Source organism: Euprymna scolopes, chromosome 16, assembly GCF_053919585.1.
Source record: "Euprymna scolopes isolate OS-2025 chromosome 16, ASM5391958v1, whole genome shotgun sequence".
Taxonomy (NCBI): domain Eukaryota; kingdom Metazoa; phylum Mollusca; class Cephalopoda; order Sepiida; family Sepiolidae; genus Euprymna; species Euprymna scolopes.
Genome location: NC_136497.1, coordinates 115152819 through 115224907, shown reverse-complemented (window position 1 = coordinate 115224907; position 72089 = coordinate 115152819). Strand labels below are relative to the sequence as shown.

Sequence of the window (72089 nt, the reverse complement as noted above, 5' to 3'; positions counted from 1 at the left end):
GTATTTCGCTAACATATTTGAGTACTTAGTTAAACAAGCCCTAGCCAGCTGCTAAACTCTTAACTGACAAACAATACAGATTTAGGCAAGCCCGTTCAACAGTAGATATCATAGCTGTAATCTCTGAACGTATATACCGTTCACTGGACAAAGCAGAGGAGGGTAGAGTGATAGCCCTCGATATATCTAAGGCTTTTGACAAGGTATGGCACGATGGTCTTCTAAGGAAAATTAGATCATGTGGGATCACTGGAAGAATACATAATGTAATTAAATCCTTCTTAAGTAAGAGAAAAATCCAAGTTGTTCTCGACGGTCATACATCTAAACAATATGATATAAATGCGGGAGTACGTCAGGGGTCTATCCTTGGACCTTTATTATTCCTGGTATTCATAAATGACCTCCCTGATAAAATTGTTTCGGAGATTGGTATATCTGCTGATGATATCACTCTCTATTACAGGCACGAGAGGAAAACAAATGAACGCATATCTAAGGATATGGCAGAAACATTAGAAGCTGACTTTCAATCTGTAGTGGAATGGGGACAAAATAAAGGGTCACATTCAATGCTGCCAAGACTAAGGCTGTTTCCTTCAATAACTACAAGAAACCTTCTCTACCACCAGAAGCAATAGCCAAGAACACATTACCTGAAAGTAGTTCCTTCAAACTCCTCAGCCCAGCGTTTACAGGGAACATGAACTGGAATAGATACATTGAGACATTGCCAAGGCTGCTTCAAAGAAACTGTGCTCTCTCTACCGTGCTAGAAAATTACTTACGCCTGAAAGTATCCTGTACCTATATATGGCCACCATGTATGGAGTACTGTTGTCACATCTGGGCTTGTGCATCTGCTGCTTGTTTCTCACTCCTGGACAAGGTTCAAAAGAGAGTCGCCAACCTGATAGATCCTGAACTGTCATCTAGGCTTCAGCCTCTGTCCCATCGACGAAATGTTGCATCCCTCTGCATGTTCTACAACTACTTTAATGGTGAATACTCTGACGAACAAGCACTTGTATCTCCTCGACGTGACTACCTCCCGACAAACCCGACAAGCAACTAAGTCCCACTTATTTACAGTAGAAATCCCTAGGTGTAAGAAAGCATTTTACTCCAATAGTTTCTTTCCCAGAACTGCAAGACTTTGGAACTCCCTTCCGGGATTCTACTTTCCTAACTGTACTGATATGCAGAAGTTCAAGTGTAATGTAAACAAACATCTTGCTACTGATTTCCCTTCATAATGCTCCTGAAACTTATGTCCCCGACAGCAGCCCCCTACTTCAAAGTGGCACTGTGCTTGTTTGGGGTGAAAATTGATTATAAAAAAAATAAGATTGTACATGAGATGCTAATTTTCTAAAGTCATTTCTGTGATTTGTTTTTTCGGTGTATTTTTAAAGCAACTTATCACGCTACACATTTCTATTCACTATTTACTGATATTGCCGATAAGAAAATCTTCATTTCAATATTGCTAAAATGACGTTTGTAAAATGCTTCAGATAACTACAGCATTATATACTATGTGTGTGCATCGGGTCCGAGACGCATTGTTTCTGAGTTTCTCGCCACATAAATAAATGCTGATGAACATTTTTTATAGCAAACATCTCTCACGTAGAATGTTTGTGTTTGTGCAGTGTTAATTCTACATATGATATATATATATATATATATATATGTATATATATATATATATATAATTATTTTTTTACTATAATAATTATTAAATACCTACAGACACTAGTGTTTCATCCTTTCGGGAATCTTCAGTGCAGATTATATATATATATATATATATATATATATATATATATATGTATATATATATATGTGTATATATATATATGTATATATATATATATATATATATATATATATATATATATATATACATAAAATACGTATGTGCTTCGTTTTGCTACATATACCAAGATAATCGTGAACATTACACCAAAGCGCTGAAGCTCGTATGAAAGATCTAAGTGGTATCATCGGCAAATACTGACCTTTATATTATCAGATAACAGAATGCAGGTAAATAAATGTGTTTAACGCAAAAAGAAAACAACCCAGAGGAGAATATGGCCCATAATCACCGCACAAAGAGGCTATCATAAATATTTAAAATAAAATTTCGAATTTATTACGTTAATCTTCTAAACACACTGTAAAATATTGTAAAGTTCTATTTTTGATATTTCCACCAATATTTATTTGATAATTCAAATTTCAAGAGAAATATTTGGTGCATAAGCAATACAAAAGATCAGAGGGGTGGTGAGGGTGCGAGTCTTCTGTTCCAACACGAGTTAGAGAAATTGGCGTCACATGATGAGATAGGGCGAACAGCGACTACTCTTTCTTAGAAGCTTGAAGCAATGAGACCTGCTAAGAAATAACTTAAGAATCGATTATAAATAAAGAAATCGGCCCCAGAAATTTGTAGCCTAATATGTCCCCTAACAACCACTATCAAATAAAAGGGTAATGTCAACAGCCTCATAAAATGGCCATTTTTCAAATTCGAGAGGAATTAGTTTCTTTGTGTTTATGTGACAACTTTGAACCGAGACTTAGGATGCACTTCCCCTAATGGAAAACACTATGCGACGATAAGAGTAAATAGAAGATGGAGTGTCCTCAGTTTCGGAGGAGTGCTTGATTGAGCGTTGAAAACATGAGATATGATTTCATTGTGTTGTTCATGACTGATTATTTTGCATTCGATAGCCATCATATATTTAATTTATTCATAACATGCAAAAATGTCTAATATATACATAGCATACAAAATATTAGACCCATTTCTTAAAGGAGAGTTAATGCAACATTATGTAAATCTAATATACTTCTGTCCTGTGATTCTATTCCTGTTTTATATTGGATATAAAATTGTGTGTATTTATAAAATGTGTGGTGAATATCAATCAGCAGTTTTAGAACTCTTTTGATGATTAAGCACTTTTTATCAAATAAAAATGCTTATCGAATCTCTCTTCCACCTCTCCAAATACGACTATTTTCTTTTGTTTAATTCATATCAAATAAAATTATCAATTATCAGTAATTATTTGATGGAACCAGTTTAAACAAATTCAGACTACATTTCTACTCTTCTTTCTTTTTTTTCACAACGTTTCGGAGTTTTCAAGTGCAGTTTTTAGACTTTGGAATCATAATATAAAACTTTAGAACTTATACGGAATTTCAAAGTGAACACTTTAATCCACAGGAATAAATTATTCTGGTCTCATTAACCATGATCTGATAGGTGTCTTAATAATTTATATATATATATATATATATATATATATATATATATATATATATATATATATATATAAATAGATGTCTTAATAATATATATATATAAATAGATGTCTTAATAATATATATAGATAAGCGATAAAAAAGAATAATATATAACTATATATATATATAACTACTTCATTTACTCACAAATTTAATATACGAAAGTATAGATTTATTCGTAAACTTTAAGTATTTACTTCAAAAGTGCTCAATACGTAGGTAGAGCTAGTTAGTAATTTATAAATATATATATGGCGATTAAGCTACACTGAATATTCTGCGTTTCATCCACTATAGGATTCGTCAGGCTTATGCGCGAATTTTGTGGTTGCTTCTTGTTTTTATACATATTGAGGATTTCTAGTTAGCCAATCATCTTTCTAGTATCCACCGCGCACATAGGTATATTTATATATATATATATATTAAAAAAGGGAAGGAAAAGATCTACCTTAAACCACTAACCTAGTTCTAAAACAGATCCTTTGTTCGATAAAATGCATGCCCATTGGCTGATAGGAGGGGGCGCGGTGGATACTAGAAAGCTGATTGGCTTACTAGAAATTCTCAATATATATAAAAACAAGAAGCAACCACAAAATTCGCGCATAAGCCTGACGAATCCTATAGTGGATGAAACGCAGAATATTCAGTGTAGCTTAATATATATATATATATATATATATATATTATAAATTACTATATATATATATATATATATATATATATATATATATATAGTTATGTTTATGCTATTCTTTGCTGTCTCCAATAGTAATAGAGTAAAACTTCAACCTCCAGAAAATTACAACTTAGAACGAATTGTTACTTAATGTCATTAGACGTTGCGTCACTGATGCACAACGAAGGTTGTTTTGAAAGCAAACATATAGTAGTAAATCCAATATATACCAATCGATTAAACGGATGAATTCTTGTATCCTTTATAAAGCCACTCAAGAAGGCTGTAAAATAACGATGACCATTCCAGCCACAATTATTCGGTGAATACATCTCGCTTAAATGAGTAGAAGCTGACGGTAACAACATCGATGCAGAAAGTAAGGGTAACATTGGTGTCTTCTTGAAGTGCAACATGCAATTGAAATCCTTATCATAAGCAGCATAGGACAGGTTGCTGTTAACTGCATACTCCTTCCTATTAACGCGCTTACTTAGAGCGGAAAGTGGAAACACAACCACCCAAAAGGGACAATTTAATAGGATATATAATAAACGAGAACGGATCCGTCGGCATTTAATATGGGAGCCTCTCTTTCTAAAGAAGCGAGTAATGCTTGGGAGGATGGTCTCATGAAACTGAACAGGCAATGGTCACTCTCATCTCAGCCGTAAGGACAATACAGGGTCAAATAAGATTTCATGTAGACGTCTAGTCGAAGAATATCACTTATTTATGCATTTCACATAGCAGCAAAATATGTTAGAAACCCGAAAAGTGAAGCACTCTGGTCGGGTAAAAACAAGATAACAGGTTTGACTTAAGCGATAAAAAAGCTACAAAACAAAGACAAATTATATAGCAAAGGACAGATGGTTACACTCGTTGGTAAACAACAGGTTCCTACAAGTGTCACAATATATGACTAATGTTTCAATTAGCACGACCAGGTTGTCGTCAATTATGTGATTCTGTCAACTTCTGTAGATTTTCTCCCTAAATTAAAACATTAGTTATTCGATTGTAGAAGTCTATTGTTTACTGTGTAATCATCTATTTCATGCGACAGAATTTTTCTTCTTGGAAGGTTTATTCTCGCTTAGATCGAATCGTTTTTAGGAATGAGTTTACTTAACATACGCGATAATTCTCGATTCCTAAAATTACTTTTTATCTCATTCCTTAATAACAGAAAAACTAATCTCAGTACAGTTCGACAACATTGAGAGAACCTTTGTGTTATTTAATAAGTGTTACATGATGAGAGCCGTCTTTAAATAGAAAAGTTTGAATTATGGTTTTAAGGTTACAGGGTGACTTCTAGACGGAAGCCACGAAACCAAGTGAATTATGTGACGGAGATATTCGATCTCTGGAGAGACTTCAAGCAGGGAAACCTTGTCCTGGAGACCGTCTCGAATGGAAGTATCGGGGCGGCGATATGCAACGTAACTAAGTGTATCGGAAAAAACTAAAAATCTATCCATTTGTCTGTGTCTGTGTTTCTCTCTCTCTCTCTCTCTCTCTCTCTCTCTCTCTCTCGTAAACTTACGAAAGCTTACTGCCTCTCTTTATCTCTCTCTCTCTCTCTCTGCTGTTTGCTGTTCTTCTGTTACTAATAAACGCGTTTGTCTTTATTAACAGTAGCGCCCTAGTTTATTATCAATAGATAATCAAAAACTTATTTCCCCAACAACGATAAACGGTTGCATAAAGTAAAAGTGTAGCATAAGTACTGGCGCGTCGGACCGGAAAATATTTGAATGCAATCAAATACAACAATGCTATGGGGAAGACTTCAAGAGTTTAATTATAAGCAAGTACGTTTTAATCGTCTACATTTAATCTGAAGGGCGTAAATTAAATTTGTTCAACTGTATCATTACTAGTTTGAATATTCTTTTCAAACATGCCTTGGCTCGATTTATATGTGCAAGAAATTAAACTGGTGAACACTTCACATTCAAGGTGTGTGGATAAAAATAATAAGAACTTGAAATCAAATTATTCAAACTTTTCTACGTCCATAACTGAAGTCGTTTAAGTTATATTTTAACATAATTCTAACTCCAATATGTTGAGTGTTGCTCCCGTCATTAACTGCTTATAATGTATAACTTCAATAATATTCAAACACGATATATATATATATATATATATATATATATATATATATATATATATATATATATATATATATATATATATATATATATATATATATATGAAATTGTAATTAGAATTCAAGATGACCGCCAGTATTCGGTACTCACTTCTCAAGTCGGATGAGAACTCAATAATAAACTGATTTCATAGTTTTTACTAAACAGTCACAACAGATTTAGACAGAAAATTACTCCAGGGTAAGTGTGACAGAGATGGATAGATTTGGATGTGAAAACACTTTTTCAAAACATATTTATGAATTGTGCGAACGTATTATTTTGAGAGCCAGCTGCTTTTTGTAGTGGAGGATATGTTCGGATTTTGATTTCACCTCATAGTGTCTATTAAATTGTAGATAGTAAAAAAAAAGTCATCAGTTGATACAGACAAGCTGCTCGCAAATGCCTACGCTAGCAATGCAATCTAAATTAAAACTCATGCAGTATATATTCATTTGAAACCGATGCTATATTCTTTCTTTTGTAAAATTTATATTTTAATTGTAAAGTACGAGCATCCATCATAAGTTACTTCTATAATATATGCTCCGACGAACTTGCCTCGACGTAAATGCCCCTACCAATGTTGCCGTTCCATTGTAAAGGCCTTTAGATGCCAGAAGGCTTTCTATATAATTGCTTTTTTTTTCTTTGAACTGCTCGTTTGGAAATTCTCTCTCTGTTCACTAAATCCTAGAACACTCATAAATTGAAATTTAATGTAATAATCTTTCTCGCTGCTCAACTCTCCATTTCGTATGCCCCTAGATGTATGACCCGTATATCACATTAGCCTAAAATGTCTCAATTTTAATGTGCATAGTTTGGTGTAAATTGAAGTTTTAAAAAATGCGGTAACACTTACAAATTTTATCGACAGTTTAATTTAAACCTACAAATGTTATCGACAGTTTAATTTAAACCTACAAATGTTATCGACAGTTTAATTTAAACCTACAAATGTTATCGACAGTTTAATTTAAATCCCTGAATCCTCTTGTATTTAACAGAGTGCATTATCCATTCTGATACGCATTTTCTATCCGACAGTGGTATTGCTGCTGTCGAGCTGTCATAAGATACGATTCTATCAGCTTCCCTCTCCAAGACTTTACTTTCTCTCTGAAAAGGAGTTGTTTTTTTTTGCTAACCGCATGAGATGCCCCTACATAGGCAAAATGTACTTCATGTGGTGAGCTAGCTTTCTGAAATCCCACCTGATCTTGTGCCTAATTTTCTGCACATAAAGTCAATAAAATACTCTTATGTATTATTATACGTGTTCCTATATATGAGACAGGTGTGTTTCTGTTCTATTTACACGTATTTTTACATATTTTATATACGCTTAGCACGTGACAGATATTCTAAATTGCTAATAAATCATACGGACCGTGAGAGTGACTAATCAAGAGAAAGATTATGAAAACCGGGGATGTCGCGATCTGAAAATGAGGCTGTGAGAACATAACTGCAGATCGTGTATTGAAGTCATGTATAGCTCTTCATGTGCGAAAGGTGAGCGGTGCTCGCTTTGCCATGTATATTAGAACACAGATTAAATCATAACACGTGCGAACGAGTCCGCCCATTTTTTTTTAAATAAAATAATTAGAAGAAATACTTTCTGAAACCTCCACACCATCTCCTCTCAGGTCTGGCAATCTGAAACAAAATCTATAGCAATCAATGGAAGCAAATCCGATTGTTTTCGAACCCGGCCATTTAAACTCGATAGTAATCGAATTGTAAGATTATTTATATAATGTTGAAACATTGAATTATTATTTTTGGACTCTGTCTTCCCGTATATAAAGTTATATATATATATATAGTATAAATGTGTGTGTACGTGTGTGTGCGTTGTATGTATATATATACACACACGCACATATATTTATATACACACCTATGTACATACATTCACAATTTTCGTTTATATGTACAGTGTATCACAAAAGTGAGTACACACCTCATATGTCTGTAGTCATTTAAGTATATTGCTTCATGGGACAACACTGACAAAATGACAGTTTGGCACAATAAAATGTAGTTTGTATGCAGCTTATATAAACAGGGTTAATTTATTTTCCCCTTGAAATGATCCAAACTATAATCGTTAAAAGATAAACACCTGCCAACAAAAGTGAATACATAAGAAACTACATCTATAAATGTCCAAATTAAGAACTACTTGGCATTTTCCCTCCAAAATATCATGTGATTCATTAGTGTTAATATGCCCATGTGTGCATAGGGAGCAGGTATGTTCAAATTTTTAATGCAGCTCTCTCACACATTCTCATAGTGGTCACTGAAAGTTCCAACATGGCACCAAATGACAACATCTCTCTGGGATCTTTAAAAACGTGTTGTTGTGCTACATGGAGAAGCAAGGCTGCATAAACGTTGCCAACATCCTGGAACGGAGCAGCAGCACAGTGGCTAAAATCATCCAGCATTTTAAAAGAGCGGGTAAGTCGTCCGAATAAGCTGAGTGCATGTTCTGAGCGTCACATCCAAATACTTTTTTGTAAGATTAGCGAAGGACTGCTTTCAGCATAGCTGCAGAGATTGAAGCGGTGGGGTATCAAACTGTTAGTGCTCAGAGGATAAGCCTACATCAAATAGGTGTGCATGACTCTCACCCTGGGAGGAAGCATCTTCTGAAAACGATGCACATCAAAGCCCGCAAACAGTTTGCTGACGACATGTCAACAAAGCACATGGATTACATGAACCATGTTCTGTGGTGTGATGAGATGAAAATTAATTTGTTTAGTGCCGATGGCTTCAAGCATGTGTGGCAGAGACAACTTGAGCAGTACAAAAATAAGTGTGTCATGCCTACAGTCAAGCACGGTACTGGGAATGTCATGGTCTGGGACTGCATAGTGCTGCTCGTGTTGGGGAGTTACATTCCATTGAGGGAAACATGAAATCCCACATGTACTGTGAAATACTGCAGCAAAGCATGATTGCCTCCTTTCAAAAACTGAGTCGCAGGGCAATGATCCAGCGTTACAATGCTCGCAAAGACACCTCTAAAACGACTGCTGCTTTACTGAAAGAGACTAGAGTAAATGTGTTGGACTTACCAAGCATGTCTCCAGGCTTTAACCCAATAGAAAATCTTTGGGCGATCCTCAAGCGGAATGTGGAGGTGCGCAAAGCTTCCAAAAACAGCCAGCTCTGCGACGTTGTCATGGAGGTGTAGAAGAGCATTCCAGTGGTTACCTGTGAAACTCTGGTAAACGCCATGCCCAGGAGAGTAAATATGGTTCTGGATAATGCTGGTTGCCATACAAAATATTGACAGTTGACATAGTATATGTTAATATAAACAACTTTCCTTACGTGGTGTACTCACTTTTGTTGACAAGTGTTTAACTTTTAATGGTCCTATTTTGAGTTATTTGGAAGGGAAAATAAATTAACCCTGTTACACAAGCTCCACACATAAGGAATTTCGATAAATTGGTAAAAATTGACTAAGTAGACTTATCTCCTTTCGAAGGTAAAGATTTTAGGGATTATAAGAAAGAGGACATATAAAAAATTAAATACGTTGATAAGGATAAGAATTTAAAAGATAAATTTAAAATTTAAATTATTTGCATAACAAGTATGGGATGAAGATAAATTTTGATTAGTAATATTTAAATAAACCTTTCAACCACCGTTCCTTCTTTTTAAGAAATAAAATATTAGTCATAAATTAATCAGTAGATCGTATAATGTTTTTACGAAACTATCGTAAACTGTGGAAAAAATAATCGATCATATAAGTAGAAAGTAGAATTTAAAGAGGTCGATTAGAATTTGAAAATAAACCAATTAAATAAATTAATTGGGGATGGAAAATAATTATTAAAATAAAAGACACACAAAAGATTAAATTAATATTAAAATAAGCAATTGGTTGAAATATAATTTAAAAAATAGAAATAGGACAATAAGGCGATCACAAAACTATTGGAAAATAAAAAAGCAAAAAGAAAATAGGGATGGTGTGTAAGTAGGTCAAACTGTTTATGAATGTATTCTTTTATGCATAATGATGTATTTTGCCGTCTGAAGAGTAGATATTTTAGAATATTTTGAAACGATATAATATTTAAAATTGTCCTAACAGTTATGGAAGAATTTTAACTCATAAGAAAATACAAAATACGATATTCTCATTTTATATTTTATTTTCATAATTTTTGCGAAAATATTCTATGTATGTTTGATTATGGAAACTGATAATCATTAGACTTAATAATAAAGTCCATTAATTTTGAAATGTATTTTATTAGTATATAAACATTACCGAATTTTGATATAATAAAATTTTGGTTAAAAAAAACCTAGTAAGGTATATATATATATATATATGTATATATATATATATATATATATATATATATATATATATATATACATGGTAAAACTGGTAATTAGTAAAAACCTGAAGAGAGTGCTCAATACTATTGCAGAGTAAATATGTGTTTTATTTTTTTATTACCGTTTTATCTGTTTGGTTACATATGTTTCAGATGTTGGACCATGTTTACGATCCAACAGCTTCGTCAGACCTTACAAAAGTGGTTGTTAAAATTAGGAAGAAGTCTTTTAGAAGAAATACGAAAAAAAAGGGGTAGGTAGGAGATAATAAGGGGGGGGAGAGAGACGAGTATTGACAATATTTCTGTTTTGAAGGTTAAGATACATTAGATTGTATTGTGTGTGTGGGTGTAGCAGATTCAGGTAGGCGTGGGTGGAGATATATTTTATATAGGGAGGGGTAGGGGGAGAGAGGATGGTAAAGAAAAAAGGGAGGAAGGTAAGGAGAGGAGGGGGAGTTTCAATTTTTAGGTTTTAAATTTTAACTGCCTATTGCTTGTTCAGCAAGCTATATTAAATAGATGAGAGAGAGAGGAGGAGGAGTAGTCGAGGGAAAGTGAGAGAGAGCGAGAGGGAAGAAAGGGAGAGAGAGGGAGTGAAAGAGCTTGTGTAGATGTCATGTTTTGACAGGTACAGGGTTCATTTAAAATTTTCGTAGTCGCTATACGTAGACTTGTTTATTTCAGTTTACATTGGATTGTTTTTTTGTTTTTTAATACATACGTTAACGCACGCGCAAATACGCATACATACATATATATATACATATGTATATTTCTACACATCAATATACAGACCCATACGCGCACACACACATATATGTAACCAATGTATATGTAGCCATACACACACATACACACAGCTCTTATACACATATATACACTCACAAGTATACATAGACACACACACCCGCATATATATACATACACCTACCCATATACATATGTGTGGAGATATAGATCTCCAGTAAGTAGATGTACATATACATACATACATACATACATACATGCATACATGCACATACAAACGCATCTGCCCCTATACACGTATATATAATTACATAAATATAGATATTAATAAAAATACAAACATATGTGTCTATACATGTCTTTATGTTTATATTTTTATTAATATCTATAGTTATGTTACTGTATATACATGTATAGTGGCAGATGCGTCTGTATGTGTATGTATGTATGTACGTATATATACTGTTACGGACCGGTATGAAGCTGAGTCGGGGTGGATTTCCGCTGGTAAGAATCTTATGACTTTAGGTCAGCGCTTCACCCTACGTTGTCCGTAACACAATATAAAAATAAAAATAAAATAATGACAAGTAAAGTGTCGGCCACGATTTGTGACCTATTTGACACGTTGTCTGAGGTTCCCATTAGCACATTTTGTTCCGAACGATTCAAACTCAAAGCAAGAATGACACAACGCTAGAATCTTAAAACACGAATTTTATTCAACATCCTTAAATTTAATATCACACCACAATAGTTTGGGGAGAGGTCAGATGATAAAAAAGGAAACATCATAAAAGAAAGAAAAGAAAACAAGGTGACAACCAGAAAAAATATTATAAGAGAAAATGTATATACCATTTCCATTATGGTATGACAGTTCGGCCAGGAACAAGGAGCGGGGATATCGGGATGGGGAAATCATAATAGTCACTTAACTTTATCCAATTGGACATTCGTGTTTCATAATGTCCCGCAAAGTTCATCATTCGCGAGATTTTTCCTGTTTGGTTACTTCTTGGATGGGGACGTCCGTCGACATGACGATATTTTTGTTCGTTGCAACTCTCTTCTTATTCATCTTTAATATCTTTGCCGTGAACTTTCCATAATGTCCATTCTCGGCCGAAAGAATTCAACTCCTGGTTATTTCAGGGAAATCTGTTTACGCTGCGCTTTGGGCATTTCTGAGCATCACCGGCTCATAGCGAATTTTTGTTATTTTTTTTATTCATTATTCGCTCAAACGTAAACAAAACAACCGGTCCATTTGACAACGTTCACTGCTCTCCCCAGTCTCTTTTTCTTTTTTGTCTTTTTTTTTCTTGCCTCTCAATTTTTTTATACCAACGCTATCGTTTATCACCGTTAAAAAAAACGCTCAGTTCTAAAACTGCTTTCTTTATTCGTCCGCTTCGATTTCACTTTTTCTTTCTCTCCCTTTCCCTTTTCATCAGCTTCGCTGATAATGGGCTCTCTCGCGCATTGCATTTTCAGAGGGAGGGAGGGGGTATGTGTACGCCTCGAACGCTAGTGCTTTTATTTATTTGTTATTATTATTTATTATTTATTTATTTATTTTATTATTTAAATTCACGCTCGCCGAAGGCAAGGAGGGTGCAGACTTTCATATTTATATTTGAAATTAAATTCACCGTTCGCCGTAGAGATAAAAAAAACAAAACTATTTCTTATTCCGTTATAATTATTTCCCAATTTATCAACCGATATCAACCAGGCTCTCTACCAATATAAAAATTTGTACATCTATTTCTTACTGGAGATCTATATCTCCACATATATGTATATAGGTAGATATGTGTATATATATATATATATATATATATATATATATATATATATATATATATGTATATGTATATTTGTGAGTGTATATATGTGTGTAAGAGTTGTGTATATGTGTGTGTATGTCTGCATATGGATCCATATATGTCTGCATATAAACTGTTTATATATATGTATGTGTGCATATGTGCCTGTATATGGATGTTTAGAAATGTACATAATGTATGCGTATTTGCGCGTGTGTTAACGTATATATTAAAAAACAAACAAAAAACAACCCATTGTAAACTGAAATAAACAGTCGATGTATATACTACAAAAATGTTAAATGAACCCTGTACCTGTCAAAACATGACATCTACACTAACCCTTTCCCTCCCTCACTGTCCCTTTCTTTCTCTCTCGCTCTCCCTCTCTGTCCCTCTATCCCCCCTCTCTCTCATCTACTTAATATACCTTTCTGAAGAAGCAAAAGGCAGTTAAAATTTAAAACCTAAAAATTGAAACTCCCCTTCCTCTCCTTACCCTCCTCCCTTTTTTCTTTACTATCCTCTCTCCCCCTCCCCTTCCCAATATCCATATATCTCTACCACGCCTACCTGAATCTGCTACCCCCACACACCCAATATAATCTAATGTATCTTAACCTTCAAAATTGAAATATTGTCAATACCCGTCTCCCTCCCTCTTATTATTTCCTACCTCACCCCCCTTTTTTCGTATTTCTTCTAAAACACTTCTACCTAATACTAACAACCGCTGCTGTAAGGTCTGACGAATCTGTTGGATCGTAAACATGGTCCAACATCTGAAACATATGTAACCAAACAGATAATGATAATAAAAAATAAAACAAAAACATATATATATATGTGTGTGTGTGTGTGTGTGTGCGTGCGCGCGTGCGTGTGTGTGCATATATATATATGTGTGTGTGTATGCTTTAATTCTTCACTTGTGAGTTGGGTAAAAACGTATTCATGTAAGTGAGGAGCGCGCGCCCGTGTGTGTGTGTGTGTGGAGAATGTGTATATCTATGTAATAGCTTCAGTGTACTTTAAATAAACGTGTATATGTGTTTGATTGCATTTTTATGTATGTATGTATGTATGTATGTATGTATGTATGTATGTATCTATGTATGTATGCATGTGTGTGTACAATGCGTTAGTTGGTACCGTATTAGCCATTATTCGTTCATTTAATAATTCAATTTGTGTTTTTCAGATTAATTTTGTTCGTAGTCGATTCGGCCATTAATTAAAATTGCTAAAATGCGAAGAACGAGTAAAGCAGGTGGCGTTTATATTTATTGGGGAATGTCAATTGTTGAAATCAAAAGGGGGGTAAGGTAATGGGTGAAGTCGTATTGGAGGAGGAAGGGGAGAAGGAGAAAGAAAAGACGAAAACTTCATAAAAATAATTAGACGAATCTCAGAAGTAAAGAATATAAAATCAAAAACACAATTAAGTAAAAAGTTAAAATGCAATAAAAACCGAAGTAACCCAAAACGATAATAAGAATAAATAATTTAAAAAACATGATTAAAGGCCACATGGAATGTACAAGACTAATTAAAAGGAAAATTGGTATTCCCTTTTACTCATTTTAAGAAAGTTCTTTTTTTTTCACGATATTTGGAACTGACACAAATATTGAACTTTGCTTTCGTGGTGAGGCAGGCAAATAGCTTACTGTTGTGAATTTAAAAAAATAAGGCAAACAGGTGTTTGGATAAACAAGAGGTGTATTTATAAATAAGTGCCGAAGTTATGCATTATCAATGATTTTCAGGCTTGGTTATAACGACTCTGGCTTTAGAATTGACATAGTGACGCGCCATGTAACCTCCGATTTCCAACCAGAGAATCTCTGTCGAACTCGGGAATCAGTGCAGAAGTTTTGACGAAACTATTTATTTAATTCACTAAAGTAGCATGTTCTCGCTCCGTCTGTCATGACTGAATAGAAATCTTAAGCAATTCATAATTGTATTTTTAGTATGGCACGTACTGAGGATTGGACCTTCTTCAGATGACTGTCACCTAGAATTGAGTAACTTATAACTTGGATCCGTTGCGCCATGGGTCTTTGCAGATAACGCATGACGGAAAGAGAGCAAGCTATGCCCGCGGATTAAATAAAAAGCTTCGTTGGAAAGTTCATGCGGATTCCTAAGTTCGACAAAATACATCTCGAGAGTTACATCGTTGTGAGAATAACAGGGAGGATGAGAAACGTATTCCGTATAATTCTAAAGATTGCCAGGTGGCAACATTGTACACACCTGAATTAGTGCGTTATACAGAAAAAAACTTGAAAGATGTGTTTGAATTAAAAACCATCGATTCGGCCCTTTTCAGTTTTTATTTTATAAATTTAACTTAAATATGCAAATAGACAAACATTTTCAATACAAAAATTTATGTAAACGATTACATATATTTGACTTAGAACTGAACAATTACCACAAATACTGACGCATGGAGGTTTTTCTGTAGTTTAATTGAAATGGTTACACATCCATTATAATTTCAATAATGGGATGAAATTATTTCTGTTCATACGAGCCCGATATTCGTCCTTGACAATCAGTCTAACAGTGGCAATGTTGTTCTCTGGCTGAGGTATTTCCAGGCTTTAGTTCCCAGGTTTTACATTCTCTTTGAGAAGGTGTTAGTATATCGAGAATAACGTAAGACGCCCATATGAGAGTATTCCAATGGAGCTTTTCAGGCATTTCTTTAGGTTAGATTGCGATAATCCTAGTGCACTTGTTTTTCAACTTACAACCTTACCTTGTGTCTAACCTCCTTGAGAGGTAAATACAATAAACCAACGGTAATTTGAATTACTAATACATTAAACCGAAAACTAGGGAGAAATATTGCTCTAGACAGAGAAATGATAAGGAACTCACATATACTAAAAGAGAAAGAGAGATAGAGAGAGAGAACGAGAGGGAAATAGAGATATGTGTGAGGGAGGGTCATGCAGAGACCACACCTTACGCTTATTAAATTTATAGAGAACTAGGACGTAAATTTATAGTTTTGAGATGTGTTTACTCCTAACAAAGTAAATTGCCCCTGAGACGTAATGGGCTACTTTGATTATAGTGGAGAGCTTTGTAGACAGACGTGTTACATCTAAATTTCTACATGCATGCACAATTAGGAAAGAGGGAACAGAGAGCAAATTCCAAATACAAGCGGTCCGATAAAAAACAAAACCATTACATTAATTTATTTGTTGCGGACTATTATCCTCATCTTTCTTAATTGTTGTTTCACAACATTTCGGCCAACTATTCCTCTGGCCTTCGTCAAGTGTAAACCGTGGCGGGATACTAAGAAAGATGAGAATAATAAAATAATAAATAATACTCATCTCAATAATGAATTCCAATTGAATAATATATAAAAGCATTACAGTGGAAAGTTTTCTGGCACCTAGTGAGATCTGCAGTGAAGGGATATTATCTCTAGTGCAGTTCTTCTGTGCCCCCCCATCCACGGAAGTATTGTAAAACATATACAATTACAACATTGTGGTGGTGGGAAAGAGAGAGTGGAGCTTGATAAACACCGCAGATTATTATTAGATTATTTGACGCTTTTTTTTGCACTTTGCTCAAGGGAGAAAAACGGATGATTCGAGCACCAGCCTAGATATGGTAACAATACTACACGCATATGCAAATAATAGTTTTGTAGAGACATGGGATGCTGATATATGTTAGAAGTTTTCTAACACGGTGTTGGGAGCACACCTTTTTGTCAGCAGATTTGGCAGCATCTTTTACTCGAATTTAATAAATCAGCCAAATTTTCGATCAATTATGTCCTCTTTCAAAGATTACAATGAAAATATAATGACACTCAACAATATGTATAGATTTCTTATCCCAATTTTAACTATAATAAAAATAAATGATTTGGATTCTAGACAAATCTCATATAAAAGACGACTTATGGATTAATAGAAATCTAAGGTTATTGCATGAAATCGTAAATTTCAAATGTGAGCCTGTGCTCACCACTTTTAACACCACTATGGAATTTCCAAAAGAAACTGACATGCAAGGAATATTTATTCATTGATATCCAATACATATGATTACAACTTCATGAAAAATCTGAGCTATATGCTTTTTATTTTATCACCTTCCATTCATCTTCTTTGCATTAAACTAATTTAAGCTACATATATATCAAATTACCTTACGCCTATCAGCCTACTTAATAAAAAAAACTAATCATCGATTAATTAGTTCCGACGTTTACCCTACCCGCATCTCTCCATCCTTTCTGTCTCTCTCTCTTTCTTTCACATATACATACAATATATATAGAAAGTATTATTATTATTATTATTATTATTATTATTATTATTATTATTATTATTGTTGTTGTTGTTTTTTGTTGTTGTTGTTGTTGTTAATATTATTGTTATTATTTTATTATTATTATTATTATTGTTATTAATATTATTATTGTTGTTATTATTATTATTATAATTAATGTTGTTGTTATTATTGTTAATAATAATAATATTATTATTATTATTATTATTATTATTATTATTATTATTATTGCAGCCAACATGTTTTTTCTCTCCTTTGATCTTTTTGAAATTCTCAATTAACTTACAAGTTTCGAACTGGTAGATGTATTTACCATAATCGCTGTTTATCCTAGTATATTAAGTAGGTTCAGGAAACTTCTGCTATTACATAGCAGAGCATCACCACTGTCGACTATTAGACATGTTTATATGTGTGATGATGCATGTAAATGAAATCTAGGCAGTGAGAATTGAAGATATGCGTTGCTTGAAGAGAAATGATATGAAAATGATACGATAGGTGTGCAATGTGAGCATTAAATGTAGTCCTAAATCTGATGACTCCGGAAAAAAAATTAATCAAGACAATATAAAGAGATGTGTACTAAACAGAAGACTTTGATGGTATGGCCTCATTGAAAGAATGAATAGGGTTTTTTTAGTTATGAGATGTATAACGGTAAAGGCCAGAGAAAACATGGGAGGAAGTAATAAGATAGATTTGCTAAAAAGAAATAATTGCCTGGCCAGATAGAGATTAGTTAGGAAGTGAATTTTTTAAAAGACGCCAAACACATGCCAGAATGATGACAATGATGATGATGATGGTGATGATAATGATGATAATGAATTAGCGATTGAACAACAAAGACATGAATAATTAAAAGAATAGTTATGCGTTGTCTTAACTGTTTCCATGATCTCACAATTTTGTTTAGCTGTCAGTAACTTTATCGCTTTATTGTTTTACATATTGCTCTGCACACTTTCCCTTCTTTGTTTTGATATATTGCTCACTGTTGACCGATTTGCGTGTCTACAACGATAAGGGATATGTACGCGGGCTCTGTATGTACCAAAATATCGCTTATTCTAATGTGGTCAGAATAGTAACAAAAGGTATCTTGACATAGTGCATCACACACACACACACAAACACACACACACAAACACACACACACACACACACACACACACACACATATATATATATATATATATATATATATATATATATATATATATATATATATATATATATATATACTAGAAGGCTACATGTCGCAGAACGGGCAGATGTACTTAATTTCCTTCAGAGAACAGATGTCACTTTCATGTCCTCTGACAAAATATAAAGACGACATTCTACTAAAATTTTAGGTTTAGAATCCTGTCTTCAATTTTGATAAAATTCTATGATTTTAATCAAGAAAATTACCCACTTTTAGGCTTAAGCATAGGGGGCCTTAAGAAAAAAATTAATTCTGGCTTGACGGCTATCTAATGGCAAACATTAAATGCAAATCTAAAATATTTGGCTTTACAAATACGTAGTAATGACTATATTGTCCTACTTAAAGGCCATTTAAAATACTCAATAGAAACCCTAATTTGGGGAATATTTATCCATTGATATCTAATACGCATTGTTAAATTTTCACTAAAAATCTCAAATACCTGAATTTGTTCACTTTGTGTAAAACTAAAACTAAATATCTTCCACATTACGCCATTTTACGTCTCGTAGTTGTGATCGAGAATTCAAAATATTCGGGGCATAATTTAAGAATGAATTGCGTGCATGCAAACACACATACACACGCAAACACACACACACACACACACACACACACACACACACACACACACATATATATATATATATATATATATATATATATATATATATATATATAGAGAGAGAGAGAGAGAGAGAGAGAGAGAGAGAGATGTAGTCATCAAGAGGGAGTCGTTTCCTCTCAGAGTGGCTAAACGCAAGAAGTCATTTTTAATGCTAAGATTAGAAACACGAATTCCAGCCTAATTGTAATTGTAATCAGCAGTTAGGTATCGTATTTCAACCCTACCGAATTTGCCCCCGAAGTAAGAGTGTTTATGTCTTGTACTAAATTTCTTGTTAACTATATAACTATATTCAATACTAGCATTACCTGTTTCCCGGTGTTGCACGGACAAAATTAAATAAGATGTTAAGTATTTGTTTTAATCTCAGTTATTTGTCAGTAATTTAGTTGATTAAAAAAGAATTTAACATAGACCCTGTCTTGGTGTTGCTTAGGGCAAATAAAAAACACTGATTTAACATTCGTAAATATGTTATTCAAACATGTTGATTCAGTCGAAAATGATATAATCATTTTTTTTTCTGGATGGGGGAGGGGGTCATCAAAATCTATTTAGTTTCGCGCATAAAATCCGAATAATATTTTATGAATGCGTAAATATGGTAGCCGACGACATATTTCATTGGCATAAATTAAGTCTATTAGTGACGTATAACAAGTCGAAATTAAAGTATCCATAAAAGTAGTTATTGTGAACTATCCAGAAAGCTGAGTATCCACATTTGCAAAATAAATAGGTTTATATATGTATTAACATGTTAAATAAAATATTTGTGTAACTCACTAAAACGTTTTAGCATAATTTTTTATGTCATGTCTGTGAAAAGGTCTTAGTTTGTATAGGGATGTTGTTGAAATGTGCTAATAGTTTTATTTTTACATTCTGAACTCAATATTATTATGTTAATATCATTAATGAATGTTTTTATATTAATATGACTTGCATGTATAATATAAGTTCGTTGTTTATTTTCTTTTTGGATACATGATTAAAACGACAAAAGGCACAGAAATAAAGAGAGTGAAAACCACTTTGAATAAAAGTGGGTAATAAAAGTGAAAAGAGAGAAGCATAAATTAATAAATAAGAAAAAAGAAAGAGAATTTAATTGAAAGCAATATAAATTTCCAAACAAAACAAGAATAAAAAGAAAGAAAATAATGTAAAAAAAAAGAACAAGAAAACGTTGCTGTACGGGGAGAGATATGAAAAATGAAAGAACAGCAATTAAAGTAATAACGAAGAAGAGAAGAATATTAAAAAAGGCAGCAAATTAAAACATTAAAAATGTTGTAAAAAAGAATTAATACAAAATAAAGAAAAATAAACAAGAAAAGACAAAAAGGAAGATACGAAACTAACGAGACAAAAAATGGGTTAAAACTGAAAGAAAAAAAAACGAAAAAAAAACACAGGTTTGCGTCAAAAAGGAAAGAATTTGTGTTGACAAGGGAAAATAAAAGGCCGTGAAACATACGTAAAAATGAACGAATCAGAAATCAAATACGAAGAAATGCGGAATTGAAAACAAATAAATAAAACAAAAAATCGAGATAAAACAACAGAAATGGAAAAAAACCTTTTTAAAAAATAAATAATAGGAAACGAACAATATAAAAAATGAACGAGAAGCTAAAGAAGGCATAGAGATGAAATAAAATTTTTTAAAATGCATAATACAAAAAACAAGAAACGAAACAAAATGGGAACTAAAAAGAAAGAATGAAAAATAAAAAAAGACATAAAACGAAAGAAGAGAAGTGAAAAAACTACATAAGTAAAGCAGTAAATATATGTATGTGTATGTTTTTTGTAAAAATATTTAACCGACAAATTCTTAAATTAATGGTCACTGAAATAGACAGCAAATTGTAGTCATACACCAAGAACAGTTATTAACAAGTAAAACCTTTGCTTGGATTAATGAATAACGCATACGGAAATGTGTCGGTAAGTTGAAATAAAAAATTCCAACTTGTCAACATTTTTCTGTTACTTTTGCGCATGCGTAAAGCCATTCATAACTTAAAGTAGTTCAATTTTCAATCTCTCTCATCTATCTATCGATAACTCAAATGGTAAGGAACGCAGAGGGTGTTTTGTTTTGATTTTAATTCTAGCTGATGGTATCCAAGTCATTTTTAAAAAACTTTTGAAATATATATATATATATATATATATATATATATATATATATATATATATGTGTGTGTGTGTATATATATATACATATATATATATATATATATATATATATATATATATATATATATATAATAGAGAATTGGCTCTGTACTAATAAATATAAAAATTGCATAAAGTAAAATATATTTAAGCGTATTTTCCGACCGGACAAGGCAAGGAACACCCCATTCATATATAATAAAGTAAAAGAGAGGAAATAAAAAAAAACAGTTTACAAGAAAGCAATGAAAAAACATATAAATAAGAGGTGAAAATATATAAAAGCAAAGATATATAAGGAAGAACAAAAAATAAAGAGACACAAAAATGAAATGTAGAAATTAAAAACATAAATAGGAGAAATTTTTAAAATGAAACGAAATAGAAAATGCATAAACTAATGAATGAGAAATGTCAAGAAACTTACGAAAAGGCGAAAGACATATAAAGAAAAACTATGGCTTTTATTGACTTTTAAAAATAAAAAATGAAGAAAACGAAACGAAATAAAGAAAGTAAAGAAATGCAATAAAGCGTGAGAGAACAAACGAACAGAAAAAATATGGACGAAACAAAAGCAAAAATTAAATCTAAAATACTAAAAACGTTCCGAAATAAGTTCGAATATCTGGAAGGAAAATTGATGAACAACAAACTACAGATACACACGTAATTAATACGGAAAGAAATGAAGGAAAGAGGAAATGGAGAAACAATAAATACATGGTAGAATAAAAAAAGGAAGAAATATAAAAAGACGGAAGAGTGAGAAAAAGTCGAAAAACGAAGAAACAGAATCAACGCGAAATAAATGAGGAAAAGGAAAAAGAGGAGAAAAATATTGACTAAAACAAAAAAAAAACAAGAATTGAAAAAAAGAAACGTATGTTAATATGAAAATGGAAAATGTGGAAACAAGTTGGGAAAAAATAAAAAGAAAAAGCGACAGAGAAAGAAAAAAACACGAAAAGAGAAAGAAAATGTAGCGAAAAGAAAATGGAAGATGGATGTTAAAAGAAAAAGAAAGACGTGATGCAATGAGGAAAAAGAGAAAAGGTAACAGTGAGCTGGAATAAAAAAAAGAGAAAAAACGAGAAAAAACGAGAAAAAACGAGAAAAAGATACGTTAAACTCGAAAAACTTATTTAGTTCGGTTTATTCATCGGTTTTAAAGCATATCAACCTTTTTTTTAGAAATAGTAAAATTGCATCACTTTTACTCTCTTTTATATACCCTCCCTTCAAGCGGTGGCTTAAACAGTAGTTTGAGTCTTAAACTTTAGTTTTAAAATTAATCTATATAAAAGAAACCTTCGAAATATCACCAGCCTTTCTCTGCTTATTATGGCATGGATTCCAATAATTTCCTATTTCACCTTGCCAATAGATCTCAAGCAAAGCTGGCCGTGATTGTGCATTTGTATTTTACTGCAGATGTTGCGCGTAGTCACCCTAACAGAGAGTATCCATTGTCTCTCGAGACTGAACGACAGCCAATTACTGCAGGTTAAAAGTTGTACTATGACTCATCAAGTGATTATATTCCACAAGTCGTCATATGACGTTGCCTTTAATTAAGTGAAAACAATAAAAAGAAAGGAAAAAAGAACAGAATAAATAAATAAGAAGACTCATGGAAGGGAGGAGCGAACGATGTTGTAAGAAAAAACGATAAAAAATGAATAAAACTTACTTTAAATTATGAACTAAAAAGCAAATGTTATTGTGACGTGGTGGCCATTGTCACCGCTCCCTCCACCCTACTAAGTGTGTTTATATGTACACGTAGAGTACCCCCTGTCCATTTATTTTCTTTCTTTTGTATCACAATCCCCCCTCTCTCTACATTCTCCGTCTCCTGTTCCCCTCTTGCCTGGATTACGTACCTATTTTCTATAAGCAATCGTAGACAGGAATACCCGCCACCCACCCTGGGTATGAGCTGATAAATATATAAACACCTCCTAACAGCTATTCTTCCTTGGGTCACTTTTGAACAAGCCTCATAGTGAAAAGACTTCAAGTCACAGTAAGTACCGATTTACGTTTCTACTATACAGGGTGTCAGAAGTAACCGGGCAGTAAAAAATGAGTGTAGTGGATAATTATATTATATTTTTAAAATAATATGTCGCTCCCCATGTGGGGGTACCAAATTGGTTAAAGGGAAAATTATTCCCAACTCGCATTTAGGTTAAAATGCACTTTCGTAAATAATTGAATTCATTCAAAACGTATCGCAAAGACAAAAACCAACAACACACACACACACACACACACACACACACACACACACACACACACACATATATATATATATATATATATATATCATGCGCGTGCGTGTAAATAAATACGTATATTTTGTATTTTTATTTTGATTACTTATTTCGAATACCCTATACACTTTTTACTCATCCAGTTTTTTCTTCTTGTATAATCTTTCTCAGTTGAACTCAACGTATTTTTTTTTCAAATCTACCGTTCAATATCTTGGTATTCCGCGTTAATAACATAGTTATACTAATTTGACGTTGCTCGTGTTTACTTTTATTATTTATGTCGCCTTTTTCTTTTAACTACACCGTTTTTACGAATGATTTTAGATCCTTAGGATTACTGTTCTAATATTGAGTGTTATTTACACAACGTTTCGGTAGATGAAACATCTCATCTTCTTCAGGTGTATCTTGGCGAACTCGGGAATCTTTCTATTGAACTCGCAGATCTTTATGTTGAATTCGGGAATCTTTCTGTCGAACTTGGGAATCTTTTTGTCGAACTTGGGAATCTCTCTGTCGAACTCGAAAATATTTCTCTTAAACTCGGTAATCTGAAAGGAATTTCGAACGAACCTTTTGATTCACGGGGGTGGCATGCTCCTGTTCCGTAAGCCATGACTGTGTAGAAGTCCTAAGTAATACGCAATCGTATTTTTATGGCCGCTCGCACTTAGGATTGAACTTTGAATCTCCAGAAGACGTAACTTTTACGACAGAATTTTAGTACGCAACCCACTACGCCGTGGCTACTGAAGGTTACATCGACCAAAACGTTATGAAATTAACGCTCAAGATGAGATGTAGAATCGAAATAATATAAATAACCAATCCTCATCTCCAAAATTCAAAAGAATAATCCGCCATTTTTATTTCTTTTGCAAAAATTAACTTTTAAACTACTTTTACTAAATTATTGTTAAATAAGATTCTGACACTTAAGAATGTTAATGTCAGTTGAATATTCAGTTATGGATGGGACAACATGAAACAAGTGAATTTCGAAATAAATAATTGGAAAAAAAAAACACTATTTTAAAATGTAAATTTTCGTAATTGTCGCTATTTGGTGTTTATATTTCGATACATAATCAGTTAACATAGAATAAATAAAAATAATCGACTTTTATTAAATTTATGTTTTTTGGATCCTAGCATGGAGTTAATAAAACAGTAGTTTAGTTAGACACAAACGCGTCATCAGATAATTTTTTTAAAATGTTTTTTTTTAATTACATCTTATGTAGGTGGAGTGTGATAACGCACGTAAAAATGTTGTCTATTTTTATAGCGTAATTAAAGCGATGAAAAAAAATGGATGCTGTACATTATTGTAAACATTAAACAGCGGAGCTGAACAAATAGAAACGATTCAATGTCTTCAAGTAATTCCTGATTAATAAGTTTCAACTATTCATAAAAATTGATGCATTTCACATAAATTCGCATCTGCAATAAATACAGTGAAGAATCGGATGTTCAACATATGTCTTTTGTCTATCGTAACGAAAAATTGTATTATTAAAGTTTATATATATATATATATATATATATATATATATATATATATATATATATATAATGATATGTTCAGATATCTTTTTGCTCATCTATGTGTAACTTCCCGAAGGTCACTCTAGGATAAACGTTAATGAATATAAGATGGTAATGTAGTAATCGTTAATATTGCAGATTGTGTAGAATTTGATTAAGGGGACGGCTTTACAAAAACTTGTTTACATTCGACTTAAACACGGCCATATTGCAGTCAGCTGGAAAGCAGTCAAGCGGAATAGGCAAGCGGAACACTGTTCCGATGGCAAGCCGTTTTGGGAGTGAAGCTTTGTTTATGGAATATGTGTTTAAATTTAAGCACAGATAGAGAATGAGATAAATGGTTGATGTTAGTTTTAATTAGTCAAATGTATTTTGTAAAATGAGGACCATAGACTGGAGTTCAGACAAGCACTTGCCATGAAAATAAAGATAGAGAAGAGATAGGCTCGTAACGTCTCTTTTGTGGGAAAGAGGTCGCAGAAAAGAAAAAAGGGCACCACTTACTAAGTTTCTAAGTCGGTTTCGAACTCTTTTAAGACAGGATAATTTACGCTAAGTAGCTCCTGCCCTCCAACACACACACACACACACACACACATATACATATATATATATATATGTACAAGCACATCTGTGTATGCATGTGTATATGTGTGTATATATGCTTGTACTTACACACACACTATATATATATATATATATATATATATATATGTATATATATATATATATATATATATATATATATATATATATATATATATATATATATATATATATATATATATATACGTACGTACACACGGCATAATCGCGCTGACACACCGGTTCTCGTTAGATCACCGAAGTTAAGCAACGTTGAGCCTAGTTAGTACCAGGTGGGTGGCCATTTGGAAATTCTAGGTGCTGTATGTGCTCTCTGCTTATCTCGGCATTTTTTCCAGTCGTCCTGTTCTACACTTGTGACTGGTATTTAACAATGTCGTCTCGGGAGAGGTGTGGTCGAAGATTGCGCACCTCCTGCCACAAAAATTTAATGCGCAAGCAACCCTTCGTGGATATCCATAGTTTGTCTAAGACTGAAGGAACCTGTTTATATACATACATACATATACACACACACACACACACACATATATATATATATATATATATATATATATATATATATATATATATATATATATATATATGCGTACGTCTCCACTCGAATTACTTTGTGGAAAGTCCTTGAGGGTCAGATTTAAAACCAGTTCTGCTTTGTACACAGGAACTTTGCTGAATTTGTGTTATTTGGGTGCTTTGGTTTATTCGGATTTGTGTCCCATCTTGGATATTATTTTAACAACATTTAAGTCGATGGAATTCTTGACCTGTTTTAGGTGTATCTTGTCGAGCTCGGGAACTTTTCTGTCGAACTGGTTCAATTGTACAGAATTTTTACAACGGGGCTAACTTGCCTCTATTCCATCCGACATAACCGTGTAGACGTCCTAAGTAATTCGTAAATGTATTCTTAGTATTACTATATTAACACAGAGTCGTTATCTGATTTTATATTTCGCCCAAAACTACCTTCATCAAGAATAGATGAAACATAATAAAATCGATACTTATTCTTACAGTTATGTGATAGAAAAAGGATGAGTCAAATTCGGGATGAGAAGAGGATGATAAGATAGAAGAAGAGTCTGTGTAACGAAGGGACTGAAACGTGTATCATTTATAAAGTCTAGTGCTACGACATCAGGCTGTCTAAAGATACTGGCTTCCTTACTTCAAATGCATTGATATTACCATTTCCTCTTTTCTTTTGCAAAAATCAATCATGTTCTACAAGTCCACAATTAAAAGCAACACGTTTCTCCTCTCTTTCTCTCTCTTTCTCTCTCCCCTATCTTTCTTTCTCTCTCTCACTGTGTTTCCTTTTCTCCCTCTCTTTTTCCTTCACCAATGGAGTCAACAGTTTGCTTTGGTTGATAACCTATAACGATTAAAGACGAAATATTATTGGTTGAGCACTCCATGACCTTGGAAAATGGACCAGTGCACTGCAACACTCTGTCATGACCTTTTCCTGGGCTGGAAGGACAGTCTGAGAAGCCCGATTCGATTAGTCGACTGGTCATGTAAAACTCATCGTATAAAACGCACACTAATTACCACAAAATTCTAATATTTCAAGGCAAACACCTTCTAATAAATACTAAAACTTACCCCAAAGAAAAGGTACAATGGAAAACGGTGACTAACAGATATTTTTTGTGGCGCAAAAGACATCGGCATGTATAAAAAAAACAACAACAAAAAACAAAGCAAACAAAAAAACAAAGCAAATAAAAAACAAAAAAATATACTAATGAAAAAATATTTGAAACTAGAAAGCACCGGAAACGTACCTTTTTGAATAACAAAATGAGTTCGGCAGTAACTAACCGAAAGTGTTGATACGCCGTAAAACTAAAACTACAAACCATTTATAAGGGTGAAATTTAAGCTTGGCAGACCAACGGATGAATTAAAATTAAACGATGTAAACGCCATCATAAAAGGTGCGTCAGGATTTTGACTCTTTTTTACTTCTAGAATTTACTAAGTTTTTAGATTTCGATGCAGTTATAGTTCGCATTTCGGAATCTATTCCGAATTAATTACACTGTACATTATAACACCAGAAAGTGTATGCGTTTGTATTGTATGCGTTATCGTTTCCTTGGGGCAGAAGTACTCCGTCTCGGTGTAACCTTGCCCATGAATATAAATTAGTGTGAAACTGTATGTTACTCCTTTTTGGAGATTGAATCGATATATAGTCCTTCATCGCTATATATATATATATATATATATATATATATATATATATATATATATATATATATATATATATATATATATATACCAATCAGAGAGTAGATACGAAAAGTTTACTAAAATGTAAGCTTCAATCTAATATAATGATTATATTTATATAGTAATTCTAAATAATGAAAAAGCTCAATACGACGACAATAAGAAATATAGTTTGACACAAGAAGCATGAATGAAAAGCGTAAATTAAAATTTACATGTAGAATTTATTTGTATTTCTCCGAGACGCAAGGTCGCAAGCATCACGAAGCGAGTTTAATGATTACATTCTATTTTGCCGTTTATTTATGGGTCTTTAGCCGGTAAAAATAACTGCTAAAAGCTCAAAGTCGAAAGAATTGATATCGACAAGTGTAAGTGTTCTTATACACGTACGCAAAAATATATATGCATATGTATACGTTAAAGTTGGTTCATTTTTATCAATTATTTAAAACTCTGACGATAGCTCAAACAGTAGCCACTAAGGCGGCAGTGTAAACGTTTTGGTTTAGATTCTAGTTGATAGCCCCATGTTATATTATTTTTTACTTTTGAAATCACTATTATATATTAGGTACACTATAATAAAGTATAGATAATTGGCTCTAAAATAATAAATACGAATATTTATAAACCACCATATATATATATATATATATATATCGCAACGGTTAGAAGCTCCGACTGTCGTTTGGACGATCGGGTTTCGATCCTGGCTTGAGTTGTGAAATCGTGAAACAGTACTGTATGCTCCCTATCTTAGGTTGAGCATTTGGGAAGTGATATATAAATTACCATTAGCGTATGAAGCGATGCTCTTTGTGTAAACAAATTGAGCTTAATAAATTGTCAACACATTGTTAATTGACTATCCGCGTAGCAGTAGCGTTATAGCACAACGGTTAGAAGCTCCGACTATCGTTAGGGCGATCGGGTTTCGATCCTGGCTTGAGGTAGTTGCTTGTCTAGCCGCACTGATGATGAACATACTGTATGTTATATATGTTGATATACATATATACATACATATATATACACGAGTGCAAGTAGCTATAATTTTTACTTGCTGTTTTCCCAGTTATTAAGTGAGCGAACCCTGCATGGGCATTTGATGGACACGAACGTCCTAGCGTATTTATGGCATTACTATACGACCCCAGAATAGTTGACGTTGGTACACTATACGCTAATGTAATTTGTCGTTTCATATTTTCTTTTAATTATCTCATTTATTTATCTAGTACATCCATTCTTTCTATTCTATTATTCATAATTTTGTGCGCCCTGCAAGCTACCATCTAAAATCCATAATCTAAATCTGATGTGCTGACTGTTATATCACGCATGATTAGTGAATTTCTTGGCAGTGATTTCGTTTCTTGAAATATCAAAGGCTTTTGACAGGATATGGCATAAAGTCTACTTCACAAGATTTCCAGCTACAGAACAGCTCGAAATGTCCTATCAGTTATTAAACCATTTCTCTTTGATAAGTTTATATGTGTAGTCGTTGATGAGCAGAAATTAGAAATTTCTATTTCTGCTATATCGTCATCTTCCTGGTAAGAGCTCGTCTGAGTTTTAATCTATGCCCCGTTGCCAAAGTTTTACAAAAACGCTCGTCAGCTAAAACCATTATCAACAATTTCCCTCACTCTTTATTTGTACCTACATCTAAACATAAGCTTTTTTCTAGAATTGCTTGGCTGGGGGACTGTGTTCCGACGGCCTACTTTCCTACAATCGAATGTTAACAAATTTCTGTTGTTGTTAAATAATCAAGTTATACCCAATTCCCACCCCAACGATTACTATGCCCTTTTCTCGATGACAACCGTACACTCATAAACCTTTATCCCTGAGTGGCTTCCGGACCTTGATAAGTGGTGCATCACTAATAAAACAAAATCAATGTGGAAATAATCAAGCCACCACAATTTTAGGGGCCTTTAACCAATTTTTATTTTTAGTCGTAAATATCACTCTTTATTACTAATTATTATTATATATTAACGCAAAGGTGAAACGTGTCGTCAACTTAAAGTACGGTTAGAAGAACATCAAATAGCCGTAGTACGTGGAGAGACTGAAAAGTCAGGTATAGCTGATCATATCTGGAAAGAAAAGGGAAATTATCTACAATTATGAGACGAAGTAAAACTCATAGATAGAGAATAACGGCGGAGAGTAAGACGACTGAAAGAAGCAGCACATATGCTGGGAAATAACCAACTACTATGTAGAACTAGTATAGAATGTAATATGATATGGGAACCAATTATTATAAACTATAGATAATATATACAAGTAATAAGTAAAATATTAATATATATATAGAGAGAGATATACGTTAATACATAGTAATAATTAGTAATAAATAGTGATATTTATAGCTAAAACTAAAAATATGCTTAAGGCTCCTAAAATTTCTTAATTGCCCGCGTGGTTAGAGTTGTTGGAAAAATCAATTTTAAAATGTGATATTTTCATGAAGGTTGAAGTTTAGTTTATACAATTATAAATCACTTAGGACAGCTATACAGTCATGGCTGACGGAACAAGAGCATGCTACACTCGTGAAGTAAATAAAGGGCTCCACTCGAAATTCCGTCCAAATTCCCGAGTTCGACAAGATACGCCTGAAGAAGGTCTGAGGTAACATCGACTGAAACATTGTGAACACCACACTCAAGATGAGAACAGTGGTCAGCTGAATCCAAATAATAACGCATACTCTCGAAAATTACGAAATATAAAAATCTCATTTCACCTTCTTCCAGTTATTTTCATCCAAGTATTAATCGATTTTATAAAAGATTTTATACGGCACAGTCACGTTGACACATCGGTTCTCGACAGATCACCGAAGTTAAGCAACCTTGAGCTCTGACCAGTGCCAGGTGGGTGACCATTTGAGAAGGCGAGGCGCTGTATGTACCGCGAGGTAAAATACCAGTATGAGAAACTGGCGCAGTCTATCTTTTTCTCAAAGGTAGATGGGACTCTCTTAATGGTAGGTACCCTATATAGTGATGGCATCACGATAAAGAAATACTCTTGACAGCCCTGACGAAGCATCAAGAATTCAGCTACCGACATGATTTGAATTACACTACAAACTCGTGTAGTGCGATCAATCTCGGCTACGGCTGCGCTGGATGGAATTAATCGATGACGATTACTATAACAACAACAATGTATGGGACAACATAAGACAACAATGTCCACATCGTTTTAGTCAATTATAGATTAAGCGTACTTATACAGAATACGGGTCATGCATTATTTGAAAAAAATACTCTTAACAGGGAGAAGTTGGGTTTTTAAAAAACGTTTCTATACTTCATGTAACAATTTAATAAACAACTAAAAATGTAAATATTAACTTGAAAATTATATTTAAAAAATAGCACGTTCCGTATTCTGCATAAATACTGTGTTAAATTCTCCAGCCTAATTATTAGCAATAATAGTTGATTTTTGGGCATGTCATAGCATGCTATGACCTTAAGATTTGGATGAATGTTTCTACTATGCACAGGTATAAAAAGTATCACGATTCGAGCGATGAAACGAAATTCTTAATTTTAAAATATGTTTTCTTTGTTTCATTGAACAAAAACTTAAACAAAAAATCTTACAGTGAGAATGTGTTTAAAAAATGTTTAAACATCTAGATACATTGGTATTTTTAATGTTTTAAATAATTAAAGGAAACGGAATTCGTTTTGATTTGTTGAGACATTTTTTTATTTCAAGGAAACATTATGACACACAAGTAATTTGCATTTATACCGTTATTTTAACTTTTTTTTTTCAAAGCAAAAATTGTAATTAAAAGCATCAAAATATGTAAGCATTGCTATATCTATTGGTTATACCTGCCCAGTTACAGACATTCTACTTATATATATATATATATATATATATATATATATATATATATATATATAAAATGGGTTAAGAAACGTCTCCCTGGACAAGCCCAATAAAAGAGCAATAAAAATTCAGCATACCAATGAATAATAAACACTTACAAGCCTCCACCCCTTGGAAAAACTTCAAATTAACTACGAAAATCGCCATTTTTACATCTCCATTTGAAAATAATTTCTGACGAGGACGCATCACAGACCGTCTGAAACGCGCGTAAGGGATTTCAATGACTTAAAAACATTATTACAATGATCCAAACATAATTCTCAATGAAAAATAAAGACACGGAATAATAAAATAATGTTAAAAAATACACATTCTTGGTGACTACTCCCTTATTTAAATATATATATATATATATATATATATATATATATATATATATATATATATATATATATATATATATATATATAAATGTAATTCTTGGTTTGATACAAGTGAATAAAAACATATTTCTACGTTACCAATTTGTTTGAAATTTTCAGACAACCCATCTTTAGAGTCGAAGGATGTTTTTATGTTATTAAAATAAATTTACCTCGTGAATTATTAAAATATTAAATAAAATAAATATATTTTTTTAACCGTTAGTGCGAACCTGCTTTGTTGATAAAACTGAACTTCCGGTTCGATTCATTTCACAGCCACGAATTGACGAAAAAGAAGTAGATTTCTTTTTCTGTTTACTCGATAAGTAAAAAAAACAAAAAAAAACATAATTCATTTGTTTATCTTCCAAATTTTTTTAATTTACACATTTTTTCTTTATTATATAAGGCCAAAAAAAGTTTGTTGCTTACTTTTTGAGTTTTTCTTTGTTTTTCGATATAAGATTGGTTGGTAAAAGTACAGGTGTTTTTTTTACGGATTGGTAACTTGCTTATATAATATTTGGTGCTAATGCAAAGAGTGGTCCGCGCTATTTTTTAAATCGTATTTCCAGGTTTAATTAAAGTTTTATTATATGTTTTTTTATTCAATTGTAAGGTTAAAATACACCCTCCCCTCCCCATGTTAAGAATGGCTTTTTAAATATTAACGCTACCCCGCTGAAATAATGACGTTATTATTTAGAAAGTCATTCTTAACATGGGGATAGGGTTTTTTTGTAACAATTCTGGACTTTCACCTAACAATTTAATAAACAAAAGTTAAACTTAAGCAGACAAGGAACAGTACTGAATCATTAACATTATTTAGAAAGCTATTCTTAACATGGGAAGGGAGGATGTTTTCTAACTATTCTGTACTTTCGGTGCTGATGCAGAGAATGATCTGCGCTATATTTTAAATCGCATTTCCACGTTTAATTAAAGTTTTATGATATATTTTTATTCAATTGCAAGGTCAAAGTACAAAATAGGTATAAAACCCTTTCCCCATGTTAAGAATGGCTTTTTAAATAATAACGTTATTATTTCAGCAAGGATCACTCTCTGCATGAATACCGATTAACGTTTTGTTCTTTGCTTTTTTACCGTATTTTTTTGTTTTTTTTTTCAAAAAAACTTTTTTTAACAAAGATTGAAATTGCACGTTTTTTCTTTTTTTTACAGAAGTTGTTTTTATATAAGAAAATATGAATGCTTATAAAGAAATGGGGTGCTCGTGCGCTTATTGATCCGTGCTGAAATAATAACGTTATTATTTAAAAAGCCATTCTTAACATTGGGAGAAGAGGGTGTTTTGTACTTATTCTGTATTTTAACCTTACAATTGAATGAAAAAAAAAAACGGTAAATTTTTAGATTAGGTCCACCTCCACAATTTTCTTTTAAATGACGACTTTTGTAGGTTTTCGACTATGCTGAATACGGAAATCGCATTGAAATTTTTCAGAAATAAGTAGTTATCGAGATATTAAAAATGTGTATAATGCATTGTAATCTCTGGCAGCCGTCTTTTTTACACGCTTGCGCGCGTCATAAACAAATCTATGCGCGTAACAAAGATGGCCGCCAAAGAATACAATGCATCAAACAACTATCTATATCTCGATAACTACTTATTTCTGCAAAATTTCAATGCGACTTCTGTATTCAGCATAGTCGGAAACCTTTAAAAGTCATCATTTAAAAGAAAATTGTGCAGGTGGACCTAATCTAAAAAAAATACCAAAAACATAAAACTTTAATTAAGCTTGGAAATACGATTTAAAAAAATAGCGCGGATCAGTAAGTGCATTATCACCCATTAATCGACTCACGTGACCTTATTAACAAATATTATCAAAGGCAAGATATGTTACTTTATTACCGAAATGGATAATTTTTTTTGTTTTTTTAATGCAAAATTTTTATTCGGCTCAAAAAACACAGCGTTTACTGTTATATTTGAAAATTACAAATGGCGGCAGACTGTGTTAACACATTAGGTTTGGGAAAATGAGTTAAAACTAAAAAAACTATAAAAATACTGTTAAAAACCACTTAATACATGTCTGCCTATGTCACAGTAACATATATTGAGTGAGTTCCTGACAATATTGTGTATAGTTATTTAGTTTTAACTCATTTTCCCAAAGTTAATGTGTTCAACAGTCTGCCACCATTTGTATTTTTCAAATATACAGATAAACACTACATTATTTCAAACTGATTAAACATTTTACACTAAATAAAAACACTAAAATCGTATCCAGTTAGGTAGAAAAGTAACTTATCTTGCCTTTGATAACATTTATTTGTTATATTTATTTTTCAACTTTTTCGTTTCTGTGTTTAGTAATACAAACCCGTTTTATTTACTATAACGTTTAGTCAGCTAATGATTTAAAACTAAAAAACTATACAAAATACTATCAGAAACCCACCGAATATGTCAGCCTATGTCACAATAATATATAATCAGTAGGTGTCTGACATTGTTTTGTATAGTTTTTAACTGATTTCCCCAAACTTAACGTATTCAACAGAGTCCGCGACCATTCGACTTTTTCAAATACATAGATAAACACTGCGTTTTTCAGCCGATTAAACATTTTACATTAAATAAAAACACTAAAAAATTATCCAGTTAGATAGAAACGTAATTTACCTTACCTTTGCTTTCATTTATTCGTTTTTGAACAACTTTTTTCGAATCTGTGTATAGTAACACCCCCTTATCCAAATATTAATTAAAAACTCACATTTTTTAATACAATAAAAAAGAAAAGTATTTAGCGTTTCAATGGTTTAGCAACTTTCGGCGTAATCCACTGACTGTTGGTCGAGCCCAAGCCATGATTGTAACTCCCGAAGATCCGGATCTAATTCTGCAAGAGTACCATATTTTTTTTATTTTCGCCTTCTTTTTTTACTTTTTGGAGTGGATTGCTGTACTAAGAATATAAGAAACATGCATTTTCTCTTTTTATTAGAATTTTCCATTACACCAAATTGAGAAATACAGCCACAGCAACGCGTAGCAGATTACAGCTAGTATATATATATATATAAATATATAGACTTTTCAAACTCTAATGCTTTCTGGTGTAAAAATAAAAATAGCAAAACTAGTATTTCTAAAGGTATTTAAAAATGCTTGTAAGTCATCTTATTAAAGAATGCTATTTTCAAATAGGAAATAAAATATTACTTCAAACGATAGGTATCCCAATGGGATTGGATCCGGCACCATTTTGGGCAAATTTGTATTTACATAGACTCGAGTATATATATATGTCATCATTATTAAAAACAGATATATCTAAAACATATAACTTTCATGGGTGTAGGAGATTTATAGATGACCTTATATGCATAAACGATAATGATGAATTCGAAAAAAATAAACATCTTATATATCCAAACGAACTAAAATTAAATTGTGAACATAGAGGACAACAGGCTACATTTCTGGATTTAGATATAAAAATTGAGGATGGAATTTTTCTTTATAAAATATTTGATAAAAGAAACGCTTTCCCCTTTAAAATAGTACGTATGCCCCATAAGGATAGCACCTGCCCCGTTTTTGTGTTTTATGGAACCATTATGTCAGAGTTTTTGAGAATAGCTCGCGTTACTCTAAAATTAACAGATTTTATACCACCAGTTTCTAGCTTAGTAATAAGGATGATAAAACAAGGTGGAGATAAAAATAAAATATTTAAACAGTTAAATAAAGCATTTGTTCGTTATCCGGATGCTTTTGAATCGTTTAAGATAAACCAGACTATATTGATAAAGGAAATCCAAAACTATATTAGCAATGTATAAATGGATTTATAATTACATATAATAAATTTATATAGTTAAAAGAAAAAAAAAAAATGTATATATGTAAAAATAAAATATTTTTAACCTTTATATATCTAATTTTAAATAAATAAGAATGTAAATATACAAACTACTAACTATAGTGGGGGTGATAAGTAGTTAAATGGATTAATCCAAATCTTATAAATACAAGACTGATAAATTAAAAAATTAAAAAATGTATCCATTTTAAATGTGGAAATTGATGAATCGCACAGGTAAGAAATTCATTTTTATACTATGAAAAGGTTAGTAATTACAATTAAGAATAGGAAATTGGGGAAAAAAATTTTTTTGTAACTTGTCTTCTTCCTAAGATTAAGGGTGGTGGTGTTTGATCAACACTGCTGGGGAGCCATGATGTAATACACTGTTTTGTTTTTAAATCCCCGAAACAGTGTTTCATGGTAAACAACTGATGATCCCTTAAAAAATATAAAAATTGGTATTATAGTAAATTTGAGAGTTGATGCAGTGATTGCAGGTGATTAAATGACTTACTGACTAGATGTTTTTTTTTTTGTTTTTTTTAATGAATGATAAAAAATAATTTTTTGTGTGGTTTCAAATGTTAAAAACTTCAAAGACTATATATATATATATATATGTGTGTGTGTGTGTGTTATTTAAACAGATATATATTTTTTTCTTTCTCCTTTCTTCTAGCTAAAGAATCATGGCCGATTTATTCAGAGGTAAAAAGCTTTTCCGCGGTGAGAAGCCGGTTGATCCCTCCGAACTGCAGAACAAGATTGTTGGTCTTTATTTCTCGGCCAGTTGGTGCCCACCTTGTCGCCAATTCACACCACTATTGAAAGAGACTTACGAATCTTTGGAAGGAGAAGCATTCGAAGTCGTCTTCCTTACCTCGGATCGTTCCAGGGAGGACACTATGCTCTACTATAGCAACAACCAAGGTCCCTGGCTCTTGATGGAATTCAATGATCCCTTCATTGAGTAAGTACAATTTCAAGCATTTACTTTTCAAGCAGTCTTCAACTTGAACTGATCCAACTATGTGAAATCCGGTAAATAAAGTTTGTATTTGAGGATATTTTTAGCCGTTTTTTTTTTCTTGAATATTTTGTTCGTGATTTCTTTCATTTGACATTGGTTGATCTTAATATTTTTACACGGATTATGAAGTCCAAGAAATTTACAAAATTAAAATATATTATAATGTCATAACAGATTTTTTTCCATTCTCTGTAGTTTCCCACTTTAACTCTCTCTCTCTCTCTCTATCTCTCTCCCTCTCCCACTCTCTCTCTTTCTGCCCTCTCATTTTTCTCTCTTGTTTTTCCCTTTCTATATTAACATGAACTTTACAAAATTAAAATATATTATAATGTCATAACAGATTTTTTTTCCATTCTCTGTAGTTTCCCACTTTATCTCTCTCCTCTCTCTCTCTCTCTCTCTCATTCTCTCTCTCTATATCTATCTATCTATCTATCTCCCTCTCCCTCTCTCTCTCTTTCTGCCCTCTCATTTTTTCTCTCTTGTTTTTCCCTTTCTATATTAACATGATTCCATTCCTTCAATTGCCAATTTACTCATTATTTACGTAATTCCCTATTTGCACTACCATCTAATGCATGAAACGTGCAAAGCAATAAGATAACATTATCCGAGTTTTAGTCACGTGGATATATATAAACAGGAAAGGTTTTATGATCACATTTTCGCTGCTTTCTGTTTTCTAACTATACCATTCATTCATTTCTAATGTAATTTTAAAATAAAATTTTATATATGTTGTTATTTATTCGTTAAATTATGGATTTATCAAATTGTTATGTCACTAATAACGATTTCATTATGATAATCCTGTTTTATTTTTATTTCTAAAACTAATTGATGTACCTAACTTCCCAAACTTTGAACCAATCAATAGTGCGGATTTAGTAATACTTCTAAAGGTATAAATTGTTTTATATTCGATAGTTTAAATGCCTTTAAACCCCGTTCGCATTTTTAATCGTCGCCAAATAAATAGAGTAGAAGGTGTACATCAAGTAGCTTCATGTCTTGTCTAGAGCGAGTTTCTCAAAACTGTCACCAAAAAATTAAAAGGGTTGACTTGTTTGCGAAGAAATGTATTCTTGTGAATTTATTTTGCTAAATTTACTATTTTTATAGGATTTTTTAAATTTAGTTTTATTATTTCACGCTATTTTATCTATGATTCATAGAGTAATTTCTTACTAATAAAATAAACATCAAGTCACGCAGACACGAGAAACACACGTCACTATGGGAATATTTTCTCTGGTGAATTTTGATTGCTGATAATGTTTCTCCAAACGTTGTATATTTCATACATTCTTAAAACAACAAACTATTTTTTAAGTCTTTCTCGTGATCTTTTTAAGTAATCAGGATCGCTCCACTATGACCAGGAAACGATTATAACGGTTGCTTAAGATCAAGGCTTGATGACGGTTGATTTTAAGAACATGAGTAGTCTCATCAATGATAACAAGTGCAGGTTCTGCTACACAGAAATAGAGAGTGTGAGTCACCTGACATCTAGTTGTAACGTTCTGCTGAAGAACGGCTGCTATACAATTCGTCAGAATAGTGTGTTAATATCTCCACTGGTCGATCTGTTAAAAATCGAATATCGAATGTAGCAGCAATTATTGGAAACATATACCAGTATGAACAGCTGGAAATAAGCCATACAACGTCACTATAGCTATGCAATTCTTATAGCTCGTATGTACCTAAAAACCGGGTCTATTATACCTGACATATTGATGGAAAGAGAAGCAAATTTAGTAGAAATTAGTGCATCCAATGATGTTGGATTAAACATAGTTGATAGGGGCAAAAATAACAAAATACTCTTATGTACGACATGAGAAAAAAAAAACGATTATAAAGAAGTTTTCTATTATTCCAGTAATTGTAGGAGCAACTGGACTCATAGTGAAATAATTTACAAAACTACCTTGCAACTATACCCCGTGAATCAAGTGCAAGGAGATTCAAACAATTGCACTTAAAGGAACAGTAAGAATCTAAAAATGAGTTCTCGGTTGGAGATGGCGGGTGAATGTTTGGCGTCCAGTAGGATGTCTCATCCTCAGCTTGAGAAAATAAGAATTTTTTTTTTAAAGAGAAAAACAAATTATAACTGCGACGTAAGTTGCTACTTTGGATTACGTACCATGCCTACAAGGACAGCCTAATAAGGAATTGAGCAATGAGATATATGGTGATGTTTAGTTTTTGCATGCTAGTACATTTGAAGAAACAGGAAGGTAATTCCAAAGTGTAGCACATGTTTGGAAAAAAAAAAGTTCACAACAGAAAGCTCGTAGGCATCGAAGACATTCTACAGCGAAAGCCTGGAATTTTGCGTTTTGTTGTGTTATCCCGAGGGTACTTGCGTGGAGAATGTACCAGTGATATAGATTCGTTGAAGCACACACCATTACATGTATGGCCTACTACTAGTTATTAGTCAAAAACTATTATACCTATTATATGTATTATCGTCGTTACATTTGACACGATCATACGGGTAATCTAGTTACATGAAGCGACATAAAATGCGGTCATGTTGCTTTGCTATCGTTCTTAAAGAATGGGAATAAACACTGATGTATAAAAATAGAATCATATATTTTTGTCAGCGACAATGAACAAGTGCATGGAGTAATGAACGTGACGTAAGCACGAGAATTGTCGGAAGTGATTTTTTCGAATTGGATAGTTGTGTTTTTTTTATTTCAGTTTAGTTAAGTTTTCCTAGTTATTTGGAATACGCACATTCTGGTATTTCACCTGCGTTGTAAATTTATCCACACCTGGAGTAACAAGATATTGTCGTCTACATGTAACAGTTCATATATATCATTTGCAAGTTGTTTTGGACCAATGAACAAATAGTTGTTTTTCCACATCCGAGACAATCAGCCGCGTTGTATTTCTTGTGACCAGGTGCGTGTGTGCCAATTACGTTTTATATCTACGTAATGAAATTTCCCCATTATTAAAATGAAAATCTAATTATTAAATAAAAGTTTTGATACACCATCATTTTTATTAATGAAGAAATATATTGTTTAATTGACTCAGTGGATTATTGTGCCAATGTTTTATTTGTACATATCTTATTCTTTTTTGTTCCACAGGGAGTTGAAAGAGAAATACAAGGTGACCGGAATTCCCAAGCTGATTATCATCAACCGCAAGGGAGACGTTATCTCCATGAACGGTCGCGAAGATGTCCAATCAAAACAAGCAGCAGCCCTTAAGGATTGGAAGGATGCGAAATGTTCTTAACTTAAAATTACAACAAATGCTCATCTAGAATCTCGTTGCTGTGTTGTACTATTCAATGTACTATAATTATTATTATGATTATGATGATGATTATTAAAGACCAAATGAAAACGAAACCATTTCTATTGAACTCAATCAAGACAGAAAACTGCAACATGCAAACATGTTTCTGTAACTGTTTTTGTTTTAGTTTTATGTGAACCAACGTATAAAATATTATGATTTTATACGTATGACCTGTTGATTTTCTCTACATAAAAAGGAAAGAAATACTCACGGCACTTTAGTGATAAAATTTATTATCTATATTCAGTTGTCTATAGTGATAAAGGCGGGCGTTTGGAATAGATTGAAAAAAAATACAAAGCAAAGACTTTACATAATTTATTTTCGAACGGAAACAATATTAGGAGGACACTTTTCAGAGACCTAAATTTTAAATTATATATTTAGAAGATTTATATATATATATATATATATATATATATATATATATAAGGTTTCTGTATACAACAACTGTAACTCGTCTAATATAGAGGATAAGAAAACAAAAAGGATAAAATAAATCTGACGGTATGAATTTAAATGGTAAAAAGTTAAAGCCTGAAACTTAGGAATCTTCTCAATGTTTCGCCCTGATACTGTTGGTCATTTGTGTAGCTACACACTTGCAAATGGTCACGTAACGTCAGGTGAAACCTTGAGATGTATTTGCGAGTTCCATGTCTTCTTATATTGTCTCAAAGCATGATAAATATTAGACTTTATCAAAACAAATTCAACAGCATTTGTTTCAGTTTACAATAACTAGCCCTTCCCATAAATAATATGTTCTTGTTTTCCCGTTGGAAATGTTTATCGAATAAACCTGAGGAAAAGTTCCTGATAAAGAATTTTTAATAAGGTTTATTATTACCGTCTAGAATTTTACGGTCGATATATATTGATATATTTCTAAATAACTTGAAGAGGACATTTTGTTTAAACTGCATAATAAAAATGGTATGTTTTATATAGGAGCAGATAATAGAGTTTGAAACGTTTTGACGACTAAAAATCCAGAGCTTCAAAGTAGACAATACAAACACGGTGTGACCTTAAATTAAAAGTATCACAATGTCCTTTTTTTATAATAAAAACAATATTTGTTTTTTTTAATTCTCATGTAATTATGAAGTATAACATTTAGAACATGGCTACTGAATAAATAACATGTTAAGCATCGGGGCGAAGTTCAAATTATTATCATAATGTTATTGTTAACTTATTAGTCCGTGTAAATTTTTACACTAAATTGAAAACTCCTTTGTACTCATTGAATCATTTATGTAAAATGAGTTGTTTTTCTTTGCTAATCAATCCACCAAATGGAAAGGACATTTACGCTTTTGAGCACTATTCAATGAAGAAATCTATGTAAAATCTCTGTTTACTAATAAAACTTATAGAATATATATTTCCCTTTAAAACCCCGTAATTAACAAAATATTTGTCATTTTGATATTTGGGGGTAATAGAAAGTTAATTTATTTACATGTTTTTACATGACTCCTCACTTATATAAAATTCTCCCTTTAGCACAGAAGGAAGACATATTATTTTAACTCTCTAAAATATTATCTTAAAAAAGCTATTTTTAAATTTTACACACACACACACACACACACACATATATATATGTATATATATATATATATATATATATATATATATAAATCAGTATTTTTCATTGACGTGATGTGCATATATAAAAGATATTACCCGTATCATTTAAACATAAGAATAAATTAAATAAAAAATAGAATAACATAGATCACAATAAATGAGTAAAAAACAATAAAGAATAACAACAGGGTTAATCATTTAAACTATGTAAACTAGTCACCGATTTGTTTTTCATAAAGTAGACGTGGTTTATGTTTAAGGCGCCAATTAAAACGAGATGACATGTATGCTGCGTAACAGGAATTTTAGTTTCCTTTTTCATGGATATGAGAATTGATATATAATAAAAGTTAAAGAGATTTTTAAGCATAGTTAAAATATTTTCAAAATTACAACTTAAGTTATATGACATTTTTTTCTGGACTGGAGATTTATTTTGATTTATTGTTTTCGATTGAAATGTTAGAAACAGTATTCGAAAAGCTGAATAGTTTTTTACTCTATTGAAAAATCCGCCCGAAACGAATTCACAAGCTCTGCCAATATTTTCTCTTATTTAAATTATTATTAGTTAATGATAAATTAAGATAATTGTTAATAATAATTGTTTGTAATAAGTGTTAATAGTATGAAAAACATGTGCCGTTTAAATTTTTTTCCTTTTTTAAGTAAGAAATTTTCTGCCAAACCAAAACGACTTTTTAAAGTACCGAAAACACTTTAATTGATATTGCATATTTTTCTCCATCAAACTTTATTATTTTTTCTTTCACGAATTTCTTTTAAAAACAAAAATTCATTTCTATCTTTCACTTACTGTTTTGCCTCAAAACTTCTATGCTATTGTTAATAGAATAAAGAGTTATTCTCTTCTCAAGAGATTTTGCAATTGTGTTTTTACTGATAAATTCTTATATGGTTTGATTTGGACAAAAAGGTTTTAAGAAGTATGGGTGTGCTCTACAAATATTTACAATTAAATCTATAATGTTGCCATTCAAATTAAGCAATAAAAGGGCGAACATTTAAATTATAAGGACTGGGATTTAAATTAAGTAGCATCAATACAAGTACAAAGCTTAAGCTTCAAATCAAAACACTCACATTTACGCATAAATATTTTACTGGAAATTACAGAAACGCAACATTAAATTCAAGTGACTCAATTTTATATTAAGAACTATACTGTAAAGAAAAATCAATTTAAAATTTAATCAACTTTATATTTTTATAACCTATATTAAATGTAAAATATTATTTCGAAATAAATATTTTAAAAGTTTAAAAGGAAAACAACAATTCAATTTTAAATTAAATAAGTCTTAACACATAAAGAAATTTTCAAGATACATATTAAATCAGGAGCCAGGATTTGAAGTTATATTCTTTGGATAAAAAATCCTTGGATAAAAAATCCTTGGATAAAAAATCCTTGGATAAAATAATTCAATTCAAATGATATCATTTCAAATGCCTTTTACAAATTTAAATATTAAATTATATAATATGAATTTAAAATACGAAATCGTTAACTTTATATACAAAAGCCTAAAGTTAAAATAATGAAAAGTCAATTTTAATTCAAAACCTTCAATTTTTCATTAAAAGAAAATTAAATTTAAATAAAAATGTAATGCTTTTCCCCAAGGTTTGCTCGCTGTGATGAAGCAGCAATTAAAATATATCATTAAATTCAATGTTTTTCACATAAAATTCTTTAATTGTAATCATCATCTTTGATTATTTGACTTTCACAGTCATCAATATAGACGTATCTCAAAATTAATAGAATATGTACCTCAAAATTAATAGAAAATGCCTTTGTTTGTTTTTGACATTAGAACCAAATTGATAATAAACAAAACAGCAGTTTAACAAAAAAGATATTCATCAACAAACAAAAAAGAAATTAAAAAGATTTTATGGCAACTCGTAAACCCGTAAGAGAATCAAATATACACCTGAAAATCCTTATATTCAAGATAACAAATATTGAAATGTGTATTTAAAATATATGACCTCAGCTTCAATGAAAAAAGTATAAACGTTTTGAAACGTAACTGGCCGGATTTTTTATAATTAAGCCGGAATAAAACTATTCAAACCCAGAATCAAATTGTTATAATACTACAGAGTTAGTACTTAACAAGGCCAAATGCCAATCGAGGATGAGGGTAAATGAGAACATAACTTGAAGGCATGTTGATAGATATTTCTTTGAAATATGACCTGAAAAAGACATGTTGTCGTCAGCTGTGGAGCAGATACACGATATTGTGATTCAAACATGTCTTGTAAAGTCCACGCTTCATGGAAATTCTTATTGGTTTTATATGCATAAAAGAGGGAATCGAGGCTATTGGTGTGGTTGTAGGTTGAATATTTTGCAGAGAAAAACAAAAGTAGTGAACTCGGTCGAGCAACAGCACCCTATTTCTAGTTTGTAATCTGCAGAGAAAAATAATAGAAGGGCGCATAAATAACTTCCAAATTTTGAACTTAGAAACCTGTTTGATCGAACTTGGGAAGTTGCATGAAATGTTTAAATGTTTTCTTTATTTTATCAACGGTGTAGATTATTCTCATTCTGTCAGCCATGTCACGGTAGTTTTGCTTTTTGTAATGTTTATTTAGTATCACTTTTAATAAGGATTGAGCTTTCAACCTACAGAAAATTATTACTTAAAAGAGATTGTTAATCAACACCTTACTTGTTACGTCTGATATTCATATGGACAATTTTAGTTGAGATTCTTAGAGACTTAAACCGTTGTTTCATCTAGATAGTATGTAGAGATACCAGAATCAAATAATTATAAAATCATCTTTTTCGAAGAAAACAAATTCTCCAAGCTGTTCTCATAATTATCAGCACCCCCTTCACAGAATAAAGCAAAAACATTTTCTTGTTTTCTAAATAAAACTTGCTTTCTATTATTGTTGAATTCCAATATTTGTAAATTTCGTTATTGTTTTAAAGAGAAAAGGTAATTCTATACGTTTTCAACTAATCAAAAGAATATTTTTGGGCGACCTCATCCTTTCTTAGAATTAAGATCATATTGTTTTTGAAATATTGTCGGGACCTTTACATTTGTCCCTATATGTTGCTTTTTAACATAGTTGAAGTTGGATGTGACACACAGTAGGTGAGACATATTCGGCGAAAAGAAAATTGATAGAACAAAAATTTCACTTCCGTTAATAAAGTTCTCTCCATATCAAAGACAGAACAAATAGTCTTGATTAAAGATGGTAGGTGACAAACCCCGCACGACAAAACACTATATGTGTTCAATAATTGTACGAGTTAAACAAAATCTTGATTTGCTTCGAAACAGTAAATATAAGTGTTTAAAAGATAAGATGATTTTTTTTATGTCACCATATCTAATCAGTTCTCCATTTCTTTTTGTCTGCGGAATGCTTCACGCAATTTTTTATACACTTCCTGTTTCTATTGTTGTCTATTTAACCATTAGTCTATTTTGGTCATGAAAATTATTCCAGGGAGCAGGGGAGGCAACTCAACGCAAAAATGCGATTACAATGTTAAATATTTTCTCACTATTTGTTATAACAGTTTACAATTTTTGTTTCCAAAAAGTACGATATGGCTAGAACAACAGGACAAGCTTACTAGTATTTTCGTGGATCCAAAGATTTTAAATAAGTAGTAGAAGATTTTTTATTTTAAATCCGTCTTCGCTGCACCATGTATGGGAGGATTTCCGTTTTATTTCACTGAAATCAATTAAATATTCGATTTTTATACTATGTTGAATAATTTTTATAGTATGTTGAATAATTTTTATAGTACGTTGAATAATTTTTATAGTACGTTGAATTATTTTTATAGTATGTTGAATAATTTTTATAGTACGTTGAATAATTTTTATAGTACGTTGAATTATTTTTATAGTATGTTGAATAATTTTTATAGTATGTTGAATTATTTTTATAGTACGTTGAATTATTTTTATAGTATGTTGAATAATTTTTATAGTATGTTGAATTATTTTTATAGTACGTTGAATTATTTTTATAGTATGTTGAATAATTTTTATAGTATGTTGAATAATTTTTATAGTACGTTGAATTATTTTTATAGTATGTTGAATAATTTTTATAGTATGTTGAATTATTTTTATAGTACGTTGAATTATTTTTATAGTATGTTGAATAATTTTTATAGTATGTTGAATAATTTTTATAGTATGTTGAATAATTTTTATAGTATGTTGAATAATTTTTATAGTATGTTGAATAATTTTTATAGTACGGTGAATTATTTTTATAGTACGTTGAATTATTTTTATAGTACGTTGAATTATTTTTATAGTATGTTGAATAATTTTTATAGTATGTTGAATAATTTTTTATAGTATTTTGAATTATTGAAAAGGTTACAATACACCGGGGGAAAGGAGAAAATACAAAAATTGACATTAGTAAGTTTTGACTAATCCCTAAAGTAATGTCATTGCGCAATACGCTGCTTACTGCATATATGTATCTATTAGTAAATCCACCTCGGACAACAGTGCGTAGAATATTTTGTGACAACCTAGTGAATATTTTCCCGAATATTGTTTTAATTACCGAAAGAATGTTCAGTTACTATAAAATATAATTCTTAAATTTGTAAAGTAATGAAAAACGTGTCATTTAACCGGAAAATGTGTTCGGTGTATTTTTATTCATTTTCAGGTTATTTAAAATCGAAGGAAATGATTTATTGTATACACCTTGTTAAATATGAGTTTATATTTTACGTATACGAGTTTTGTTTATCGGAGCTGATCTCATACACTGCGCTGAAATCTTTAAGCTACAAAATGCACGTAAAATAAAACAACTTTAATTTACAAAGCCACAAGTTTAAAATGATCTGATAGGAAATGTATTGTTACCTTCGTAGCAAGTAATAAGTGCGCGAAACGGATTTACCTCAATTTTGTGAATAAATTTGCGTCGTTTGCAATTACAGTAACCGGTTAAAAGGTGGGGTGCAAAATGGCGACCGTGCCGAAGTAAGTATGCTGGCGGATCTCGTGAAGTAACACAAAATCTCATATGCAAATCAGATGGTTGCGGTTTTGATTTCAAAAATTGTGTTAAAATAAAGGATGATATATTTATAGTAGTGTGGATCGCAGCTCGTGTTCGTACAATCCTAAGGCGCGATGAGTTTAATAACAAAATCCAAAACAACATTCCGGCAAAACGAAGAAAATGGGTGAACAACTTAAGTTTAGCAGTGACATCCTGAGACCGTTAAAAGGGCAAGTCGATGTGGTCGCGTGGCCCTGTAAACTGGAACTGGTTGCGAAACTACAAAAGAATGATGACGTAAAACCTTTGATCCCGACCTATTTGAAGGGGATGTGTTAGCGAATCGTGGGCGCGTATGCAGCAAGAATAAGACAATTAGCCGGATGTGTCGAACATAAGGGGAAAAGCCTGAACAAGACCCTAAAAGATGGCTCTTGGAGTGGTGTTCTTGTACTCGATGGTACTGCAATGATTAAATGAGATCGAAACCATAGGTGTACTCGAATTTGGAGGTGTGCCATGGTATGGGCGAAACACCCATTAAACCAGTGGAAGTTTTCATTTTTACGACGAATAAGTCCAGTTAAAAAGAGGAAACAATAGGGAGACAAAGCCGTAAATTTATTGCAAAATGCTTCAAATATGATGGGACCTATCTAATAAGAGATTGTAGATAGCCCAGACTGGCATTATCTGTTCCTTGTGCAGTCAGTTTTGGCACATTATTAAGAATTTTCCTTCATTTCTAAGGAATCTTCTAAGAAAAGTGTACTATCCAACCAATAGCAATGACAAACGTGTGAATCAAACGGAAAATGTGTTCGATTTATTTTATTTATGGATATTTAATATCGATGGAAATAATCTTTATATCTTGTTTTTTAAATATGAGTAAATTTTACGTATAATAAGTGAACTCAACAGAGCCGATCTCACACTACGCAAGACACATTCCACAAGCAAAATAAAAATAATAAAATAAAATAACTTCAATTTTCAAATCCATGAGTTTAAATTATAACTTCAAAGCGCAATATTAAACATTAAAAACTTAAATTAAAGGCTTAGCTTCAAAAGAGACGATCTAAAAAATCCAATGTCAAATCACAAACCCGATCTTTAAATGAAGGAAGTCTACATTATGAATTCAAATCAATTTAAAAAAAAGAAAAAGAGCTTCAACTTTAAATTCAAAAGATTAAGCTTAAAAACTTAATTTAAATTAAAATAAATAAACATAAAAAACACACAGAGTCACAAAAATGAATAAAGGTGTGACAACTAAGACGATATAATTATATTTCAGGTTTGGTTTGTCTATTTTATGGTATATACACCCGTATTCATTATTTGATACTAATAAACAATACTGTAAACGTTTCGGTGTTGAGCACACTTTCAGATTTTATTCATAACTAGACGTACATTACGATGTCATAGCATGTTAATCCATATTATTTATATTTAAAGATATTAGATCTTATAGTTGTATTTACTGAATTCATCACGCAGTTTTTATAACTTTTTACCAAGACTAAACATTTATTAATTGTGAAAAATTGTAATATATATATATATATATATATATATATATATATATATATATATATATATATATATATATAATATACATAATAATTATTGCTTCTTAGTTTTTTGGCCTTTTCCAATGTTTCTTACATTTGTTTATTATTTATTAATTAATTTTACTATTATTGTGGGGAAAAGAAGTAAAGAGAGCAAGACAGAGAGTCGAATTTACGATGTTCTTTCGTAGAAAATATGTCAACAAAATAAATACAGTTAACCCTCAATTTATAAAAAAAATTTATTACTTCTTAGGAAATATTTCAATGAAAATAATAGTTCATTTATGAGTGAACAAAAGGGGGGAATTAGTTGAGATTAAGGAAGTTTTAAAATAATTGTTTACATAAAATTAATTAAAATGAGCATGCGATAGTAGAAGGGGGAATACAAAAGTTAGTTACTGTGTCTGTGTGTTCGCCCACATTGTTTTATCAGCCGACTCGCCTGCTACGTTCACAGTGTTGTCTCGTTAGTTTTGAGCTGCAGACAGTAGTGATATATATATCTTCCAACACTATCTCTGAATTTTGTTAACTGCCCTTTTTTGGAAAATACAGAGGTTTTTAAAGATTTTCACCGGCTCCCAGACACATAATTTCCGACAGCCCGGAAAACTCTCTGATTGGTAAAAAAAAAATCAAAACATTGAACCTCCAGAGCAATTCAGTAAAAAGAAAAAGGGCGCCTCTAGCCGCTTGCGCAGAAAACGTCTCGGGGCACTTGAATTTCCGGCAGCGAAAGAGTGAACATCGTAGCTCACCATAGTTTCGATATCCTTTTGTAACTAAAGACGTTCAGGATAACCATATTTTATGGACACAAATTCCGTATTATTTAAGTGGATAACACTTATGCACGGGACTGGAACATAGAACAGTCCAAAGAATACGCGGTAAGGATTTTAACCTATAATTAGAGAATACTATGCACAAAATTGAGACGCTCTTAAAACAATACTATGCAATCATTTAATTCGTGAATATGTTTATCCTTTTATAATCAAAGCTTCCATAGTTATGTGTAGAACTTTGGCAGATTCTTAAATTGATCGAGGCTATTTTGGTAGTTGCAATTAAAAGCCATCTATGTGTTCTTTATATAATTAATTCAACTAGCCTCATAAAAATGATTTATTCACAGATGTTTGTCTCGAAGCTAATATGTTGAAATTGGAGGAGAGAGAGGGCTGCTTATAGTTGAGGTGCGCAGATTAACCGTTTTGTTAAACCATTTGAAAATGTCTTTTGTTTCCAGCAAGCTACGACTTTGACTGTTTTCTCTAGAAATTATTCTGTAAAAGGATTACCGACGTTAGAATGTGTTATGTGATGCCCAATTAATTCATCGGCTTCCAGCTACCCCGAAAAATTTCATGAATCATGTCACCGAAACGTTTCCTATTTTTCAATATCAACTGTCGTAAAATAATTCATCAATAGTGCTCACTGAATATAAATACACTTTTCATCAATAATGTTAATTAATATAAATACACTTTTGACTAGACTAACTAAGTACATGGAGCGCGCTAGGTAAAATATGGAAGCAGAACAAACAATGTCGCATTTTTAATAATCGGAACACACTCAAAACTTTTGCAAAAATACATTTGCGAACCTCAAGATTAAGTGAAGAGATAAGTGGTATAACGCAATTTCATGTACTAATAAAAATAGTCGACTTATTTAGAAGAATTTATGAGTGCAGAAACTAAACCACGCAACCAAGTGACACTAACTAATCTCAGGTAAGTTTACACTAAATAGAAATATAAACAAGAAATATACATGGAAAATATTAAAATGAATCCAAGAGAAGTGAAAATGCCAGAGTAGATAGCTAAGAAACGTTCAATATTCTGACCTCTTCTTATTGATGTGAACATTCTGAAAAGATACAAAGATCAAGGAAGGATAGTGTCATTTAGATTGCAACTGGACAAATGTGAAGACAAGAGATGAATTTTTAACACTCAAAATATAATGAAACTATCAAACATATTTAGTGAAAAAGCAATGATAAACATCTGATGTATTCATGATAAAAGTAGAGAAGATCACTGAAAATATGGTGAGATATTTTGTCAGTAGACACCAAGGAACATCGTCTGTCTTTAATGATGATGGATCATAGATGATGACGTCTGTCGAAGTTAAGTGAGCACTGTTATACAATATTATACTTAATTACCTTTTTTCTACGTTATTTACATTGTGTGATAAGGTTTCGGCCTTGCGGTTTTTGGAAAGCCAAATTGCGTTCTTCTTGAAACGCGATATATCCATTTGAGTCTAAATCTGTTATTGTTTGTATGCAGGTTTTAGATTCATAATCATATATAACACCGTAGCATTATTGGTTAATTATATGACGTTGATCAACGATAAGTAAACATTACATTTCTATATTCATTTATATTCGTTTATATTCGTTTATATTCATTTATATTCATTTATATTCGTTCATATTCATTCATATTCGGGATTCATAGTTTTATTTAATTCTCACAATTTCTGTTTTTAAATGTTTCCCATCTAGTTTGCTCGAAAGCATTCATATTTTTATATATGTGTGCTCAGTCACTTTCTCTTTGCTTTTTGATTTCAGTATAAAACCAGGAGTAACTTACTCCTCATATTTCAACGAAAACCAAAATAAAACAATGCGGCAGAAATCTACTTGGGTTTACTTTTTCATGTGACTCCGTCACTCACATCACATTAGTATCTACACTTATCAGCAATTACGTTGAAAATAAAAAGCGTTTCGAAAGGTATGTTTTTAGATTTAAAAGAATACACAACTTTTATTAACCATTACTTAGCATTTTTAAACTTAAAGTTCTTGTGCATTAGTTGTTTCGATTCTAGGTCTAATTACTGAGAAAAAAAGAAATGATATATACTGATCTTCGTAGCAGTTACATGACTCATACCCGAGTATTTTTCTCGAGCTATTTCTAGGGAATAATTCCCGTTATGAGTCAGTTATAGAAACGTTGTCGTCGTGTTGCACGCTAAAGTCGGTTAACTAGACATGCTTGTGATGAAAACTGGGATCACGATGCCGGTGGTGCTAACTATGTAATTGTAACCATCTCGGCGATGAAACTGTATAAAAACTGAGACTAGATTGCGGATATAGTAACCAAAAAGGGTGAATTTAACTTTCATTTTTATTCAAATAATAAGCAGTGTTCAAAAGGTGTTGAGACTGATTAAATATTACTGAAGACCAATGAATGAATTGTTCACTCATTTTAAGATATGGGGTAAGTAAATAAAGGGTCAACGATTATTTAACAAGGACAAAAAATTAAATTTTATTTTTCAAAATACGATGATTATTCAAGGACTCAGGAAAATGTGTGCATCAATAGCATTGAATTAAAGAGGATGCAACATAAAGCAGGAAGAGACCTCTTTTTGTGTGGCTTTGAACCAAACGCAATAAAAAAAAAAAACTAAAATATATTTTCCCACAACATTAATAAATACACGATATGTCACAAAAACATATGTAGTTGATGTATGTTATTGCTAATACTCATTGTTTCGAAATGTAGCGATGTTTTTTTAAAATATCAGAACTAGTATTACGGGATCAGAGATTCAACTCGTACGTATTGAACTGAAAGCTGTCGGTTGAATACAAGTTTTGTCTGTTGATCTATACAATGTGTTTTGTTTATATCTTCCTAAGGTTTTATCTTTGGTTCATTTCTTTCTATGGTTAAATATATTGTTTTCTTTGCGAACATTTTTTCTGCACAATGCGCTTAGTGATGCGCTTAATCGACCGGTACGCGATAAAATTGAATGATTAGAGCTTTAAAAGTAAATTATATCATTCACAAAACAGGCAAAAATATACTTTCTCTCAAGTTATTTTCCGAAGGTAATTAATTCTCTCCAGAAAATGCGACCGGCTTAACCTCACTTTATGCAGAGCTGCAGCAAATCACACATTTCTGCAAATCTTCAATATAACATACGGCGGAACAATTCCAGGTAGTGTTACATGGAAAGGAGATGCCCCCTTTCCATGTAAATAAGAAGAATAGTAGATAGATCAAACTGATATTAGGATAAGCCTAGAATCGAACCCTCCAGGCAAAGGTAAGAAATGGAATGTTAGAAATATAGTCTATTTTTAAATTCTATTAGAAACGTTAAATATTGTTTATATCGGAAATAAGAGTTGATTAAATCATATTGTTAAAAAATAGGTTAGAGTTCTATATTGAGGATTATTTGTTTTCCAAAAGTGTTGTACAACATATGTAAAGCCACGTGAAATTGGTCACGTTTGAAAAACACACTTCTCACGTCATAGACAAAGGACATTTCTCCATATTTTTGGTTCGGATTTTAGCCAGTCAGTCAAAGAGAGTTAGTCATATGATGAGTTGGAGTGAGAGCCCCTTGGAGGCGAGAGGAGAGGAGTAAACCAATGTAGCCATATCATTAGAATTTCTGACGTCAATCGACTGGTCGATCAGAGGAATAAAGAAATAATCGTTATGTTTTGTAAGTGTTGTCTTGTGTCGTCATTCAGTTACCACCGAAAAGGTAATGTGTTTATCATCAATTATAATGAACATTGTAAAACCTTCCAAGTTATGTGTCGCATTTCCTCCATCACAAGAAATGTCTCGTCTTCTCCAAGATGTGTTATAAGAACTGATATATAAATGTCTTCTCTCCCTCATCATCACTATCGTTATGTCTGTATTACATGAGTCCCGTTATATATGTGCCCCAATATGAACTCCTCGTCATCTTATATATTAACCCGTACTACACAATACTAGCAGAAAGCATGCTCTGGTATTCACTATCGGTTATTCAGAATATTAAACTGAGCGACACAATAGAACCACAGGAACAGTATTACAATTCAATATATAAAATAATTTTGTGAATTTTTAAAGCTCATTATTTTGTGTTATCTTTTTCCCCCGCCCTTCCGCATTTAAGCCTTACTTAAGCGGTTTCCCTTATAATGTCTCCCTAAAATTGGCTCTCTCTCCAAACGTGAACCCTTCAATAGAGTCTTCGAAAAATAAACTTCTATTTTTTTATTAAATATATCCCTCCCCATTGTTGTTGACGTGACAATCATTTTTGTAAATGTTTAAACCGGATTATTCTTTAAATTTTGAATTGTGCCGCCATCAACTGTTTCTATAGAGAAGGAATATTTATGCGCTCCGTCTCTTCTTACTATATCTCTCACCCTCTCTTTATTTTCTTCTGTTTTCTCTGTATTCATCACACTCTTCCTCTATCTCTCTCTTCCTCACTCCACTCTATTATCGCCGAACTGTACTACTTTCCTTATCAATTGTCATTTAATTACATCATAAATGAGTTCTAACACACTTCTTCTGCTATATTGATGACGTCATCAATTCGTGACGTCATAAATAATCTCACACACTTTGTTTTAAATGGATTACGACATTTTTTGACGGCAATCACAATCTACGAATACAAAAAGATGACATTGAATCAAGGAAGACCGAAATCGTTATAAATATATAGATAATAATGTACGCATGTCAATAAGTAATGCTGTGAGAGCAGCATATACTTTTCCTTGCTTTGACTCTTGAGTATATATCCGTTAATATCTTATATGTGTTTATATAGACGGATGTGGTTCTCGGTGGATTAAGTGCGTCTAACTGTGTCGGATATATACCCGAGAGTCAAAAGAATGAAAAGAATACTCTGTTGTCAGATCCCTATTAATAAGCATGCCTTTTTAATACTTCCAATCTTATCTTTTATGAACATATGTGTGTGCGTGTGATGTTCACTTATATTTGGATTGAAATTTAAAATGATTTCTATTTGAACATTTTCTCAATTATAATGATCTTATTTCCTTGTTTTATTTTTTGTACATTGAATCTCTCAGATCTTGAGCGGCCGAGCGAATAAGACGAGAAATAATAGGAAAATGCATATCACCGAAGGAATATTACTAGTAGTAGTTACGATAAAAAGAATAAGAATAAATACCATAAATAATGGGTTCAACCATATAGTGTCGTTAGTCATCATGGCAACAACGGTTTGGATTATCTGTTGTAAATATACTGTTGTTCAAGGGTTAGATTTTGACATAACTTATATTTTCCAAGCATATTCGCAACATTTACTAATTCTACAATATTGAGAACATACGTTAACTTTTATCACTACTGATGTGACTTAGAACTGGATTTATCTAGTGCTTGATTTGTTTAAGCTACAAATTCCTGTGGTCAATTCTAATATGAATTTTGGTAGCCTTAAACAAATTCTTAAGTTAAGATTACACACTCTCTCTCTAAATATATGCAACAAAAATCGTGTTTACATTATCGACGCTTTAAAACAACATTCCTATGTAGTGACGTTTTTAACCCGTAGACACACCCATGCTTAAAAATCTAGCAAATATCAAATAATAGTCATAGTTTCCTCATTCATTATTGAATAAACTTACATAATAAAAGTAGGTTTTGTTAAATATATTGGAGTAAATATATTTTAGGTGTTCTACCGCCTATATTTCATGTTACGAAAACTAAAAAAACAAAAAGTGTAGGTCGATTAGAATTTCAACATTTTTTAAACTGAAAAGATCCACTAATTAAAAAAATAGTATATATATATATATATATATATATATATATATATATATATATATATATATAAAATATAAATTACAATAAGTTTACCAAGGTAATCAAAATGGTAAACTTAAAATATATTATAAATATTAAAGAGTTAATATTTACAAGTAAAGTAATCTCAACCAGATGTAAAAGCTCAATAAAACCGTAAAGGAAATAGAGCTTATAATATGAACAAATGATTAATAAAACATGCTAAAAGATCTCTTGAAAAGGGGTTAAAACATATTTAATTTTAAAAAGGAAGCACAAGATAAGTGGATAATCCTTAATCCGGTGAGTTTCGAAGAAATACTGTCCTTCTCATTAGAGGGCAGGAATTAGCAAAATGTGGGATCGGATTTTGCATGTAAAAGTATTTAATGAAACTACAAGTAAGTCACAGATCTTACTTGGTTAAAAAAAGGGTGAGGTAAGGGGAATAGGAGGTAAAAGAAAAATGATAAAAAGATTTCACATAATGGATAGTCCGGTCGAATTAAAAATGTCCAATCCAATGGGTAAGTTCCAAATGGTCCAAAATGATCCAAAAGGCAGAGTTCCTTGGAAAAATCGCCAATGGAATGAATTCCACGTCATTAAAAGAAAAGGCACTGGAGAGAATATTTAAAACAGCCTGTCAAGGCTGGAGGAATCAAGTAAATTAAGGTTTAAAAAAAAACAAAAAAAAACGGAAAAGCGATGAAAGTTTAAATTTGAAAAGCAAGGTCAAACTGACCCAGACAAAAAGCGCGAAAGTTAGCGTTAATAATTAGGTCAACTTATATATGCACATGAAAGTCCCAGAATTAAATTAAGAAACACGAGCCAGAAGAACAAATAAATGGCTTAGTTTATGAAATGGAGCGTCTATTATATTAAAAAAATGAAAGTAAATAAATTAAAAATTGAAGATTAAAAATTAAAAAATTAAATTTAAAAAAAACTATATATACATATATACACACACATACATATACATATATATTTATATATATACACACATACGCATACATATACATACATACAGCCACACAAATGCACACATACATGTACATACATACACACACATAAACATATATATACATATATGTATGCATATACAATAACACACACATATGCATACATATGTATACAAACACACACACACGCATGCATAAATATATACACATATCCAAAAACATATCCAAAAACATACAACTTAAACAAAAACATACATACATACTTACATACAATTTAAGGGGAGGGAGTGGCCGGTATCTACATACTCCGGAATAAGGCAAATAAATGTGTATGTAAATGCATATAGTAAAATATAAGTAAACAAATACATAGAATAAAAATGAGTAGGTTGATGTATATATTTAATTAATAGGTATACTTATATCATAAAATGGAGACAGCTGATGGAAAACTGGCCAAAGAAATAAAGAAAAACAAATAAAATTAAAAATATAAAAAGCTTAGAAGGTAAGTTAAAAAAAAAATTATAGGAAAAGATATATATTTGAAGGGTTAACTTAATAGCTAGGTAATTTCAAATTTACCATATTTAAACTTGGACATATGTTTGGAATAGGAGATCAGTTCGTTTTTAGATTTTATTATATTACTACTTTGAGGGGTGGTTATAATAGTTATAGCTTCAGATGTACAGAGGTGACAAGACTTAGATCCTGGAGTATAAGACTAAACTTTTTTAGGATGGTTCATTTAATTGAAAAGTGGGTATTGGCAAGTTCAAGCTTTTTAACCAGTGTAGTTAGAGAAGTTCCCTGGTTATTATTTGAATTTTGGTTATTGAAAGAAGAAGTGTGGTTTGAAATTCTTTTCTTTATTAAAGTTGAAGTAGCACCAATATATGTATATGTTTTATTAATAGCTCGGGGTCGAGAATAAATCCCGCATTTTGCTAATTCCTGCCCTCTGATGAGAAGGAGAGTATTTCTTCGAAACTCCGCGGATTAAGAACTATCCACTTATCTTGTGCTTCCTTTTTAAAATTAAATATGTTTTTAACTCTTTTTCAAGAGATCTTTTAACATGTTTTATTAATCATTTGTTCATATATATATATATATATATGTATATAATCCTGTTATTTTTTTGTTCATATATATATATAATCCTGTTATTTTTTGTTCATATATATATATATATATATATATATATATATATGTATATAATCCTGTTATTTTTTTATTTACCTCAAAGTTGTAAATAAAATCGGACATAAAATCAATATTATTATGTTAAAAAATAAATGATGACGTCACTACTTTGTGCATAATGATGACATTCTACACAACGGATTGGAAGTAACTATGGATCCAATTCAATTAATTATTTTATCCGATAGTTCTCAGCTACGTGCCTTTTTTTCTTTGTGCTTTTATTTCTGATTTCACTTAATTTCGATATAGTGAAATAAATTCTTATAAATCATTATAATACAACTTCTTTGACGGGATCAATTCTGTTGTTGACATTCTTGCAGACGAAACCACGTGAACATGGTATTATAAAGGCAAATGGATTCAAACTTAGCACTATCAGATCGTCGGTTCGCATCGTTATCGACTTAACGTCTGGATCCTAGAAGTGATAGTATTTCACAAAAGCCTCTTTGGTCGGATTGCATTTCTAATACAACTGACTAATTGGGTAGACGTGAGAGAAACCAAAGTTCTCAATAACGTAACTCAACTTGACCTCAGAGTTTACATGTATTATTGCTAGCAGATCAAAGATAAATGATAAATGTCTATCATGGAACTACAATCACTTTTAAATGCCCAATCGTTCCATGATTAAATAATCCCAATTCTACTTTAGCAAGTGTAAGTCTTTTATTATTATTTTCACTCTATTCTGTTCCTTCCAGTCTCAAAATACTTTTAAATATTTCAATATAAGAATGTCAATTGTTTCATGTTTCTTTAAACCATATCAGTAATGTACCTGGTGTTGCCCGGGAGAATGGATACTAAAAGAAAAAGTAAAAAGAAAAAGAATGCGTGTAATATTTTTCATTTAAAACTTTTGTGTCTACCATCTCTATAACCTTCTCTATTTACCTCTTTCTATTTACCCCTTTCTATTTAAACTTTTCTAGTTAACCCTTTCTATTTACCCTTTTCCATTTAATCATTTATATTTACCCTTTTCTATTTAACCCTTTCTATTTAACCCTTTCTATTTAACCCTTCCTATTTAACCCTTTCCATTTAATCTTTTCTATAAAACCCTTTCTATTTACCCCTTTCTATTTAAACTTTTCTAGTTAACCCTTTCTATTTACCCTTTTCCATTTAATCCTTTATATTTACCCTTTTCTATTTAACCCTTTCTATTTAACCCTTTCTATTTAACCCTTCCTATTTAACCCTTTCCATTTAATCTTTTCTATAAAACCCTTTCTATTTACCCCTTTCTATTTAAACTTTTCTAGTTAACCCTTTCTATTAAACTCTTTCTATTTAACCCTTTCTATTTACCCCTTCCTATTTAACCCTTTCCATTTAATCTTTTCTATTAAACCCTTTCTATTTAACCTTTTCTATTTAACCCTTTCTATTTAACCTTTTCTATTTAACCTTTTCTATTTAATCCTTTCTATTTAACCTTTTCTATTTAACCCTTTCTATTTAATCCTTTCTATTTAACCTTTTCTATTTAACTCTTTCTATTTAATCCTTTCTATTTAATCTTTTCTATTTAACCCTTTCTATTTAACCCTTTCTATTTAACCTTTTCTATCTAACCCTTTCTATTTAACCTTTTCTATTTACCCCCTTCCTATTGAACCCTTTCCATTTAATCTTTTCTATTAAACCCTTTCTATTAAACCCTTTCTATTTTACCCTTTCTATTTAACCCTTTCTATTTACCCCTTCCTATTAAATCTTTTCTATTTAACCCTTTCTATTTAACCTTTTCTATTCAACTCTTTCTATTTAACCCTTTTTATTTTTCTCCTATCTTCTTTTTCTTTTTTTCGGCGGAAGTAAAAAGAATTTCACCTAGGTCGATCGAGGAGAAAATAGATGCTAAACTTAGATTCTCGCTTAAAGGCAAGAACGTGTTCGAGTTTCAGACAAACGTTCAATGAAGAAATTACTCTAAATGTCGAATTTTACATTTTTTTCTTGCGAACCCGCGGAAGCATGAATGTACAAAATCCTGCCCAAATTCTGCTTGACACAATGCAGAAAAAGAAAAAAACGGTATTGTTTAGTTTTTAAAATTGAATATTCAGTTTAATATCAAGTCCTCTAGGCATATACTAGAAAGAAAAGTTGGAAATAAGTAATGCACCATTCGCTATGACGACGTAATTTCTACAGCTACCTACCTAGACAAGGGCGCTCTTAAACCTGACATAGTATATGGGACAAACGGGCGAAAGTATACAAAACGTACCTGAAATCGGTGTCTCTAATCATACGGACTTGAACAGAGTTGAATGGTAGAAAATAACGAAATACTTAGGTTCTACGTACGATATAAAATAAACTGGAATCTCAAGATTTTCATCATTCCAGTAATTATAGAAGCAATTGGACTCAAGAAAAATAATGTTAAAACCTACCTGCCGTAGATACCCGGTGAATCAAGTGCAATAGAAACAATCGCACTAAAATATACCGTTGCAATCCTAGAAAGATCTCTCGGAGAAAAAAATAAATGTAAGGATACCAATTGTTTCTTAAACTTTAATGCATTAAAGTATTTTACTCCAAACTGGTATTGAATCTCGCTTTTGGAGACAAATTCGATATGCTACCAGAAAAAAGCTTACTACAGCAAGTGATATTAGCATGCTTATATTAATCCTTTTTAACGTTCCATTATTAATATATATATATATGTGTGTGTGTGTGTGTGTGTGTGTATATGTATATATTTGCATATATATATATATATATATATATATATATATATATATATATATATATATATATATTTATAAAAGTTGGCATTGGGGAGGATGTTCAACACAATAAAAATAAATCTAGCTGTAAACACTATCAATAATTACCCCCCACTCTTTATCTGTACCTAAACCTAAACGTAGATTCCATGAACAAAGCTTCTTTCTTAGAACTGCACGCCTGTGGAATTGTTTTCTGTTTTCCTGCTTTCCGGCTGACTACAATATGGTTATCTTCAAGTCTAACGTAAATAAGTTCTTGATGAGCCGTTCCGTATAAGTTATCAAATTTTCCAAATTTTCATTACTAATGATTACTATATTGTACAATTTCTAATGTACAATCTTTAACCCTTATCCTTGAGTGGCCTCTTGTCCTTGATAATGTGGTGATGCCTATGTAAAAAAAAGAAAAGGAAAAAAAAATATAATAATTTCCCCTTTATGTAATGGATTTCAAGTGCTTGTTAAATACAGCTATAATAGAGAGGAGACTGGTCCGATAGCATATGCTTTAATTAGATTTGAATGGTTCCACAGACAAAACAAGTTCAAATTTAATCTAAATATTCGTCCGTTCATTCGACATTTGGAAAATAACGACATGAATAAATGTAAAATAATCTGTTTGGCTTTTTTTTTTAAGAAGAAGAAGATTGCTTTCACCGTATTATCAATTAAAACAGCTTATCTTGTTCCGTCATTTTCATCTTGTTGATATTTTTTGTTGCTGCTGCAATTGAAAAATGGAAACCGGATATCCGGTAGAAATTCGGTTGAATAAACGAAATTACACACATTACCGTTTACTTCTAAATTCTGCTGCTTTGGTCTGTAATTGGCTAATAAATTGATGATGTTTAGACGTAACCATATTGATAGAAATATTTTGAAATATCATATACAAAGAAGAGTAATCTTTGAGTATGATTGGCCTAAAGGAAAAGTCCTGTTTTTTATGATATCCGGTTGGTGAAGGTCAAATCACTTACTGAAAGCACATCATCTCCCTTTGAACTTTAATGCATTCAATGCACGCCTTTAATTTATATTCCCTTCCTTCCATCGCATGCTTGGTTTCTTCTCTCTCGCACTCGTCCACTCTACCACACTTTTCTCATCTGACAACAGACTATGTCAACGTATTCAGCTCTACAGTACAGCTATGCAATTACATTTGTGTACCTAACAGACGGGCGTAATACCCCTTACACTATCAGGACGAGATCAATACAACAAATATGATCGAGACAATTATAATAAGCACTTTTAATAATTGACAGTAGTGTCTATCTTTTGAAAGGAATATGCATTATCGTTAATGGATAATAGTTATCAACCTTATCAGAGAGCTTAATCTTGATAGACGAGGATTTGTTATTAGTATTGAGTGGACCGTTGCACTGTACCGTAGCTACTAAGGCTAGCTAATCAAGTATTTGACTCCAAACTGGGATTATATCTCGCTTCTGACGACATCTTATTCGTTATGCAACTAGATAAAGCTTACTACAGCAAGTGATATTTACATGCTTCTATTAATCCTTTTTAACGTTCGATTTATTTTCACCAGTATTTGTATGTGTGTGTGTGTTTATGTGTGTGTGTTTTTGTATATGTGTGTATGTATTTATGTATGTATGTGTGTATGCATGTATAAAAATAATATCCACGTACACGTATAATAATAAAATAAGTAACAAATAAAATAAATAATTAAATAATATATCTATGTTTATGTCCAAACTATGCGCGATCATTCGGACTTAAGGGCAGTAATCCAGTTCTTCGATCTCCTATTTGAAGCTACTCTATAAATAAAAAATACACACACACGCACACACACACACACACACACACACACACATATATATATATATATATATATATATATATATATATATATATATATATATATATATACAGGGTGACCAAAAAAACGGGCTCCAACTCTTATTAGGCCCCGTGTCTTAGTATTTTGTCCGAATGAAATGAAACTTTGGTCATAACTAGTTTACTATATTCAAAACCTCATATAAAAACACTAGGGTCTTTGGTCTTCTTTTCTCCGTTCTACAGCATATGTTCTAGATGGCCTCCATTTAGCTCCGTGCAATTCTTGAGGCGCAACACGAAGTTGTCAATGACGTTCATACAGATCTAATTTGTAATGGCTCTCATCTCCTCCCTGATGGTTCTGGGTTTCCCTGCGTAGACTCTGCCCTTAAGATAGCCCCAAAGAAAAAATCTGAGGGGCTTAGGTCCGGGCTATGGGGTGCCCACTCAAAATCAGTCTTAAGACTGATCACTCGGCCTCCAAAGTTCCTTTTAAGCCAATATCGGGACAGGTTTTAGGTGTGAGAACTTGATCCGTCCTGCTGGAACCAGACTTTGCTCATGGGCGACGGGTTGAAGGTGTTGAGGACCTCCACATACCGCTCCTTAGTAACTGTCACTGCTGCGACAGATTCTTTGATGAAGATTGGTCCAAGATGCCTCTGACCGAGATTGCAGCCCACACCGTGCACTTAGGAGAGTGCAGAGGCTTGGTGGCTACTTTATTGGGTCTGGAGGACCCCCAGAAGACATTGGTCTTGGAGTTCGCCTTTCGATCAAGGTGGAAGTGGGCTTCATCTGAGGTCCAAAGGAGGTTAAAAACTTGATGTTGCCTCGATCTTCTCGAGCATCTACTGCCATAACCCTCCTCTGCTTTTGTCTGAGGCTATAAGGGTCTGCAGTGTATGTTTTCTTTATAGGTAAGCTCTGATATCGTTCACCAGCACTCTCCTGTAAGTCTCACGGGACATACCGAGGGACTGACTTCGCTTACGCACAGAGCGCTTCGCACTCTGCTGGAGAGACTCTCTCACTCTTTTGACCAGCTCGGCTGTTCGCTTCTTGGGACGTCCCGAGTGGCTTGGACGATTCTCTCTGGAGGCGTTGAGGTTCTCCACGGTCCCATACTTCTCGAAGTGGTCTACCCAGTTCTAAATTCTGCTTTTGGATAGAGCCTTTTCCCATTCGAACTGACGCATGAAACTGCCTGGGTTTTCTTAAACGAGCCTGTCTTGTAGTAACATTTAACACAATGTATTCTTTGTCCCAGCTCCCACTCAGGTCTTGGTGTACTCACAGTCGTTGATTCTGCCATGTCCTGTAAAATAAGTACAATCGGTGAATAAATAATGGAAATATCACATAAAGTGTACACGGGGCCCGTTTTTGGAGTCATCCTGTATATATATATATATATATATATATATATATATATAGAGAGAGAGAGAGAGAGAGAGAGAGAGAAAGAGAGAGAGAGCGTGTACCACAATAGTAAGTACACCCCCCTCACATTTATTCAAATATTTAAGTATTATTATATATATTAACTAGTGGCAAAATGGATAGAATCTACCTTAACGTTTTTATATTTATCTCCTTTCCAACTAAGCTATAATCGCTGTATTAATTTGTTTCAATGTAACTAAATTCTCTTGTAAATAAATAAGTTTATTTATTTCTTATCTATTAAGTTGATTAGTGACTTACTAATTTTTTGTTGATTTTATTTTAGAAATTTATACTGGAGAAATCAGACCTAGAATACTTGTACCAGTAGCATTATATGCATATTACTGATTCGAATTCTCCTAATTTGTTTTTAAGATCCATTTATATAACGTATTTATGGACTACAAGCTATTTAGTCTGACTTTTAACATCTTTGGCTGTAAACAATTTATGACCACTTATTACCAGCATTTAATGAGTTATCTTTAGATACTACCATGCTGTATTATTCTAGGGTGCACAGGTTATATATCTTACATTTACTTGGTACATATTTCTCGCATCCGAATATTACCAATTTCGAAGTACACTTTGCATTACTTCTACATGGTTATCTTACCTACTTAGCCAAAAATGTTGATTTATTGTTCGTCTTGTTACAAATAGTTCTAAATGATGATTGATTTCGGATTCTGTCTTTCAACCTGCTAGTCGTGGACTATGTATGTCCTAGTTCTATATTTATAACATCGCATTTATATACAATGGCGAAAATATTGTTTTCTTTATAAGGGGCATTTACGAACGTTTCTATAGTAGCATAATGATTCTACACCAGGATTTCGTATTATACTAAGTTAACTAAGTTTAGAGAAATGCCTAAAAACTCCACAACTTTATGGTTGACGTTAAAAGTTATTCTTACGTTCATATTTCTAAAGAACTTGCATAATTTGTGTATAGTTTTTTTTTTATTAAAAAAACATTTTATACCGGTACCATTTTATAAATCTATATAAAAGAATGTAAAGTCTCTTTATTATTTTCCGCTAACCGAGTCTGATAACCTGTAGTTATATCAAAGTTAAATTCCCTGTATTTGCATTTTATTAATGTTCTTCTAGCTAGTTTCTCTTTATCAATTTTGGATTAGTTATATTTATCTCACCTTCCGTTAACTTTAAAGTACTGTCTAGCTGAGTAATATGAAGCTATTTCAAACAAGTTTTATTTACGGTTCATTCATACATTGGCAATTTTATATTTTTTCAATTTCTTCATAATTAAGTTATTATACGTTTCGAAACTCACGTTACAAGTGTTAATTGTTTTGTTCGCTGAAAATATTATTTATTTTATTATTTCTTTATTTTTAATTTCTATTTTATTTGCATTTATTTTTTGACTTGTCATATTTAGGAGGTTTTGTTCCAAATTGTCCAACGCGGTGACTACTAATAAAAATCACATGATGTATGCCTTTTTTAATTTATCACGATTTTTCTCAATAAAATCATGAGTAACTCTTCTCAGGACATTTTCGTTTTTTTATAAGTGTATACCGGAAAATTCGATATTTACATAAATATATCCAATAGTTTTACATAAACGAAACTGGTCTTTAAAATGTATTCAAATTGTACTGATTGAATGAAAATTGTTAAAGATTGATAAAATCATGGAACTTTATATATATATATATATATATATATATATATATATGCGGGTGGTCGTGTATATATGTGCATGTGTGTGTGTTCGTGTGTGTGTGTGTAACTGTATAAGTTTGCTTAGTCAATTCAGTAAATCTTTAAGTATTTATATAATAGTGCGCAATAAGAAACTTCCGTTTGCCCCACTTCTCTATCTCGCTGATATTAATCCTGTGATCTGTTGGACGGCGAAATCTAAGATCTGGCAGGATTTTTACTTCTTGTTAGCTATTAAGATATGTGGTCTTCTTAATTGGATGTGTTTCATTTTCAAATAGTCCTGCCGGTGTGTGATTGTGCCATTTGTCCGGGTGTTTACGATGAAATTGATTGCATAATTCTCAGTGGACTGCATTCTTGTTTCGTCTCATTGTCCATAGGGTATGCATTTGCTGTTTTCTGATGCTCTATCGATCTTTGCTTTGATGGGGTTGGTTCTAATCGCGTTATCTAGTGCAGTTGTTATTAGGGATTCATTCTTTCTGTTTAGTTTTCCTTGTCGAAGCCACGTCTAAGTGTTTTCATTAGTCTAATTGTCGTTGTCATCCTTATAAATTTTGTGTCCTTTCTTATTTCTCTTTTGTTGTATCTCTCTCTGCTTTCTGTGTTCATTTTTTCAGTGTCTCTTGCTACAGTAATAATCTTTTCAGTGTTCTGCATTATGTATTTTATTCATTTTTTGTGTGTCATTCACACAATCTTCTATACAAACTAATTCTCTTCCTCCGTATTTCTTTTTATGTAAAGTCAGCAAACATTACCATTTGGGTGTAGTGCATTGTGAACGGTGATAGGTTTACTGGTCCTCTGATCAAATCGCTTCAGTTCTTCTTTGGTCGAACCTAAAAACGGTCCGGAGAAGCTTATTAGTGACACTGCCCATGTGTTTATAACTTTTATTAGGTTTCTAATATAGGATTTAGTTTCGAAAAGTTTTCTTGTTTTTCTGAGGTATTTTTTCTGATAATCTTTTTCATTTCTGTTGCTTTGATGGTGTTTGCTTCAAGAACTCCCAAATATTAGTAGCTATAATTTTCGCCTAGTGCTCATATTGCCGCTTGGTTTGAGAGTGAATGCCTTCCGTTGTCTCCAGTTTTCCTCTTACAATAAGCAGTGCGCAATTTTTCATACAAAAATCCACTCAGATATCTTAAGATTCTGGTTGTGGTTATTTTCGCCTTTAGTTCCTTATTTGATTTTGCAAGCAGTTTCAGATCATCTCTGCACATTAGGTGGCTCATTATTTCACATGTATTAATGGAAATTATATCCAGCTTGACACGTTTTTGCCATATTTTTAAGGGGCATGATGAACAGTAGTTCTGATAGGGAATCCACTTGGAAGATACTTCTTTGTATTTTAATCTCAGTTATGTATAGTCCATCAGCTGTCAGTTCAAGTCACTATGTTTTCATTACATTTGCAATCAAATTGTCAATCTTACCTGGTATTTTTATATTCTCATGCATTCTATTATCCAGGATTGAGGGATCCTGTAGTACGCTTTCTTGTAGTCGATCCATTTCATGGCTATAATCTTTTCTTCTTTTTTTTTTTTACTTCTTACCACATTTTAGATCTTTTGTATTAGGTCATGTCTCCCTCTTTTCCTTTCTGGCACACATTATGCCTTACCAAGACACACATACGAAAATCATTTCAAAAGTAATGCCTCCTATATTTTTATTCCGACTTAATGGATCAGAGAGGATTGCATGATGACTAAAAGTATGTATTGATAAAGTGAACCTTTTATCTATCAATTGTAGATACTGACCGAGTGAGACTCTAAGAAAGCAACTCTGTCATGGACGTGCATCATTGAATTCCTGGCAAAAGTTCACTGAGATTGAGGGTTACTATGTAGATAACAAATTCCGATGCACAAAAGATCGCTTGTTTTAATGGTACCACTCCTTCCCTCGTAACACTTTTGGAGTTAAAAGTAGGAAGGTTTAGTTTCAGAATGAATCTCGTAAATAAAAGTTTTCTGAATGCGTATAATGAGATTACAGTTAGTTTCGCATTATGTTTATTTTGTTTCATTTTATATTAACTGCTTTCCAAAAACATAATATAGAGAAATTGTCACTTTGTCATATATTGGGGGAAATAGCTCTCGGTTTTTAGTTAGAAGAAAGTAATTAGGGACGAAGATAAGTATTATTAAAGGAGAATGCCGGAATCGAACTCAGTATCGAAGGTTAAAATTAATACATATTGTAATTTAGATACAATTCCAGGAATGCAGTGGAATTATCCATTGTAGTTAGAAATAACTGTAAAAACAAAGTTAGGTCAAAGGAATAATGAGCAATCAATTAAGGAATTCCTTTGTGTCACTGGGACACGTGTTGGAAGCATAGGCATGTACATGTGTATCCCATGCACATGTTGGCCACGTTTTGATATCACAAGGAAATATAGATCCAATATATACAGCTAAGTTAGTGTTCGGAAACAGTCAGAGTGAGAGAAGAGAGAGTTAGCCAGAGCTTCTTTCGGAAACGAAGTTACAAGGAGAAGACAAAATGTAGAAATCTAACGCGGCATCGGATTCTCATCATTACTATCACCAGCTGCAAATAAATGTCTTCGTATTGTTATGTAAGCGTTTGTCTTTGTTTGTCATTTATCGCAAAGTAATGTATTTTTTGTCATCATCGTTTTGTATACATTAAACTGCATTGAAATCATTTTCGTATTTGCGTCCTGCGTTATATGAAAGTCCTTCCAAAGAGTTGACTGTATACCCCCCATCAATAATGTATTCCCCTTCCGTGTTTAAAGAACTGTCGATTACAACTTTTCTTCACCTCTATTATAAATGTGTACCCTAACCTATACAACAAATCATAAACATGCAAATAAAAATAATTGTATTAGAAAGACATAATACCATAAAAACCTATTTTAAACGGCTAAAGTCCCATAAAAGAACCGTTCGTAAAAAATCTAATCATTTGAGTCCCCTAAACCGCTCTGCGACTTTTAGTTTTGAAAGAGATAGAGTTTGAAAATATGTAGACAGACAGACAGACATAGTGGGTTTTATAAATTAGACTAGTGAGGGGTGAGCGCGCAGCTTTTACCGGTCCTAAAATACGCTTAAATATGATTTTTTAATTTATCCAGATTTCGTATATATAATTATAGAGTCGTGATTTCAAAAGTTAAAAAAGGTATGTGTGTTATAAGCTGAAGTCGAAACCTAAGCATTACCACAGTACTAACACGACACGTATATAAACTAATTAAAACTTAAAAATAAACTAAGATGAATGTACAAAATGTTTTTTACGATTTTCTTCGATTTTGATCCATTTTTGATCCCTTAAAAATTATTTTAACCGATGAAATCCCAGTGAAAGTACAGTGAAAGTACACTCCATAAACATTCAATGATTATAAGTCCCTAACGCCGCTCTGCAACTTTTAGTTTCGGAGTTTTAAAATATGGAGACGGACAGACATATAGCCTTTTATATATTAGATTATGGATCTTTTAGAGAATCTTTGACCGAGGGAAAATCACTGGGAAATGCTGCCTTCTCCCTCCACGTAAGCGTCCAGGTAGGACATTGATTAGAAGCACGTATTATTCACAGAAGACTTCAGAAGGCGCTTGGACATCAGTTTTCAGCTGGTAATATTATTGTTTTCCTTAATAACACCCTATATAAAAGAGTTTATGAGCTTAACATCAGGCGAGTTGAAGGAGTGCATATATTATGAGGATTTAAATCATGTAAGTTGTCAGGCATCCATTTATGAGGTTTCCGTGAGGTGTGATCGACAACCGAATCTTGCTACCACACGTGCAGTTTTTCTGTAGTCATTGTATTAAGCCAGTACTTGACCACTCTAAATAGCTACTAAATATAACCCTCTGAATTGACTCCAACGCCTTTATTTAATGTGTCAGTTTCAACTGCAAACTATCACAATTTTAAATATTCGGTCTTCATGAAGCGCAGGATTATAATTTCTTGAGTTTGCTATTTTAGTTTTCGTAAGGTCGTGCTTCTAAGTCTTCCTATGAATAGGTGGCGCTAGGGACTTCTATATTAGGTTGGTTGTTTTTGTTTTACGGCATATCAACCCTTTTCGGGTTATTTAATGCCGAATCCAAAGATTTTGAAGAATGTTTTTTTTAATAGAATATATTTGTTGTTTTCAGGTCGGTTTCTATTTAACCCATAGTTGGGACCCTAACAGGTACTACTACTCTGGGTCAAAGTGGACCTGGGCGCAATGGTAATTAAAGGGTGGCTCCACACTCCCCAAAGCCCACAAGCTGGGGCCTCACCACTGGATATAGTTTAAGGTCATATCCAGGACCCCCATTGAGGGAATTTTACCCTCTGCAGGGGGCCAGTCGGCGTATTCTAATGTCCCACCTCTATATTAGGAGTATCAAATATCATTATTCACGTCTTTCTTTCATCATCTTCACTGCAATGAACATCGCTCTCATCAAGATTGGCATTCCCTGTTTGGATTATGATCCACTCTTCTTCTTCGCTTCTCGTGCTTCTATATTCCAAACATTTGCTATGATTCCTAATGCTAATTATTGTGTCACAATCTCCGTTCAATTCTTCGTCCAATTCAAATGTATACAACTACCAAACCAATATGAGATGAGAGAAATTGACAAATATGTCCCTTATAGCAGACGCCATCATCAGATCAACAGAAATGAAATAGAAAATTGGAAAGAAAACTGTTTGGGAAGGACAGATAAACATGTATATATATATATATATATATATATATATATATATATATATATACATATACATATACATATATAAACACAAAATAAAAAGAAACAAATACTCCTAGCAATATATTACTAGGTTTGGCAAAGAAGAACTGCATCATAGGACGAGGAAAATTATGACCATGAACAACCCAAAAGAGAGAGGCGTCATTTGTATAATAACTTTAGAAACACTTTCTAATTAATTAATATTTTGAAGAATTCATTTCATATGAATACTATTATTAAATTTAAAACATCAAAAGATCATAAAAAGTTGCGATATCTCTAAAAGAGAGGATAACAAATGGAGAGACCGAATTTTTACCTGTTAGAAAATTATTCGAAAATTGTTTAACAGCTGAAATGATTAAAGTAGGTCATAATTTTACTGGAATTGTAAAAGAAGATTAGTATGGGGAGCTTCTGTTTATACACTGATTTTCACGTGTCAGGAAAAGAAGTTTGCAAATGTGTTCGTTGACATCATAAGTTGCATGCCGGTACGTTTAAGTAGGGGTGAGGTGATAGAGAGAGAAGAGAAAGAAAAAAGAGAAAATAATGGAAAATTAAAAGTTAATAGACTAATGCAGAGATATTCATACCGAGACAAACATCCATATACATACATACGCACAATATATATATATATATATATATATATATATACATACGTGTGCACACACCGACACACACACACACATACACACACACATATATGTATATATATATATATATAATAATTTATATAATAATCTTAATCGCCATATATATTTTATAAATTACTACGTATTGAGCACTTTTGAAGTAAATACTTAAAGTTTACACCTAAATTTTTACTTTCGTATATTAATTTTCTGTGAGTAAATGAAGTAGTTATATATATACATATATATATATATATATATATATGTATATATATACAAGAATATACACACACACGAATATACATCAATATGTATACATATATGTATGCAGATAGATGTGTTTTCGTATATATATATATATATATATATATATATACATATATTTAAGTACGTCTGATTGAACACGACAAAGTTATTCTTTTCCGATTTTTCTGGACATCTTTTCTATTCACCGTCTGTTTTTTATATCAGCTAGCATGTTGTATAGATTTGCGCCCAAAAGTTTTGCTCAGCCATTCCCAATCCTTCGCCCCCATTTGTAATAAATGGAAATAAATAAATAAAAACTATAAATACATCAAGCCTCAAAGGAAAAGCAAAACGAAAACGGAAACAACAACAACAACAACAACAACAACAACAATCGCTCCTGATGATAATCGGATGCACCGATAGGAAGCACTTGAGAAGAAAATGACTGGACAAAAATTTTTGGGCGCCATACTATACAATATTCCAGCTGATTTATATCGCTTGGCGGAATGAAAAGATATCCAGAAAAATCGGGAAAAAGAATAATTTTGTCGTATTCAGTCAGACGTGCTTGAATAATGTCTTGCTACCAAAATACACATACATACATACATACATACATACATACACATATATATATATGTATATATATGTATTTAAAACAATATATATATGGTTAATATATATGGTTAATTTCCAACCCGCATTTAGGTAAAAATGCACTTTCGTAAATAATTGAATTCATTCAAGATGTATCGCAAAAACAAAAACAAATAACATCTACGTAAATTGCGAGATATCAGAACAGTCAGCAAGGTGGACGAGTGGTAAGTGTT

At 32.0% G+C, this 72089-nt stretch overlaps 1 protein-coding gene and 1 pseudogene across 1 annotated transcript; both read left to right on the top strand.

Moving 5' to 3' along the window:
• Positions 1-23409: 23409 nt before the first annotated feature.
• Positions 23410-43227, top strand: LOC145296063 (nucleoredoxin-like protein 2). Its single transcript, XM_080142130.1, has 3 exons — positions 23410-23548; positions 37052-37342; positions 40531-43227. Exons 2-3 carry the CDS (start codon positions 37062-37064, stop codon positions 40679-40681), a joined length of 432 nt encoding a protein of 143 aa, XP_079998256.1. The 5' UTR covers positions 23410-23548; positions 37052-37061; the 3' UTR covers positions 40682-43227.
• Positions 26154-26270, top strand: LOC145296391 (5S ribosomal RNA; annotated as a pseudogene).
• Positions 43228-72089: the final 28862 nt, after the last annotated feature.

Coding starts and splice junctions, on each gene's coding strand:
- LOC145296063 (XM_080142130.1), top strand. CDS start 37,062: ATGGCCGATTTATTCAGAGGTAAAAAGCTTTTCCGCGGTGAGAAGCCG. Junction 37,343..40,530: donor TTCAATGATCCCTTCATTGA/GTAAGTACAATT, acceptor TTTGTTCCACAG/GGAGTTGAAAGAGAAATACA.